A 60,948-nucleotide genomic window follows, 5' to 3' on the forward strand; every position below is an offset into this window, starting at 1 on the left:
CCATCACACTTCAGCCAGGACAGAAATGTACCAGGTCAAAGCATGAAAGAGAGCACACTACAGTAAGGTCATCAGCTGGGATCATAAATAAGATTTAAACCTGTACTAAACAGAACACTACACACAGGATTAGAGAAACACAGTTTCAGCTTCATGTTTCAGTTTTCTTATTACTGCATATGTGTCTCTGCTGAGTTGGCCACTGAGCTTAGAACTGAGGAGGAAGTTTATGCCTGCTGCAGTGTTACATAGCAGGCCTCAAAAGATAAGCGAGGTATGGATGCTAACAGTTATGCAAAGGCTTTGACTTAAAAGGAATTATTGTAGCAGTTGTTAGCAGGCAGGTAGTGATCAGGCAAATAAATCCTGTGGGGATTTAGAAGGCAAGCAGTAAATCTAAGGGAGTGGCTGAGGTCACTCTGTTTTTGTGTGCTGGTCTGTTCGCACTCAGGTCTGACACTGAACTGTTATAACAAAGTGCAGCTCATAGAGTGACTACCCGTGTAAATGATGGCTTCACACCCATATCTTCATCTCTTCCACTTTTCACACTAAAACAAATAAATTAATTCAAGAGGAAAAGCATCCTCTCTGTTTGTCTCTCCTGACTGAAAGGAGGACGACTAACTATTCATTTACATTCTCTCTCAACCTCCCTCTCTCTGTCCCGCTTCACTTCCTGCTTCCATCTCAGTCAGCCGGCCGAGGGTTGTCACTCTTTCAGTTAAACCCATCAGATTTTGCCACGGTCTCTGTGAGCCAATCATCTGTCAGCTCCCCCATCTACCTCCAGTTTTCATTAGAACCAGGGTCCACGGGGCCCTTCCATCCAGATCCTTGACCATCACCCCTTCACCGCTGCCACCAATGTCTGGACTCTGTCAAGAGATTCCTCACATATTTCTTTATCTTTTCTATTGTAGATAATTGCATCACTCTGTCTGTCTCTCCTCACTGAACTGATATCAATCGATCAATATCAATAATCAGTAAAGACCAAGCGTAGACATGTTTTAATCTTTGATATTAAAAAAAAAGGTGTTCTGCTAAATTAAAGGTTGTAGTGTCAGTGTTCCAGTGTACAGTGCCATATTGTTCCATTACCATATAATGGTCATTATCAAGTCTGAAATACAGCAACATTTATGGAAATCACAGCAGTCAATAAGAAATGTTCATAAAGGGTTTCTGTTTTGCTTTGTGGAAGCATTAAGCCACGTCGCCTTTTAAAGCCAAGGCTTTCAGTGTGGCTGTCAGCTCAGATGTCTTTTTGCAGTGAGGCTGATTGAGGTCCTGGTGTCGGAGCAAAGAGGTTAGTAAGACACCCTGCTCCCTCCTAGCTTAATTTGCGAAGTGGTACTGGAATGAGGAGATTAGAATGAGTGGGGTAAGGGGTGAGTGAAGGGGGGGGAGGGCAGGGTGTGAGTGCAGGGCTCGGAACAACAGACGGTCTCTACAGAGCTCAGCGAGTGTACATTCAGGGGAACCGCTGCAATAAGACATAAAAGACACCAGACTTAAGTAAAAAAACAAAAAAACCCTGACACTGAATGAAAGACAGGGACTGTGATAGAAGCAGCAGTGCAGCAGTCGTGGGTGGAGTGTGTGTGTGTGGAGGAGGGGGGGCAGGGGGGGTTAGAGTGGTAATAAAAAAAGATACTATATCTCATTTCCTTTTGTTGTTGGGCAAATTTTAAATCTGCGAGGCGAAATGAGGAACAGTGGGAACGTCAGCGGCCAACAACAGCAGTCGGGAAGGTGGGAGAGAGGGATCCAGCAATTTATTTCACATTTATTCTTCTGTCTGCTTCACACCGCTTAAGCATAGTACTTACAAGCCGATATTATTAGCCAATCATAACAATCTGTCTCCCATAAGCTGATTGTAGAAGGTGCAATCCCCTCACTGTGGTGATCAGACAGCTGGAGCCCAGGTACATAATGTATCCCGGAATAATTATGGGATTTAGAGAGATGTTAGGCTTTGTAAGTGCTTTCATTGTGACAGTGTTGAGTGTTTGACAAAGCGCTACTCCCAGTGCACTATACCCCCGGGGTCTGCTGAGTGGGTGGGGGTGTGGGGTTGAACTTCTACAGACATGTCCTTTAATCACTGCATTCTTTATGGCACGTTCCATCCTCAGTCAGAGGGATAACTATAAACTTGAATAACTGAATTTCTCATATTTTAACTGACAATATTATTTCCGTGGTTGAACGTCTTCAGGTTTCCTCTTTGAAGCTGATTTTACTCAGTTAAACAGAATATACTCTCGTTTTGTTCACTTCACATCCCACGGACATAGAATATTAAAAATAGTAAAAATATTCTATCTATAGAATCTTAAAAATATTCTATGTTGCCCCAAATTAAATTTTGTACTCCATGAAGGGGCCTTTTAGACCCCACAAAAACATAAAACATCTTCATCATGTTTTTAACTCTTTCACTGTCACTATTTTAAGTTTGGAGTGAAATATTGTGTTGTAAATAAAAGTTAATCTGTATAAAAGCTATAAAAGCTACACTCCGTCTAGCATATAGAAATTTATTTTTCCTCAGACTCATTTTCTCCCACTCAGACTCTACTCGAGTAATGAACACATTCTTCCTAAATATATTCCCTCATCAGGTGATGGAGAGAACAAGTTGCACCAAAATCTTGGACAAGGTCACAGCATATGATTCACATCATGTTCATACTCAAACTAGTCATTCTCTGTGTGGAGACAGGCTTGCATGTTTTGTTTTGCTTGTGTTTTTGTTTGGTTGTTTTGAATGTACATATTATGCCCTATTGCTTCCTGTAAACCTTTTCCCTTTGACTCTCTGTCTCTGTCTGCATTTATTTCTTGTCCATTTGCACCAAAGCGTGATAGCGTGATAGTTGGGAGCAAAAAATTGAACCAACCACAAGAAGCAAACAGCCTATTCTGTATTATATCAACTTTTTTTTTAGCATCACACTGCCTAATGATGGCCTGTCCAGTTGCACTGTGTCTATGAACATGGTACAAGTTTAATAACAACCCTGGATAAAGTTTGCTTTTTACATCAGATTTAAAAATATCCAACATGAATCAATGTGCTTCCATTTAACTCCATACAAATAAACAGCAACGTCAGTGTCAGTGAGGAGCAGGAATCCAGCACAGCCCTGTGGTCTTGGTCCAGGTGTAGAGCTTTAATGAACAGACGGTTACGCCAGTGTTACAGTTGACACACCAAGAGGCTGAGGGGAGTAAATGCCAATACAAATTTCTCACTAATCTAATACTTCATACAAGTAGAATAAATTATATTACACACATGCCAAACAGAAAGCAGAACAAAACGAGCAGACTAAGGACCAAGAGGTAAACAGGAGGGGCATGGGTGAATGAGCGTGTCTGTACATTTGATCCTTAAAGTTCTCCTTAGTGTGCTGTCAGTGAAAAAAAATAGATATATACACAAGGTAGAAAGTTAACACAGCCAGAGTCCAAAAAAGAGTTTCCATGATTCTTGTGGATAATGCAGGGGAATGATGTTTTGCAGTATGAGGCAGTGATGGGTGCCCTCGCCATAGCTTTTACATGAACACCAGCATGCTGAACAGAAATCACATGGCATCGTCTTCACATGAGGCCAGCATCAAACACTGTTCAGCATCTGTCTGGAATGGCATTAAATATCAAAGAAAGAAAGAAAGAAAGAATGAATGAAAGAAAGAAAACGAAAGAAATGGAATTTTAATGATGCAGAAGCGCATTTGATTGTTTGTGTATTTTCATGTATGGAATGATGTGATGGGAGGAATGATTTTCTGTTCATCTTTGAAGAACAGAGCACAAATATCACTATGGTGGCGTCTTTGCAGGTATTGCTGTTCCTCTCCTGAGCAGTGCAGTAGATCCTTGCTGAGAGAGCATGGAGGATTGGAACGATGAGGAGCTTTCCCTTTGGTCAGTACAGGTGATTACGGTGAGGAAAATGCAGTGTTTCTTTGAATGAATTTCACCGTGAATTCTACATACCAGGTAAAAAAAAAAAAAAACAAAACAAAACAAAAAAACACAGCCATTTCAACTGTTAAGACAGACACGGTTTTAACTCACTAATTATTTCCAGTCATCTCTACTATGCCATTTTTTTTAGTTTTTAATCTTTCATCGCTGTAAAGCTGCTGCAAATGAAACACAACACTTCCTGCCGATCTTTCACATTAAAAGGGTTGTGAGAGATTTGTGCTCTTTGGTTTTAATTTGAAACACCAATGCAGGAAGTGTTGAGTTTCACTGACATAGCTCGGGATGCACTGTGGAACGTACTGTGCAGCATTTGCAAAGAATCCTTGTCATATTGAATTTATCAAGACAAACATGGAGAAACTGTGGAGTTCGCATTAACAACAAATGAAAACAGAAGTAGATCAGAAACTAAACTATGATTAAAAAAAATATGATAAAAACATAGTTATAGTGAAATGAGAAACAGCGGCCTGTCTTTTATAGAAGGCCGTTTCAAATGAAGGTCCATTTATCTCTGTAGTTGAGGTAAATAAAGTCTGTTATTTGAGAATATCCAGTAACTTCATTTACTGACACACTGAACCCCTGATTTTATTTAAACCCCCCATTTTCCTCCTAACACACTTATGAAACAACACACCAACGGTGAGGTGAGAGGAAATTTTAGGATTTCAAGCATCAACAGCAAAATTTTGCATCTGTAACCATCCACAACCATACAAGAGTTGTCATGGCACAAGATCACTGTTAGTATATGGTTTGCAGGTATGCTCAGGTGTGTGAACATTCAGTTTGATATGTTTAAGAGAAACATGATCCACCCAGCATTATATTTACTCAAGGAAAGCATTTAGCATGTAGGAAAGAATTACTTATGAAGGTAACTGTAGGAGATACATGTCTTAACTAAACAAAAAATTTCCAATTGTAAATGCAGATATGACTTATCAAAATCCATTTCTTAGCCTAAGTGTAATTATGGAAAGTTGGCTCGTTACCTAGTGGTTGTTTTTCATAGATATACGCAAGAAACAGACATTAAATTAACAAGAACAAAAAAAAAATTAATTTAAGTAAAGAACTGTCATGATTGGCACCGAGCTGGCTGGAGAAAAGTCTGACTCCAACCGAGTGGATGATCACACTGAATGTCATCAGCTGCTCAACCAGGAGCATGTTTGACCTCCAATCGTCGCCAAAGCTCTTCGGGAGGTCCTCAGAGCAAACTCAAGAGGAATGGCTGAAGTAATCCACATCAGTCTGCTACGGAGGTGTTCATCTCCTCCACATGTTCGCACACACACACATACACGCACATACACGCACGGATTCCTGAGGGCTGACACTTTTTTTTTTAAGCTGCCAATATTTTGTGCTGATATTCATTAACTGAACAGTTGAGCAGTTTCACTCAAAAAAATATAGAATTTAGGTCCACCCTTCCTGCCCCCTGGCATTTTATTCTTCTGAAGGTAAAAAAAAAAAAAAAACAACAAAAAAAAAGTCTGTCTATTTAGGCTGCAAGACAGCAGCTGAAAATCGTGTTTTTGCTGACCTCCAGTGGTTTCAGTTCTCACCACCCATCCGTGATGCTGTGTGTGCTCAGGACTACAACACACTTGAATCTGAGGTAGCGTTCGTGAGCCGTAATCACATAACACGCACGGTTTTGTATGGCAACACAACCAGACAAATGTACTAATCAACGAATCCCACAGTCCTCACACTTTAAAAAATCAGTTTGAGATCTCTACTATTGCTATCACTTCATCATGTTGTTATTTCGATAACACATTTACTAAAAATTGGAATGATACCGAGAAGATGGGCCCTGCGCAAGGATGACAGGGGATAGGGGGGCTGTTTGCAGGGATTTGAGTGTGTGTTTTTCTCTTTAGTATTTATTTAGTATTTATTATCACGATTTTTTATTTCTTTTGTTTTTACCTTCACTCTCCTAACCCCAGGAAACGCTGTCTTGTTTTGTCTGCACTGCAGTTGGATGTACAGCAAAGTGACAATAAAGCGTGATTTGATTTGATCATAAGCATCTATCCTGAGTGTGAAATACATATTAGAGAGCAGGTCACAGGCTACACTCTGAACCGACTGGCTAAGGGTTCACATGGTAACAGTTTAATATCCCTAGTTTATATATATCTAGGAAATTTATGCTGTGTATAAAATTTGGGGCAATATGAGCAACAAATAAAAAAAACAGTGAAAATCCTTGTGGTGGATTTGATGACATCGGGGAATGTTTAAAGCTTGGACAGCTGCATCATTCAATCCTGCAGTAACATAAACTTACATAAATATTTATATATTTTAAACAAAACCCAAAGAAAAAAAGCTAAATATCAGCCCCTCCACACACACACACACACACACACACTACTGGGAGATATGTACGGATGGTAGCAGGAGGTGCAGGTGGTGCTGGTGACCAGGTTGTCATGCTGTTTAAAACGTGTTAGGTGAGCACTAGTAGGCCTGGCCAGTCTCAACCTGCAGCAGTCCCAGAACAGCTGAGTGGTCGGCCAGCTTCATCCTGCGCTGGCTGGACAGGCTGACGTTCTTCGCCAGGTAATCCACTGCAGCTGGAGAGGACAGGAGACTAAGTTAGAGACAGAGCGAATCCTCTTCAACTGCTGAGACATTCAATACCGTGACACCTCAAATGAAATTTGTAAGTCTGGTCAACTCTTAATTTTAAATATCACAGGACAGTTGTATTGCAACGTCTCAAAAGATTCATAATCAACACATGCAAAATTTTGACTAAACCCGTGTGTCAGTTGTCTTTCCTTTCCACCATCTTATAGCAACAGATGATTCCTGTTTTTAAGGTTTTGTTAAGGCAATTCAAGGCTCTTGCTCATTGTTCAGGACAGAGGGGGTGGTTAAACACTAAAAAGTGAGCAGGGGCTTGAAGCACAAGACGGGACATGTTTATGCTTTTTAAAACCAAATCCGCCATGTTTCCCTTCCCTTAATCAGACTAAAACTTAACTACACATACAATTTGAAGCACCAGGTTTCAAGGTGCTGCACTTTGCATTGCAACCATTCACCCCGGTAACCCTCCTACAAATGAACATGAATGTACATGAACTTCCTGGACAGTAAAGACAGTCTTCTAGAAAAAAATAATTTCAAGAAGACAGGTTTTGAGACTTTTGAGTATTTGGAGCAACAGTGTGTGTGTGTGTGTGTGTTCATGAAGGATTCCTGGCACACAGGAATAATATCTATCAGGCTTTGAAACGCTCACGATATGTGTTAGTAGGATACGTTCATTGTTGGTTTGGTTCAGCACATGGGATTTGATGACAAGAATAAATATTAATAGGCTTATCCCCTAACATGTATTGTTGTAGAATTGTTTGAGGTGCGTTCAGTCACACTGACTGTCAAGAGGATGCTGCGTTTGACAGACAGAAAAACAGCGGCCTACAGTTCTGCTTCCACAGACAGAAAGACAAAGAGACAGGTAGTCACTAGAGTAACTCTGATTCTTGGAAAGCTGGCATTAATGCTCAGCATATTTTCTTCTCTCGGAGTTGTGGATGTTGCCCCTCCCTGGTTTAGCTGGTGATAATTTCTCTTTTATAGGGCCGGAGAGAGGAGGGCTGACAGCAAATGTGATGTGACATGGTGTGTTTGGGTGTGTGTGTGTGTGTGTGTGTGTGTGTGTGTGTGTTTAGGCTATTGGGGGGGGCGATAAGTAAGACATGTCAGTTAGGATGCTAGTGTGCACAGAAAGGAAGCTGTCACTCTGTGCTGAGGAATGAGAGAAAGAAGAGCACCTATGGGTGGGCAGGTCTGTCTGCCAAGATGCCAGTCACCCAGACAGCTAGTGGGGGAGCAGTGTGTGTATGTATGTGTGTGTGTGTGTGTGTGTGTGTGTGTTTCACAAGGATTTAGCAGGGCCCTCTAAAGGAAGCTGTTTTTCCTGTCAGCCAGGTTTATACCTTAAATCCCTGTTGAGTAGTCACACTGAGAGTCCTCTGCCTCCAAGACAGAGCTCATCTGATAACACGCACTAAAACGTATGCACACATGTACAAACACAGGTGCACACACATACTTGTGCCTCAACTATTTTGACAGTATGTACTTTAATCTGTCAGGAGCTTCCTGAATTAGAACAACAGAAAAGTCAAATGTCTGTAAACTGTTAAATCTGTCTGCAGGAGGGGCGGTGGGGGTGGGGGAGGGTGGGGGTGGGGGTGCAGAGGGCCAAAGCCAAACCACCAACTTCACATCATAGAGAATCAGTTAAGGCATCAGAGGTGTTCTCTTCCAGAAGTCTTTTTGAATATATAACCTGAGTCCTATTGCTGTAACCAATCATATTGGTTTTCAGACCTTGATCAGACACAGTTTGAAGGTAAATCAGAGGTGTTTGCAAATTTCAAAAAACCTGAATTATCTATTAATATCAAGAAGAATGGGTAAAGGCATCATAGGACTTATGTCTGTATTCTCCACCTAATAATTTCCATCCAGTGCCAACGTTCAGTAGCAGTGCAGGAAGTGATGTAGTAGGGGTGTGAGGTGGTCAGGTTGATGGACTGAGTTCACATCCTGCCATAGACAGGATCAACCAACATTTGCCTGTAAGTGCAACCTTCATCCATCCATAGTTGCAGTGAACAGATATTGTACAAAGTGAGAATTAAACAAACAAAAAAAAAGAGTTTGTAATCCATAGTTTTACAGAATTGTCCAACATTAACATTCTTATCTGGTGATAGCATCGGGCAGCCAGTAGACTAATGCAAAATGGCCGCATACAGCACAGTGCTTGTAGGCAGCTTTCAGCTTACGCACAGCGTTTTACAAGTAAACCCACTATAGCACTGTGGATTGGGATGTGGCGGCCAATTGTGTTAGCACTGAGATTGTACTGTGCTGTCAGCACCATCAAGTGCATGTTTTTCAAATTATAAGAGTTTCCTGGTTGCTGTGACATATTCACCAGTTTACCAGGAAATAAAAAAGCACAGGCTGTTAAAATGTACCGACTACATGCACAAAGTAAACCTTTCCAGTGCAGTCTGTATTCTGGCAGCCACTATGCTGTCGTGTTTCTCCGATTGGTGCATGGTCACTCCAGACTGTGACCGACAACTTAGTGTTAAATGTTCTAAATATATTCCCCAGACAGGTGACAAATGAAAGGAAAACTCTGAATAAATGAGTGGAGAAACATAGCAAATGCCCCCACACAGGGCACATGCGGTCCCTGAATGGAACTGATGGGTATGAACACGATGTGAATCATATGCTGTGGCTGAACACCAGATCTCAGCCCAGTTGAAAACCTGTGGGAGATTTTGGAGCAACATGTTAGACAGTTCGCTCCACTACCCTCATCAAAACACTAAATGTGGGAATATCCTTTGGAAGATTGGTGTTCATCCCTCCAGTAGAGTCCAGAGATTTGGAGAATAAATGCCAAGGAGAATTGAAGCTGTTCTGACAGCACACGGCACACCTTACTAAGACACAGTTGGCTTGTCACCCATCTGTTTATTCAGCGCCCCCATAATCTGATCTTATTTAAAAGTTAGATACATATTTGACATTGTGTTTTCATGAGGATTTCAAAGTGCACATATTCACACCTGTACCCTGTCTGATCTGGGGGCATGGTTTGAGGGCTGACTCAACTTTATTTATCCTGAACTTCTGTAGTTTCACAGCAGAGTTTCACAGCTTTCCTCTGATATGAACCCATGATGCTCCATGAGGCACACTCCATAACGGCAACTGTTATTGCAACTAGAGATTGATGAGGAATGACATGAATGCTATGGCAAGGGGGAGCCAGGATGACAGGTCAGGGGGGAGATATCATCATCATCATCCCCACACTTCAAGATTGGGTACCAAGCCCCTACAATGCAGACAGGCTTTACCCAAAAGCAGCTGACCTAAAGATTGAAGATCAGAAGCAAGCTGGAACCTCCGTAGCCGATTACCAAGACTAAGAGAAGTACCTTCTGAAACACTACTGGAAGATGAGAATGTAGGATTATGAACAATCCCTACTGCAACCATCACTGAGACCAGCAAGTCAGGAGAATAAACCGGATGTTCGCCACCCAGCCATTCAAAGTGTACTCTCAGTGGCAGGGTAATAATGATGATAGCAATACTGACAGCAGACTCACAAAGGCTGAAGACTGAGCAATACTGGAAAAAGATGTGGGAAAAGGAGGCAACCAAATACTGCCTGATAACCTGCCTCTGCACAACATGGAAGCTCCTCTCAGGTATCATAGCAGCTAAGACGAGTAGACACATGGCTCAGTACATGAGCGGGGTCCACAAGAGAACTGGTAACAACACCAGAGGTGCAAAGCACTAGCTTCTGGTAGATAGAGCAGTGCACAGTTTGGTCTGTCTATAAGACCAGCAGACCAATCTTGTAATGGCTAACCAACCAGACATAGTAGAGGTGGACAAGAGCAGGAGAAGGCTGTACTGATAGATGTAGCACTCCCAAGCGATAGCAACATCAGGAAGCATGAGAAGCTAGAGAAATACCATGGGCTGAAGGAAGATCTGGAAAAGATGTGGAAGGTGAAGGCAACAGTGGTATTCGGAACATTAGGGGCTGTGACCCACAAACTGGGCAGATCCCAGGAACAATATCCGAGATCTCTGTCCAGAAGAATGCAGTCCTAAGAACAGCTAAGACACGGCACATGACCCTCAAACTCCCAAGGCCTGTGGTAGAGAACAATGATGAGAACAGTGATGCTCACACAGTACAGCTAGCATCCGCACTTAGCTCAGCAACACAACCCAACCTGGATTTTGTTATCGCACACAACCACTACTTCAGCTACCATTCTTCAAATGTGTCTTCTTATCACAAATGATACTAGCTCCAAAACACTGTTGAATTACCAACTGTAAATGATAACCCTTCCAAATGAATGGCTGTGGTGGGTGGCCAAACTATGAAACTATTTCAGCAGAAGGCCTCATATGTAACATCTTTGAAAGCCCCCTCGAGCAATGCTCAACTGGGACACAGTTCTGCTGTACAGTAGTGTCCTAAGTACACACACTGCAAACACTGGCCTTTGAAGATGTTCTCATACATAATAATAATAAAGGTAATTACTGTAAAATGGTGAATCCATTATCCTCACATACTCTCCAAGATGACTTTTTGTATTATCAATATTTGATCCAGTTGGTCCAATAAAGACAAAAGCATTAAGCGCCATAGCAATGTTTGTTTTTTTCTATTTATCTCATTAATGTGTGTAGGGAGCCAATGGGAAGCCAGAATACTCTGCCAGAAGAAGTCCCTATTGTGTTTTACTCTGGCTCAAAACATGCAAGCTGTTTTTTTGGCATTTGTGCTCGGTGAGCAACTTCCATAGGAATAAGTGGGGTGCCATCTTGGAACATGCTGCCCAGGATGTTAACCTGCAAGTATACTGGTCAAAGCTATGACAATAAGAATCAAGTTATTAAACCCAAAAAGTTTTAGTCTTCAGAATTTTCAGGTTACACAGTTTCACATGTAAAAGAAGCTTAAATATCAGCTTTATTATTATTATTACAGTGATTACAACCAATAACCTTTTTCTTTTTGGCTGCTGTTCAACTCCACCTGAGAAAAGCTCACTGTTGTTCCTCAAAATGTTCCTCATAAAATTACTATATGATAATCAGCTAAAATGATTAAAATGCAGTGTCGTATTTGGTATTTTTGTGCCTCGGTGCAAATGTGCAATTCTTTTTTAATTTAATTTGAATCCTTTACTGTGCCTCAAGTTGTTCCCAACCGGGGGAAATTACTCTCTGCATTTACCCACACGCTGTCATGACTAGCCCCTAAGGGGGTTGTTCTCTGAACTCTTTTGGACTTCTGAACTCTTGTTTAGTTTAAGTTTTGTTTATAGTTCCTGTTTTATTTTGAAATCACTGCCCTTGTGTATCTTGTCTTGTTCTACTTCCTGTCTCTGTCTTGTTTCCCTCCTTTTGTGATTGTCTGCCCCGCCCTAATTGTTTCCACCTGTTGTCCCTTACCTGTTGTGTATATATAGTCTGCGTTTCCCTTTGTCCAGTGTCAGTTCGTTTTTTGTCTCATGTTTTTGTCTCATGTTATTGTCTCATGCCTTCGTCCTTCACGCCATGGTCCATGCTTTTGTCCCTTGCCTTTGCCTTGTCTCGTTCCTCGCCTTGCCTCTCGTCATTGTTTCCCTAGTCAGGTTTTGTATTCATTTGTTACTTTGTTTCTTGTTTGGTTCATTTTCCTCGTAAGAGAGATTTTGTGTTCTAGTTTTGGTAACTTTTGTTTTAGTGCCTTTTTCCCCTTAATGGGTGATCTTTTGTTTGTTACTTTGTCCAGTTAGTCTTCCTCCTCCTCAGTGAGTGATTTTCTGTTTGTTACTTTGAATAAATAACTGTTATTTTTGATCTGAGGGGTCTTGCATTTGGGTCCAAGTCCTTGCCTTCCTAAAGCCGTGACACACGCATGCAAGTAAACACACACACAAAGCATGCACATGCGCTGGAGACGCTGGGGCAGAGGGTACCCAGGGAGCTGGGGTGGATGGGTGCCTTGCTCATGGGCACCACAGTCGTGGTTGTGGAGGGGGGCACATCGTTGGTCGAGGGATCGAACCGGCGACCCTCCAATCTCAGGCCGGTCCAAAGCCGCACTTTTCTTGCTGCACTAACTGATACAGGGTGGGATTAGCAACAACCCACTTCACATTTGTGAATCAGTGAGGCTTTTTAAAAATTTCTCTACCACCCAGAGCACTTTACACTACAAGCCACATTCACCCATTCACACGCACATTCATACAGTGCTTTTCTATCACACACAGTCACAGTCAGTGATGATACATCTGAGGCAATTTGGGGTTCAGTATTTAGCCTCAGGACACTTTAGCATGCGGACTGGAGGAGCCAGGGATTTAACCACTGAGTTTCCAATTAATGGACAGCCTCCTGAGCCACGGCCGCCATGCATGTGCTGTATCAGTTAGTGACAGAGAGTAGTAAAACAATCAGGCTTTATGTTAAAATGTTGTTGTTGGTTAGACTGAACTAACAGAACTCACTCTGGCCATACTGACTGTACTGGTAGCCGGCAGCTGCCACAGCTGAGTCCATGCTGTAGCTGGTGGTGCTGTATGTGGGGGGGCAGTAGGACTGGGATGATGGGAGGCTGTCCACCGTTTTAATAGAGGCCTCAGCTGAACGTTGGCTGCAGCTGGCTGAGATGGAGTTGGATGGAGCAGAGTCCAAGGCGCCGTGGAGCGGCGAAATGGAGAAGTCGTGCTGCGGCTGGGAGGAAACACCACCTGGGTTGCTCAGGATACTCATCACCTGCAAACACAGAAGGATGTTCTCAGTTGGATTTTGGCCAGGCTTCTTCTGTCCAAAAACTTTGGTACAAAGCAAGAAAGCAAGCTTTCCTGTAGTGCCACTAAAATGCTAACAATGGCCGCAAGATATCTCAAAATCTCATAATCCAACAGTCAGACTGCGCTAAACATTTGCTGAAAATCTGCATTGTCCCCAGAGGATGAACCCTTTTAATTGTAATGATCACATGGCCTTTTCTCTTGTGCAGCCCTCAGGGCGAACCTAGAATTTTAGCCACACATCAGATGAAGCTTGAAGAATAGTTAAATGGTCATTCTTTTGTTAATACTGTGATAATATCAGCTTATTTCCAAAGTCAAGGGGACAGGTTGGAAACTGCTGTGCAAAGCTATTTGGAAGAAAACTCTCAGATGCCCATAAAACTGTCAAAATAAAACCCAAGAATCGTCCGCAAACAGAGTAAAATTGGTTTAATGGAGGACCCTGGTTATGGGAAACTCAGTGTCTCAATGACTCAAAAAAAAAATCTGTATCTTTATCAGGGTATTCACTGATATCTAGTCATTCTGAGTGTGAAATGATTTTTTCAGAATTTTTTTGCTCATTTATAGAAATAAAGTTGTAAATAAATAATAATAGTTTGTGACATCTTTGACAAATGATATTTTGATGTATTATCAACCTTCTTGCGCGATGGTTTTTAAACAGTTAAATCTTTGAAAACCCGGTTGGTCTGGTGATTGTGTTGGTTTGCTTCAGAGTTGAAAGAGGGAAAGAAGGGAGGAGAGAAAAAGAGTGGCAGATAGAGACACAGGTAGAGAGGTAGAGAGGGGGGGCTAGAACCACCAGGATCCCAGGAGGTGTCAACGCATGACTTGGGTGAGGAGGTGAGGGGTTTCCAGCAGCACTGATGCTTCTATTCAGGGCAACAAGGAGGTGGCCTGTCACTGCAGAGCAGCCCATTGTGGTGCCTGAAAGCGGAAATTATTCAAATCTTCATATTTAGCATAAGCTCACACACACATCAGTTAAAGGAACCTCAATTAGAGGGTGAAATATCTGGGCAGCCATGACACAAGAAAGCACCAGGGTTCCTCACTAGTGGCAGAGTGTAGCTGGAATATGTCTGAGCTGAGTTGTGTGTTGTGAAACTATTTGCTCTTTCTACGTTCAACTAATATCAACGCCTCATACTAAGGCCAGTGTTGATGTTAGCTGATGTTGTGTAGCACTGGAGACAATGCTCCCATCATGACAAGGCAAAAAAAAATCATCGCTCCTCACCCGCCCTACTTGCCAGATTTGGCCGCCTACGGCTTCTTCCTCTTCTCCAAAATGAAATTCAAAATGATGGCTCTCAGTTTTGACGCAGTGGAGGAGATCCCATGTTATGATTGACATGCTTAGTAGTGAAGCATTTTAAGTTGATTTAAAGTCTGTTTTACCACATCATTCTTTAAAAGTGTGATATGAGCCTTGTGTGATGCTGTGTCTCTAAATGGGGTTTTGATGGGTCGGTCTGAGTCTAAAGTCTCAGATCTAACTATATCTATTTATCTATCTATCCAATTTTTATTTCCCACCCCACCACCCTGAGCACATGTCTGTCCAAAGCAGTGGAATCAGTCTGCAAAAAAAATGATACTGATGGCCTTCAGGCAGGTGGAGGGTGTATATGGCCTCACCCTAAAAGATAATGTGCTTTCTTTGTGTCACACACTACATGATTCATCTAGAAATGGTAGTAAAGTGATTAAGAAGCAGCTAGTTGCAGGAAATGAAGACGAATGCAGTGTAAATGAACACAATGTGCCTCCTTTCAGATAAGTGAACATTTCCCACAAATACTTTGCCTTTTACATGATTTGAATGTCCTCGGCTGTTTTAATGACGCTTTGTTTTGTTTGTGCTCCTGTCAGAGAAAAACCCTCCTCTTTTGTTGGTTACTGAGCTCAGTCTGCTTCTGCAGCTGCAGCACACTGATAGCAGTACTGCTCACAGATAATATAGCCTTGAGCTAATGCAGGGCATCTTAAACATTCTCACCAAGCACTTCGCCAGGACAGTATCCACAAGTGGTCCAAATATTATTTATTTATTTATTTATTTTTAAATGAAGAAGTTAGTGCTGGGATGTTTGAGTGTTTTTTTTTTCCCTCTTCATAAACCAAAGCATGGACCTGGAAATGTAGAGTATTTCAAGTTCTGGACAGTCTCAGTCACTACCTGCACTGATTAAAGCTAAACTTTGTCACACATTTCTCTATGAGTTTAGAACAGTATTTAAGCGTAGGCAGGAGAAGGTGAAAGCTTTTGTTAGTGACTTAGAGCGCAGGCAAACAGCTATTTCCTGGAAGCAGTATGTATCAATGCAAACTCAATTTTTATCAAAAAAAAGAAAAGATCTGCTCGATCACACTGTGATCTGAGCACACTGGTTTTTTTTCTGGTGGCAAAAATCCACAACACAAGATCGTATTTTATAACGTGGGTAATATTATATTTATTTCTGTGGTTGTAGTCATCATTCCATCCATCCATCATCTCTTCCAATTATCCTCTTAAGGGTCACCGGGAAGAGGGAGGGTACACCCTTAAAAGGTCGCCAGTCTATCACAGGGCTGACACACAGATACAAACAACCATTCACACTCACATTCACACCTGTAGACAATTTAGCGTCACTGGTGAACGTAATCTGCATGTCTTTGGACTGCATCGGGGGAACATTCAAACTACACACAGAAAAACTCCTTCCAGCGGCTTCTAACCCAGAACCTTCTTCCTGATCATCATCATACCTTTAGATACTATGCAGTAATCAGGCTGGAGCCCAAGTTATATTAACATTACACCCTACAAGTCAGTAGTGTCAAGCCCTCATGCTTTGTCTAACCACATCTGAAAGAGTGTTCAGCCTCAGGTGGAGTGAAACCCTCATAAAGGGAGAGGGGCAAGACACTGTGAATCATAATGGATGATTAGAACTGAGAACTAAATATGTGGATTTGTTAAAAACCACATTGTTAAATCTCAGTGACTATAACCAGCAATTATCACATCTTAGAAAACAGACCCAACTTCACTGATGTGTGGTTCAGCTGTGGTGCAGAGAATCCTGCCAGCTGTTGTATGCTGCATACCCAAGCCGTCCCTGACCACGCACCAGCAGTTAATCAGACATATGCAAAAAACTGAGTTTTTATGATATTGTAATAAAAAAAAATAGATGTGCTTTATGTGAGTCAAGGTCATCTCTCTACTCAAGGATGAAAGGTAGTGAAATGTCACACACACAGATAGACAGAAGGTGGATCAGGTGATAAGGTCCCGTCTCAAACAGTGTGAGGAGTCCTTAACAGATGAAGAGATGAGAGGAGAGACAGAGGTGTGCAGATGTGCTGCAGTTATCTCTGTGCCACACAGAACCATCTCCTACATTCACATCTGCTCCTCAGCCTGTCGCTACTCTACTTTGAAGTACTATCCACTGCATCATCTCAGTTATTTTTTTTTGCTCCGAATTCAGCCCTGCAGCTTAGCTTTTTAGTTCAGTTTCAAAATAGTGAGGGCACTATAATAAAATCAGGTACTCTGTGTTAAAGGCTCAAGGGTACAGTATGCTTCAAGCACTTCAATTGCTTCTTGGATTATCAAATACCACCTGAAACCCCCTCCCTTCACACCTGCCCAGTATCAACATTTACGTGGCTTTCCAAAACAGACAAATCTGGGGTGTGAAAGTAAGCACAGACTTAAACCTCTCTCACAAGAACTCCCATTTTCATTCTCCACACATCTACTTCCATCACTTTTCAGGTGTACAAATGAGTGCAACACCATGAATTCCCTCAAGGAAAGACTGAAATCATGCTCAGTTACAGCCTGTGCGATCCATGCCATCTCATCTATACCAGAAAACCTTTGAGTGTGGCCAGAACAGATATCAACACTAAACACTTCATACAAGTAGTTCATTGGTGTTCATGGGGATATTATCAATCAGCTCCAGCTCAATGTAGATATTTGTATGAATATAGAAATAATAAACAAGAAATGTCAGGGCAGTGTAATGTGTTTAAGGTAATTTATGCCTCATTCAGAGGTAGCCTCAGTGAGGCAGGCTGTTAAAAAGTTGACTTTGAGGTAGCTGGGTTATTCAAAGAGCCTCTGCATTGTCACACTAGTTCCGTGAGGAGAGATGTTCAACAGTTTATTGTCTTTTCAAGGGATTTCTACTTAGGTAGTTGACTGTTACAGATTATTTAATGGCTTAAAGGCACATAAAAACAATTATCAGTTAACAGGGGTGGCCTGAAAGGTTGAGGCTAAGACCCATCCCCTGGGCAAGTTAAACTCGCATCAGGAGTCTATCTGTATGTGTCAACGCACATCAGTCATCAGCAGCTCCTTCACAACCTTCCTCTCAACCAGCATTGGACACGGATCAGATGCTGCCCAGGCACTGATACCAAGAATGGACAAGCAGAACACAGTGAGTGTGCAGATGGACAAACAGAGGGTGAAGCTAGTAAATTACTCAGTGTAGTGATCACTTTCTGTGATGAGCTGACTTGTGTCATGCTGTACACAGGTCTGCTGTCAGAAAGTGGTACTAGAGACATTACTAGAGATTTTGTTATATAGTTTGTCCACCTGAGAGACTGACAAGTTGATTTTTACACTGTAAACTGTCGCATTGGCATCATCTCATGGTCACTATTCTTCAATAACCACATTCAAAGTCTGGATTCCAGCTGCAGTTAAGCTTACATGATCGCTGAGGCTGACTGTAGCATGGCGATATGGTTGAGCGAGAAAGAACAGCATGCAACAGTCATTCATAGCGTGATGTGTTGATGTTATCTTTCACTACACTACATAACTGTATTATATTTGCATTTAAAGCATAGTGTGAGATTGGGTTTCTGTTGTGGGTGGATACAGCCACTGGGATTAAGGCTGATGTTGCTGGTGTCACACAGGATCTATCACTGTCTCCCATGGAATCTTAAGTCAGATAGTAATTGGAAAGAACATTGAGCACATCAGTGTTGAATGCAGAATATCTGATGCAATCCGAGGTAATTATGCGCTCAGCTTATGCTATTTTACTATAAGCAGATATGTTTTTTGTCAGAGGCTGTAATCCTCAAAATGACAACTCCCCCATCACTGATGAAAGAAAAAATCAAATTCAAAGGAATGAAGAAGAAATATTTAAATATTCAGAGCTGCAGCAACAAACAAATGCAGTCAGAACTTGATTGAACTGAAAGACAAATATCATATTACCTTATCTGAGGAAATGAGCTTTTGAGCTAAACCCAGAGACAAACAGCAGTGACCATGGTATGCACCTCTGTGGCAACTAGCACAAGAAAATATGGACATTTTTGCTTTTTGCTGTCTTTGAAAGTTCTTGTAGTGAGTACTCACTAGTGCTTATATTTCAGCCTTGGGTCCCCATCAAATTGTCCATGACAATTGACCAACCTCAACTGGCAGAAGTTAGCACTTCTTTACTAGATATGATCAATTCATCTTTATTAACTTTATGAACTGCAGCCCTTTAAAGTAGCTGTAATTAAACCTCTCCTTAAAAAATTCTTCATTATATTTCTCCTGTATTAGCGTCTGTGCATTGGCTCTCTGTAAAATCCAGAATAGAATTTTAAATCTTGCTGGACAGCACGGCGGCACAGCGGTGCAGTGGTTAGCACTCACAGCAAGAAGGCTCCAGGTTCGAACCCCTGTCTAGGCTCTTCTGCGCAGAGTTTGCAAGTTAGAGAACTTGCAGACTCCTGCCTGTGTGGGTTTTCTCCGGGTACTTCAGCTTCCTCCCACAATATTAGCTACTCTACATTGTCCCTAGTGAGTGTATGCGTGAGTGGTTGTCTGTCTGTGTCTGCCTGCGATTGACAGGCGACCAGTCCAGGGTGTACCCTGCCTCTCGCCCATAGTCAGCTGGGATAGGCTCCAGCTTCCCGCGACCCTGACGGATCAAGCGGCATAGAAGATGAATGAATGAATCTTGCTGGATTAAATGGCCAGGTACCATCATATCTCAAGGAACTCATAGTACCCTATTGCCCTTCTAGAACACTGTATTCCCAGAATGCAAGCTTAGTTGTGGTTCCTAGAGTGTTTCCTAGAGTCTGGGCAGCAGAGCCTTTAGCTATCATTGTTCCTCTACTGTGGAACCATCTACCAGAACCTGAGAAACAGAACAGCACAATGGTGACTAGAGTAAATGGACTCCACTTATACGGTGCTTTTCTAGTCTAATCAACCCCTCAAAGTGCTTTCCACCACAAGCCCAAATTCACCCATTCACACATACATTCATATAGAACTTAAATACAGTGCTATGACCTTGATGTATGGAGTCTAGGTTGAGTTAAAAATTATTATAATGTGATTAATTACATTTGTTTTAAAGTGATGTATTTACATTAGTACAGGAGATTTAACCCCCCACCCCCCAAAGCTGTCTTTTCCTGGGCTTTTATTAGGCCTCTATTTCAGACAATTATTTAAATATTACAGTAAAATTTACAGTAACTCCATCCTCTGTTGTAAGTCTTTGGCATTTTTTGGTTTGTTTTTAAATGTTGGTTTGTGTTTCTTTGTGATTGTTTTTGCTTTGGAGGACATTGACCTGCAGAAATTCAGTGAACAGACCCATCCACTGCATGCCTAAAATTTAGTATCTACACACACACAATTTCCAGGTAATCAATTTGTATACCAGTACATCCATGCTGGGCTTTTTCCTTATGTGAAAACAGCAGCTTAACATTCCCCACTTTTGCAAGGCCTTACACTAAGCCTACTTTTACCCTCTCTTAACACCGCCCACTGGATTTCCCTCCTGCAATACCTCTACTACAACTACAAAGTAACTGTCTTAATGAATTTAGGTCAAGAGCCTGTTTTGGAGCTGGCTGGGGTCAAACAGCAGCTGACATTATCTGCTACTCCTCTCCGTGATGACATGTAAATGAACAGAGAGATGCTCACAGAGCTCACAGTAACATACATATAGACACACAACCAAGTAGAAATGTATGTTTTTTGTTTAGGGAATACCTTCTTTGCAATAGGCAAAGACAAAGTTACTGACAAGGTATAATACAACAGTGTCATTGTAGCTGTGAAATTGGCTATGTCGTCCTGCATCTGCACTGGGAACAGAGCTTGTGGTACTGACTTTGTTGGGTTTGGTACACGTTATTTTGAAGGCTCAGGAAAAAACGGCATTGGTTGGTTTGTTGTAATTAGTTGCAGTTAATGCACATCACAATTTATTTGAGTGAATTTTGGTTTGTCTGTTTGTCTGGATGTATCCAAAGAATGATTAATTATGACTTTGGTGACCCCTTTCCTAGCATTGCAATTAGGTCGACGTTTCTCCAACACTGACCCTTTGGTCCATTACAATGAACTCCCACTTGCACAGGGCTATCATGCAATGGGAAGACAGTGATCAAAATTACGCATGCATGACTTTTTGTCCACCATATTGATTAACATAAATGAAAGTACATTTCCACTTTGTTAGCATGCAAATTCTGCAGTAGCTTAGAGTAAAGTGTGGTCCATAGAACTATTTTGACATAACTGTTCCAATTGTAAGTATTTTTTGTCACACATGTAAAAAAAATTATAGTCTTATATTTTCAAAGGTTTTCTGTTAGTAAAAATATTTCAAGTTCGTTTTTGGTTTGACTCAGAAACAGTGTGCTTGGCCAGTCTCTTAGATAACTTTGCTTCACTTTGCTTCTCTTATCTTTAGACTTCAACTCTCTGTGAAAACCTTCAGCTGAATTCTGTCTGCATCGGTGGATTTGAATGCAATACAGCTCTTGTGATTGCACCAGTGGTCAATGCTGACAGTTTCCTGTTTGCCACCCAGAGGTGAGTGACAGTGACCACGACTACAGGTCAACCGAACCACTGAACTGAACCTCAGACCAAATCAAAGGCCCTGTTCAGACCTGGCATTAACATGGGTGATCTGACCACAAGTCACAGCTCTAAGTACAGGTGTGAATGCACCCACTATGCATTGAGGCTGCGTTCCAGATTCAATCACTCAGACCACATTCGGAGGTGGTCTGAGATATAGGCAGTAATTCAGAGGTGTTGAACCAGGCTAGCTGGAATCCTAGCTGAAACCAGAAGAATCCTGGTTTGAGAATTCAAGATATTGAGTATGGTATCCAGTATTCTCAGCAGTCACGGTACGAGCATTTGTAAAAAGCCGATCCCATAAAATAACACAGCAGATGGAAGTTTCAGGTTGTAGTTGTTAGCACGCTGCAGCCAGTCAACGCCTACAATCAATTCAAACCACAGGAACTAGAAGGGCTTAAGACTTTTCTACCCACTCACTCAGTCAGACAGCACCCTGGGCTCTGTTTAGAGGAGAACACACTAAGTGATAAATAAAGAAAAAAATATATATCCTACAAACATTCCATCAGTGGGTATGATTTAAATTCCTCTGCTTTTCTGGCAGATTTCTTGAGTAGGTCTTGTCTTTTATTTATTTATTTGCTTTAAAGCTCCTTGCGTTGCTTCTTGCCAAAACGAAGGCAGTGTCTGTTTTTCAGGCGATTTCTAATTAACATCTACCCCCCCCCCACCACAACCACCACCACCCCCTGCCCCCACTCTATTCCTCATTATGGGAATGATGTAAATATATGTGCTCATCCTTTTTGATTTGTTGACATGGGAGCGTGCCAGTTGACAGCATGCCCAGTCAAAGGGCTTAGTGCTGCAAATTCTAATAGCAGCTGAGACTAATATTAGGCACCGCGCTCATTGACATTCAGGTGCACACAGCCGTGTCAACACGCTGCGAACCGGGGGCTGCAGGAGGACATGCACAGGAATGGGGGTGCTTTTATTTGTATATTTTTTTGAGGGGTGTAGCCCCCCCCCCGTGCTCAGGCTTCTTGAATATAATTCAGCACATTGCCTCTTTTTTTGTTTTTGTTTTTTTTAAAGAGGTTATTGTTAATGTTAATAGAGGTGTATAAAGTATAGTGGTGCAGGGTGCGGGGGTGGGTGGAGGTGGGGGGGGGTAGGGCGGTAGGGGAGCCCCCCCAACCCCACCTCCTTATCTCAGGCCGACAGTTGTCAGGAATCACGAGGAGAGGCCTGAGTTAGCGAGGCAGGCAGGCAGGCCTGGGGATATGGATCAAAGAGACAGAGCTGGAGAACCAAAGCAGCTCTGATCCCCCAACACTGAAACCCACTCTATTCTATCCTTACTCACCCGCTCTCTCTCTCTCTCCTTCTCTATCTCTCACCCCGACATCAAATAGCGAGCCAGAGAGCTCCACCATTCCAAAGCAGGCTAAATCTTCCTCTCACAACAAACCAGAGAGGAAATGAGAGGAGAAATGTGTTGCTGCTTTACTCGTGTGATGTGTTGATGTGTTGGGGTCACTGTGGGGAGTAATAGTTTCATCTTCAGTGGCAGGTCACTAAGTTGTCTGACCTGACAAAAAGGGATTAAGGGCCCAGCATCACTGCCTGTCTGACGGAAAAGAAAAAAAAAAACTCCTTACCACTTAGAGAGCTCTAAAGCAGAATAGATTTATGGGAATTTGTCAAAAAGTGTGGTTGAAAATAAAAAGCTTTATTTTTGCAGTCTCTCTTCGGGGGGGGTGGGGGGGGGGCTTGTAACAACTCTGATGGTGAAGCTGTGAAAAGGGTTTCTATTTACACATGCAGTTCCATCACAGGGAAAGCATTTCATACTGTCATTTTGTCTTTCTGTCAATAAGACTTGGAATTGGCTGCACACCATCTCCACATGAAAGTCAGCCTCTAATTCTTTCCCATTCAATTTGAGAGGAGGAGGCGCAGAAATGGCTTGTGTGAATTACATTCCAAATGCAATATAGCTGTTTCAAATTGAATTATTGCCTGTCAGACGTACAGCATGTGGTCTTCCTGCAAATTTTGAAGTGGAATCTTAGGAAATTCGCCCTACATTGTTATCTCATGTAAATGCCTGGGAACATGATGAAAGGGTCAACGGCGGTGAACACATAATGGAAAAAGCTTCAGCTGGGGACTTGGAGCCATTCAGAATAGACTGAGAGGACAATAAACACAGAGCGCAGCAGCATTCACTGCATGTCAGGAATGAATACAGTTTCAATCAAATCAACTTACTGGAGCTGTTTTGATTTAAATTTGATTGGATTTTTTTGAGTGCCAACTCACATGTTGGCACTCTGTTCTGATATATAGCAGTTGGTATAACAGTCCTTATGTACACATCCATTTATATATGCATGTCTATATATGCATACACACGCACACACACACATATACATATACATATATAAAGTATATATAAAATATATATTTATGTGTTTGTGTGTGAGTATACGTATGTACATATATATAATCAGCAGGATAAGAGAATAATTGCAGACAAATACAGTGCAAAAGGCAAAGCAGGGACAAGCGACAGAATTTCTGCTGTCAACTCTTTGTGAATGGGACGAGCTATGTTAAAATAACATCCATGCAGCTGCTGTTTGACCACAGAAAGCCCCAACTAGTGTTAATACCAACACATTATCACTGCATGAAAAACCAACACTATTACCAGAGAAGAACATCAGTATTGATTCCGTACAGCCCCGGATGTTAACCCACCAACATTAAATTTTTTATGTCCAAAAAAATGACCATTGTCTTTACATGGCAATTATGGTTTGACTGTACTTGTTGTTATGAATTCTAGTCCCCTGTATGGAAATCAAATGTGCTGCATGTCCATGTCCATGTCCATCCGTTTGTTGATGTTCATGGGTGAAGGCAAGGAGAGCTTCAAAAACCATTTCAGCTTCAGCAATGAACTCAGGGGTCAGATGTTTGTAACCTTTAGCAACCAGCTGTACACTGACTATCATTCCAAAACCAGCTAAGCCACTGGAATAGAAATGGAATACCAAAGAGCTCACTGACTGAGGTAATTTTGCTCTATGCAGAGTCACTTGCACTAAACCATATCACGGACAAACATTAGGACTACAGGATACGGTACTTGGATATTCTTGGATATACTTGGATATCATATCATTAGAGCAGCCTGCATTGACAGCAACATCTTTTAATTATAAAATGAGAGACTGTCTGAAATTAATGATCACAGTCATTAGTCAATGAGATTATTTCTTTTCTGTTTTTTTTTTTACCCTGAAGAGTGGAAAGGATTTGTTCTTCAAATGAACATCTTTTCTGGCTGAAAGTTCAAGCCAGAATCCATTAGGGAGCCATGGGGTCGAACAATGCAGTTAATTGCACAGACTCTGGGATGGGGGGGATTAATTGTAAAATTTGATTGTTCTAATTCACCCGTTAGCAGTGGGCTGTGTGCAGTTAATGAAGCACTCGCTGACTAAAAGTAAAATCTTCCTAATGACTCAGAAATATTCAATCTCATCTGCTCATTTCAACAAAGTATGTTCAAATATATAGTATTATTATATATATATAGTATTATATAGTATATATATATAGTATTATTTATATATAGTATTATATATATAATAATACTATTATACCTGCACCTGAAACTAGATTTACCGCCTCGCATTTGTTTTCCTCCACCAACCAGTCAATTTGCATGTGAATTCTTTAGTTGTGGCAAAAAGTGTATTTTGTGAGGTCACAGTGACCTGTGACCTTTAACCTATAACCACCAAATTCTAATCAGTTCATCCTTGAGTCCCTCTAGACGTTTCTGTCAAATCTGATGCAACTCCAACAAGATCTTCACAAGAATGGGATAGAGGAATAATGGGACAAACAGATGGACAGGCAGACAACACAAAAACATATGTGTCTGTTACATGCATGCAAATCGTTTTAGGATTATTCTAGTTTATTTTAATCTGTTTGAAATAAATCTGATTTCTCTGTTGAGAATTTTAGTCAGTTACTTTTTGTGTATTACTTATTGAAAAAGTATTCACCTAACATTACTAAGTACTTAATAGCAGAAGTATTCAGCCCACCTCTGTCAAAGGTGACTCCCAATTTTAACGAACTGTGTAGGAAAGTCATGATTTAATGAGCAGCCGGCAAAACACAATGGAGCTGTTGACCACAAACAGCTGGAGCTCCCTCTTAACTAAGCTGACACGTTCACATACCATTTAACACGTCTAAAAGCCCAGGAGATTTCTGGATGTACCTGTGACAAGAGACAACTTGTAAACAAGTCCAGAGTTGCCAGAAGGAGGGATTCCTCCTCTTTTGACAGAAGCTAGCCACTTCTCCTCACATCCAGCCCACTTGAAAGCTAACATGTCCTAAACCAATCTCTACACTGAACACACAAAGGTGAAACTGATAAGGATCATCCTATCCAAACTCCCAGCAAGACAGCAAACAAGCCAGCCCACCAAAATGTCAGAGTAACAGGGCATTACTGGGATTAATGCAATACATTACAGCCCATAAGTGAAGAGGTTGATGTTTTGTTCTATTTGCCGTACTTGATTCGTGACTGAGTTAATTTTACCCAGCATGAATGTCTCTGTAGTCCAGCAGGTCTTACCTGTGGGGCAAGTCCATTGCTGACAGGATTGACGTGGTTGCTAGGTGCGGCAGAGTTCATGAAAGTGTCAGAGTAGCTGGAGAAACCGTGGCGGTTGGAGGCCAGACCATACGCAGAGCTGCTGTCAGTGCTGGACAGGCCGCTCTGGTGCATGGTGGACGGAGGTAATGGCTGGGGACGATGTACTGTGCCACCACCATCTAAAAAGCCAAACACAAGAGCACATAAGCTGAGCACCTAAAGGAAGACCATCCAAACACTCCCTGTGCCCTAGTCAGCAGTTGTGTGCAGTAACACGGATCAATTTATTAAAGTTTTCAATGTATGATTTTTAGTGTTATTTCAACCAAGATGTCTGCAGTAAGATGTCTCTTATTCATCCAGGATTAGAGTGCTGCAGAACAAAAATGTATCCTTTTTTTTAGGTAGAGATGTCCGGAGTCAGTCCTCACCATCGGTATGTGGGCCCATCCTGATCTTTTCTTACTGTACTTGTTGCACTTCTGCCCACAGCCTACAGATTATGCTTTGAAACTCTCTGTTTCAAAGCATGAATGGACTTCTTACACACATCTATTCGTAGTTCCACTATACTGTGTAGTTGCACTATCTGAGAAACCTAATCCAAGTTTTTCAGTTGGAGAGTGTGGAAACTCTAACGTCATTTACAAAGTTTACAAAGTACGCTCCGGTGAGAAATGAAAGAAAAAGACCTGAACAAATGAGTGTAGCATCATGCTGAATGCAGATGCAGATGATGTGAATCTTTGAGGGAAGAGGCTTTGGAGCAACCCTTTATCATTAAGAGAATATCTATTGGAGAAATACTGGTTGTAGCTACAGTAGAGTTCCACACAATTTGAATCTCTATAACAAGGAACCTGTTGGTTTTTACTTTCATTTGTTACCCATCTATATGTTAAATGAATATAAAAGTGTAATCTGCTCTGACCTTGGGACAGAGTGTTCGTTGGGTAGCTGGACTCCGGCAGCTGGTATGTAGGAAGCGTTGGCATCCCTGTGGGAGGAAACCCACCCGGCAACAGATGGTTGAATGCTGCTAGCTGACTGGCTCCTGCTTGTTTTCGCCACCTGGCTCTTCGATTGCTGAACCACACCTGGAAAAAATAAATAAACTCATAAAAAAATGAGTGAAAACCAAAAGCATCGGTTTCATTAGTCAGAGTGGGCTTTCCCATGTCATTGCCATCTAATGTCAATTAGACATTAGATGGCAGCTTAAGGCATATGTCTTCAGCACACAGGTGAGGGGCAATTATTCTCTCATGGGAGTGTCAATCACCTCATATACATTAAAAAGTATACACCTGTGCGCACAAGATGGGCGGAGCATTATCTATTAAGATTGTGGTTGTAAGAATTGTTTGATGAAGATCCAAGAGGGACCCTAAATGTTAGCATGATACAGCCAGCGTCACTGATGGCTGTGGTTGTGTGCTCTGTTGCACTGTAACGACACCCAACACAGTTTGGTGATGTCAAAGTGTACTGATGCCCCGAAAATCATTAACTTGCTGATTAATCATTGTGATTATTATTATTTATCTCAGTTTTACTACATCAGAAGAGCTCAACTCAGGAAACTCTGAAATGTCAACAAATTGTAAAAACAAACAAAAACCGATCTCTGGAATGGAAAGTCAGTGGAGTGTGTGCATGTTTGGTTATGTGTAAATGGAGTGAGTGTGCGTGGTTAATCATGCGTTGTTCCTCATTGACTTCAGATGGATGAATGAGGCCTCAATAGGATGAATGGAGGCCGGGAAAGGGGAGGGAGAGGAGGCATCGACATCCCACAGCTAAATCCTTCACACATGCCTGATCAAAAGCCATGACCACAGCTACCACACCACCTTATAGTTTCACACTTGGTATAGAAGTTGTGGAAGTTTTTTTTTTTTTTTTTTTTTAATATAATAATTATATATATATATATTTCATCCACTAGATCTCCTTTTACAAAAGCACACAATAATAATAAAAGTATCTCTTGATAAAATTTAAACCAGCACCTTGTCTGCTGAAATTTTGTGGCTCTGCTAAGGATTCCATTCATATTCTGCAGTGTGCCTTCAAGCCAGAAACCAGCATCTGAGTACCATTTCAGATGAAGAATTAACAGATGGGCGAAAAATTAAAGGAAAGCCAACATAAAGTGTCTCAGTAAGGTGTTGAGCCACCATGTGCTGCCAAAACAGTTTCGCTGCTCCTTACCATTGATTCTCCAAGTCTCTGGACTCTACTGGAGGGATGAACACCAATCTTCAAAACATATTCCCTCATCTGGTGTTTGGAAGATAATGATGGAGAGAACTGTCTTACACGTTTCTCCAAAATCTCCCACAGGTGTTCAACTGGGCTGAGATCTGGTGATTCTGATGGCCATAGGCCCTGTGGGAGAGACCCTTCCCATCAGGATAGACCTGTTTCCTCATGGGATAAAGGTGGCCATGTAGAACAGCTGTGAACTGATCTGCAGTGACCCCACCTCCTAAGGGGTCAAGTGGACCCAAACAATGCAAGCAAAATGCCCCCCACAGTGCATAACAGAGCCTATACTGTTCTCTTGGTGACACCACATGCACTCGTCCACTCATAAAGAACATCCTGCAAGATGACTCACTGATCATATCACTGTTTTCCACATCTCTGTAGACCAGGACATCTGGTTTCTGCGCCACTGAAGTCTCAGATTCAATTAAATGATTTTCAATTCAGTTTTATTTATATAGTGCCTTCCCACAGAGACCCACAGCCTGACCCCAGAGCAAGCACTTAAGGAGACAGTGGCAAGGAAAAACTCCCTCAGATGTTTGTTCATCTTTGTGATGAGGGCTTGATGCTCTGCAGTCCTACTATAACATCCCTCTGTGCGTAACTGTGGACAGACTGTTGTTGCTGACACAGTCTGATCATGTAATGCACTGACATTGTCAGTCACCTGACTGCATCACGCTCATCAAATGAACTCTATGGACCACAGTCTCAGACCCTGTTTCCTGACGTCTTCCCATAGATCTAAATGCAGATGTCACTTCCTGTTGAAATTCAATCCAGTTGAACAGTCTCTATGACTGAAGCTTCTTCCATCCAACAGTAAACCACCTTTGCACCCATGTGGAAGCATCTGCATTAGTTATGTTTCTTTTAATCAGGCTTTTATGCCTCCGAGCCGGCGATAGCGAAGGCCAGAGGCCGGAGGCATTATGTTTTCGGATTGTCCGTCCATCCGTCCATCGTGGATTCTTCTACGCATGATATCTCAAGAACGCTTTGAAGTCTCTCTGTCAAACTTTGCACAAATGTTGACTGTGACTTAAGGCAGATCTGAAAGGAGTTTGGAGGTCAAAGGGCAAGGTCACTATAAGCATTTTTTATAAGCATTTTTTTATAAGCGTTATTTATGTTTTGCATGGTAATGCGATATCGTAAGAACCGTTTGAGGGATGACTTTCAAATTTTGCACAAATGTTAACTGTGCCTCAAGGATGAACTGAGTAGATTTTGGAGGTCAGAGGTCAAAGGTCACAGTCGCTGTGATCGCGCATTTAATTTTGTGCAGGCGAATGTGATATCTGAAGAACACTTTGAGGTCTTCAAACTTTGCACAAATGTTGACTGTGACTCAAGGATGAACTGATTAGACTGTGGAGGTCAGAGGTCAAAGGTGCGGGTTGCTGTGACCTTAACGCAAATGTTGTGCTTCAGAATGTGTTATCTCTACAATGCTTTGAGTGATGCTTTTCAAACTTTGCACATATTATCACTGCTTGGATGGAGTTAATATGTAAAACTAACCTTCCCAAACATTGCCATTATCACTACAAAACACAAATAACCTCTACCTTTACATCTGATACAAACAGGCACCCAACCACACAGAGGCATATTACTGCCATGTGGTACCAATTTGTCACAAACTGATCATAACAGCAAACTATTTACCTGGTAAATAACTTGTGGTTTTACTTAGGTAACCTCATTACCTGGTCACATGACTTTCTCTCTAACATTACAGATGACCACCTGCATGATTAACAAAAATCACATAAAAAAAAACTAAATGTCAACTAAAGTGCATTACAGCCTCAGTACCATGCAGGACCATCAGTAGTCTGGAGGTCTTTCATAAGGGTTTTAAAAAGAAAAGCACACACACGCCTTTTCCCTCGTTCAGTAATGTGAGCCAAATAAGGCAGATTGTGAAATGACAAAGGTGTGTGTATTGCCAAGAGCTAAACTGTCCTCATTTTCAACTCAGCAGGGGCACTCATTTTCCAAGTTCTTAATTAAAGCCCTAGAAAAGTCAGAGGCTCAGAGCAAGTATCAGCCTGTCGCTGTGCAGAACACACACTCACAGAGCCTGGATGTGTCTCTGTTCCACCGTGTGCTCCTCACACACCCTGTCCCACTCAAGGACACACAGGTAACTGCATTTTTATCATTTGCACCATTTGAATCAATCCATACAATACCACTCACGAGTTAATACGTGCACAATTCCACCACACAGCCATAGTTGAAGCAGGAATCTATGTATCGCCTCCAGGTTTCCACCCGCTCACTTTCTCCAGGAATCTGCCTTTTTCATTTGGAGCAAATGAAAATATGCCTTTCAAGTGGAGAACATCATTTGGACTCCTATTTCTGTACAGGAGACTCCAATAATTAGAACAGGCGTAGTTGCCTCAAGGTAATTCTGCAAGAGAAGCAGAAGAGGTACAGTCTGACTGATCGGCTCTAACAGACCAACTCCCTCTGCAGAGCAAACACATGACTGTGGATGGAAGAGACTGTGAAGAGGAACAGAGTATCACCTGTTTGTGTCTGTTGATAGGGAGCTGATGTCCAGGATGAGCAGTAAAACCTGATAACCTGATTGAATTTCACAGCAGTTAAATCCTACATAACAGAGACTGAGCAACTGATGTGAAATCTCACTCCCTGTAAAACCTTACACACACACACACAACTAGAAAATCAGTAGTATAAGGGAATTGTTAATTAAAGGAAAAACATATAATGTTGCTATGATGTTTGCAGTCACCAGAGCTCAACCCAGTTGAACACCTGTGGGAGATTTCAGATTGTTAGACAGTTCTCTCCACCTCCATCATCCAAACACCAGATGAGGGAACATCTTTAGGAAGAACTGTGTTCATCCCTCCAGTACAGTAGAGTCCAGAGACTTGGAGAATCAATGCAAGGTGGCCCAGTACCTTACTAGGACTCTTTATGTTGCTTTTTCCTTTTATTTGTCACCTGGCTATACATGTGGCATCACTGGAAATATAACACTTATAATATTATTATAATATTATAATATAACACACAAATTAATTATGAGTAATTATGAGTAAAATAAGAGTAAGTATGTAAATACTGTTAAACACTTTGGGATTTTGAGCTGTCCCAAGTAAAAGTTAAGAATTGGGAAAAAACAAAAATGTAATTTAAAAATTTTTGTCTGTCAATCTAAAATAGTGCTCTTGACACAAGACCACCAACAGGTGGCATTCCTTTCAGATTCTGCTCCATGTTGATATGATTGTATCACATCATTTCTGCAGATTTGTCAGCTGCACATTCATGCTGCTAATCCCATGTTCTACCACATCCCAAAGGTGTTCTCAGTAACAATACTCCAGACAGGCTGTGGCATTCACGCCGTGTTTCACTGGTATTTAAGACCCAAAGTGAGCCAAAAAAACCTTCCCCTAACCATCACACCAACACCAGCAGCCTGGACAGTTGACACAAGGCAGGTTGGGTTCATGGGGTTTTTTGATGGTTCACTGGCCTACCAATACGGTGGCCCACCAGGATTTCTCCCAGAATGCCCACTAGCCAGTACACCACTCAGCTATAGTCTCTTCGCCTCTGCCATGATGTCCAAACTGAGAATATGTAGCTAACTTCTTCTTATAGGTAGCAGAAGATCCATAGGTAGTGGTGTGTGACATAGTACCGTAAAGAACGTCTCACAGTTCGTACGGACTCAATCCTAATTATACTACGTAAGAACATCCAGATGCACCATTCTCCCTATTACAAGCCAGTGTACCATCAAAACGGTTGTGAAGCTTTTATTTTAATGTCCTTTAAATTAGTTAGATAGGTAAAATCATTAGAAAAGGAAAAATCCTCGCATTTGCAACCATGAAATGTTGGGGAGTTTAATTTCTAACAAAGAATCCTATTTTATAAGCTTTTCATTCATTTGTAAAATGACTAGTTATTAGTACAACAAAACTGAAATAATAATAATAAAAAGAAGAAGTACAAGTACCTCTAATTTGAACTTAAGTACAATACTTACATTCCACCACTGACATTTTCAAAAGATTGATCTCTCTGGCTGCACCAGTTTTTTTGTTTGTTTCTTATTTACGTCAAAGCACAACATTCATTGCCCTGTGTGACATGCTTGAAAATTAAAATCGTACAAACTGGTGTAGACTGCAACCAAGGCTTTCTGAGAACCCATCTTGCACAGAGAGAGTTTTTTTTTTTTGTCGTCACACAGTTTAAAGGTGCCCTTAGAGAATCTAGGCCAAGCCCTTGGTTGTTCCTGTCATTTGTCACCGTTTTGTCACTGTTTATTAATTATACGAAGATGCAATACTTCAATACTGTGCAAATACATGCACTTGACTGTTCAGTTGTTGACAAAACCACAGTTGGCAAACCTAGTTACAGCTCAAGGTACGCTTACTCACTTGTTCCGGAGCTTTCCACCTAATCAGTCCTCATCAGCAGGTCGAGTCTGCTCACTTACCGTAGAATTATAGCTGTTCAAACTTGAGGATTCTAAGCAACGACAGTTCATTGTTGACAGCTGACACTTGACAGCACTTGACAGCTGAGTTAAAAGCCAGAGCAAGTGAGAAAGTGGTCCTTGAGCTGTGACCAGATTTACCAAGTGCACATTAATCGTTCCTTTTTAAAAAAATATCTGACTGAAACCTGTGTCAGTCATTCTCAGGCCTGCAGGTATCAGACTGAAGTGGAAGAGTGCGCACTGGTTTCTGTGCCAAGCTGGTTTTTCACTCACTTGGTTTTCCCGGGTTTTGATTGATCCATGTTGCTGCTGTGGATTAAAGCTCCCACGAGACAGCCCGGACTCTTGTGTGATCTGGTGTGAATTTTTCAATGAGTGGTGGGCTTGAAAGTGGTGGGAAAAACAGATTCCAGCCAAGATGTTGGGCAGTGAGACATTCACGAGGAATGCAGCCCCCACCCCACTGCTGAACACCTAACAGCTGTTGTTAGAGCTCTAATGTACTTTCTCCAGCCCTACGGGGACACTATGGAACTGTCAAAATGGAGACCAAAGACAGTTTCCTTAGCTGAGATGGCAGAGTCTTCAGCATTATGTTGTACTTATGGGTGAATATTTGTTGCATTTAGTGGGTAGTAATGGAATTTGGTCTGTAAAGTATCACAATAACGCAACATCTTGCACAACAACACAAATAAATCCAATCATACAGGTTATGGAAAGAAGCTTATCGGAGCAGAAAAGAGAGCAGAAGCAAAAGGAAAAAAGCAAAAACAGTGGATCTCCTCCTTGATGAATAACTGAAAGCAAAGATAAAGAGGTGACCAAGTCACCTCTGAAGAGATGAAGAAGTGACCATGTCCTAGTCCTAGACCAAGTTCACTTTTGACCAGCACCTTGCTCAGCATGTAGCATATTGGCTATAAATGCTGTCCGAATGGCCTGGGCTTGTGGGAACGACTACAAAATTATCCATGTCCTGAGCTACATTAGTATTGGCATGTTATGCCAAAGGACATGCTTCAGGGTCTGTTTTATGCATCTGGGCCCAGATGATTTTTATTATCAGGGTTGTGTTTAAGATAAGATAAGATAAGATAAGATAAGATAAGATGAGATAACATAAGATAAGATAAGATATACCTTTAGTCCCACAATGGGGAAATTATGAGAAGAAACAGAGCAAGAGAGACAGAGAGCAAGGATGGATGGTAGGTGGATGGATAGGTGGACAGATGAATGTAAAGATGGATGTATGGATACAAAGATAGATGGGTGATGGATGGAAAAATAGATAAATAGATGGATGGACAGACAGGCAGTCTGTCCATCCATCTATTTATGGATGAATAGCTGGAAGTCAGTGTGTTACCTGGACCCTGGCCTCAGTAAGTTTGGTCCTCTGGGCTAGCTCCTCCCGGGTGTAGATGTCGGGGTAGTGGGTCCTTTCGAAAGCCTTCTCCAGCTCCTCCAACTGCTCGGCTGTGAATGTGGTTCGACTCCTGCGCTGCTTCCTCTTGAGAGGGAGGTCAGGCTCCGACTCCACATCTGACACTTCGTCCATCCGACTGCCTGGACAAACACATGGAGGAATCACTTCACATCAGCATGTTTTATACTGTGAACATGTAATAATATAATGAATACAAAATTAAGATGTATGTTCTAAGTGTCCATGATCAGATCCATGGTATGAGATGGGATGCTAACAACATCACACGTCTTCCCACAATGACGCTCTTCTAAATCAAAAGACCCGTGACTCATTAAATGCAAAATGCTCTGGCACAATAAAAACCTGCAAGAAAGGGACATATTTCCTCAACTTCAACACAACTTCCAGTTTAACACATGACACCACAGACTGGAGCCTTCAGAATTACCATAGAGTTAAATCAACACCACTTTAACACAATTACTTTTTCTCTAATTTCATTTTCCTACATTCGTGAATCCAAATTTTGTAGTTTATCAGAACATTAACAAATTCAGTTGTTCAAAGCCAAGCAGCAGAAGGCTTGTTCACAACTTTCTATAAATACAGAGAGAGGGAAGCAGACAAAGGAGGGCCAAATGATGCCTCAGATACCACAGCCTCCAATGATTTCTTTGTGTTGTTATTTATACGACAAAAGTGTCCTCTTTTGCCTGGTAAGTGCAATTCTGTATCAAAACCTGCATATCCCAGCATCCCCCAGGGCACAGTGCTGAGAGTTGCAGTGTAATGAGGGGTGCTAATCTCTCCAGACCACCTTGGTGATGTATGTAGCGCCATTCTTTCACTGTGGGCCCGAGGGCAGCCCAGACAAACCACACTGGCAGGCTGAAAATAGTCCCCCAAACATTTATTGTGCAGCTAATTTCACTCACACAAAATGCGTCCACACTGCTGCTCAGAAGGAGCCATGGAAGATTATCTGATACATGCAGATATATCCATTTCAAATTAGGATGCCAACTGCTCACTGGGATTGGAGAGTATTTTATCATTAGATATACAATGCTCTACTGTATGTTCGCCTAGAATTTGGTATGACATAATAGTGCCACATGAAAACAGATCATGTGTCATACGGGATTTCCCAGACTTCCTAATGGCAAAACGATAAAATATATGTCTTCTTAAACTTAATAAAGCTAAAAATTTAATTTTTAAAAAGTTTTTTTAATTTTAAAAAACAGAGATGAACAAGCCACAGCAGATGCATTCACAGGATGGCAACAGTTCCATGCTGTGACAAATCTGCCAATATTCCACCATTTGACATAAAATGTTCAAAAGCCATTTGTAATAAATTATAAGAAAATGTGCCTTAACATCCAAGCTGTCAGTGTCATAGCTTCCCAAGACTCTGCCTGTAATGATGAAGAGTGCTTCGTAGAGACGCAGTTACTGAACGCAAACACACTCAATGATGCTGGCCAGCATCCATCCATTCATCCATCCATCAGTTCATCCATCCATCATTCATCCATCCTTATATCCAAAATGCTGGCCACACAGAGAATTCAAGTGGAAATCTTTAAGGTTCCCACACTGCGACGTTGAGCTGTTTGGATGAACTATGACAATCACTTGGTGAGATTTTAGCTTGTCAACTTGAAACAGTGACCTTAGATCATATATGACAGCTGAGTTAAAGCTTTGGAGATCAAAACTTCACAATGAAACCCACGTCTAAAATGTCTTTTTCATCAAAATATGGCACAAAAAATACATTTCAGATAATGTGACACTCTGCAATTGCAGTACACAGGCTTTAGCTTTTAATGAATCCGGTGTGTAAAATCTTTTTGGACAGAGAAGAGGTTTTCAGTAGAACAGAGGTTTGCAAATGTGAAATGTGTTAATATTTGTATTAAATGTATTGTTGTGCAGAGCATTCTGGGGGTTTGAGTATGAAGGGTTTTTCGGTAGTTTATTGATTGATTGTGTGTGTGTGTGTGTGTGTGTGTGTGTGTGTGTGTGTGTGTGTGTGTGTGTGTATGTGTGTATGTGTGTATGAGTATATGAGTGCAGTCATTCTCAGCAGAAGTTTGCTCATGTGCTGATGAAGTGAGGAAAGAAAAGGCCCCGTCAAACTGAGACAACTACAGGGTTGGCTCTGTAGTTTAATTAAACAAGGAATTATGGGATTAGCGTGAGGCTCCCATTACAGGCCACTGGAAGAGTCTCAGGGAGAATATCTTTTTGTATCCCCCCCCCCACCCCACTCCTCCCCCCGAGCTGCACCCCTTGAAAGCTCCCGCTAGAGAATTCTCAACGGATTACATGTGGCCGCAGGACATGCTGCTGCATTAATTAAATCAATTCTTTTACCATGCAAAGATTTGTTTTCCTATAAACCAAGGTAAAAAAAAAAAAGAAGAAGACTAAGAAAACAACATATATATTTTTACACATGCACGTCTTTAAAGAAATCCTCCATATACAGTATATGTCTTGTTTGTTGCTGTTAGGCTGGTGGAGGAATTGTGGGGTGGGGGTGGGGGGGTTTGCTTGCAGAGCAATTTGGCTCTAACTCAGCGTGACAACACTTGAGGCCGCTGCAGTGGGCTGGGATCACTTTCCAAAAGGCACCGCTGAGTCCTCAGGGTGCAGCTGCGACGGGATGGACTCTATTTGTTTTCCCTCCACATGCTGCTGGATTTAGGGGAGGAGAGGGGGGCAGAGGTGGAGGAGAGGGAGGGATCGGAGTGAAAATGAGGCTTCCTTGCCTCACAGTATTTTCTGTCTCTGACTCTTCCTCACTGTCTCTGTCAGCCCACACTGCCTGGATATGGCCTGGGCCTGTGAAAAATGGCTGGAAGGCTTATTGTTTTTTGTTTGTTTGTTTACCTGTTTCTTTCTTACTCTTGAATCATGTATGCCAGCACATTCCTTTAAGTTTGGTTTGTACATATCCTCTGAAAATGACCTCTTAAAAGCGATGCCTACAGTATTTTATCACATGCACCCTACTGAATAAAGATTTTGAGAGCATTAACTCAGTTTGTGGGGAAATGTCTTCAACAGTTACCATGGCTTTCTTATGTCAACATACAATCTCATATCTGGATGTGCACACGTAAGAGTTATTTGCAGTCTAAGAGTCATAAAACTATGGTTCAATAAATTTTTTCTCTCTTTCCTTTAGTGATATCTCTCCATACAGATTACAGTTTTATACACACACACACACACACTATACAGTGTCAGTGTCCATAAAGTCACTGAGGTTCAAGAATAACAAGCAGCACTAAAATTACGCACAACCCTTTGGTTTGGGAACAAAATTTCATTTGCACTTGAATAATATGGGTTTTGCCCTTAAGTTTGTCTCGTCAGAGCAGAGACTCTAAAAACTGGGTCACCTGAGAGCGGATTTGGAAAAAGCAGAGCTGCGAACGAAGCTCCAAACGATCAGACGGTAAATGAAAAGTGCACGTCGGTCGTGGAGCGGTGTCGCTGGCAGTGTCCAGGCAGCTGCGCCGACAAACTGAACCCGTGCTGGTGGTTTGGTATCACATGCTAGCAGCAGCTCCACACTTTGCTTTGGATGGCAGCACAATAAGGATCCCCAGGATGGAGGAGAATAAAGTTTGACAGGAGGGTCAGCCACTCTCTCCAGCTGATAATGGAAAGCAGAGATTATGGTAATGAGACAGACGCCTAGAGCCGATAGAGGGGCTAAACCTGGACTTCATCTTTGTCTCCGCCAGATCCCTCGATTGGCATGCTACATCTTATCAGGAGAATGGGAGCATGGTGCAGCTCCTCACACACACACAGACACACACACACACACTCACAGGGTTTGCAAATGTGCTGCAGTATAAATAACAAACAGTACACTTCGGTTTCACACATCAGCCTGGTTTTGTTAAAGAGCGAATACGATTATACAGGAACACATCCATGGTCAGATCACTGGCATCATTTGCAGCAACTACACAAACTCACGCACATACGCATTCACACACACACACACACACACACACACACACACACACACACACACACACACACACACATTCACATTCACACACACACACACACACACAAACACTATCTTCCTCTAAAAAACAAATCTAATTAAACAATTATGGATATTCTGATTACTTAATAATGACAGCTGTAATTCCATTTCCCTGTTCCAGGGAGAGTCATTTATCACCAAATTAATACCCAATTATGTTTTTTCAGAACACTGAGATGCAGAGTGTGCGCTGTGTCCCTCAGAGTCGCTGCAGCTTTCAACTTTAGCCTTTTATTTGACTTCTCCTGTGCTGGAAAAAAAAACGGGACCAACTTTAAACATTTTTTTTTTGTGTGAGTCTGTCAGTCCTGAATACAGTGGTCCCCAGTGGGATCATTCTGACAGCAGGAAGCAAATGTAGGGACATTGTTCAGCACTGGTGGCAATGGAGGAAGTATACTATATAAATCAATAATGCAGAGACCTGGGTTTGCATTATAAAATATACCTTTTAGAGGCCAGGGTTTCTGGCCAGAGCTCTGTACTGTGGGTAGCTTGTGTATCTTAGAATAGTTAGATCCACAGTTTTCCATAGAGAACAGCAGGACTTATCAGCAAACCACTGCTTTTAATGGCCTACATAGCCTTGCAAACTAATTCTGTGTATTGTAAATCAGTGAGTTAAATATTCAAGGATCAATTATCCTTTTGTCCAACCAAGTAGCTAGGTTCAAAAATGAATATAGCCTGTTAATAGGGACAAGTGCCTTTTCTCATTGTCCCTGTTCTACCATCATACAGCTGAGAAGGATCAGTGTCACATAACCACGAGCCCTCACAACAAAAATTGTAACGTGTCACACACTGGCATCTTGTTTCCCATCTTCAGTAGACCAGAATACACATCCAGTAATTTAAATCCAGCAACATATGTCTATTTTACATCAATCATTTTACACTGATTGGATTTGATGCTGTGGCTGATCTGTGTGTGTGTGCATGTTTTTTTTTTTTTTTAATATGAACGAGGTGTCATCGTCATGGGCTGTGTTCTTAGCTCAGTCGTGTCTTTCTGTTGATGACTGTGCTGCAGGGGGCATCAACACCGTTAGAGGAGTGTGAATTTTCATTGTTGAATATAACAAACATATGAGTAATATTCTATTTCACTGATATGTTCATGCAAAAAAAAGGAAAGTGAGTCTACGTAATCAGTCACCTACAACACAGCAGCCCAACTCTTCATTTACACCACATTTTTTATTATCCTAGTTCAGATGGTTTACATCAGTATGGACTCTCCAATCTCCACTCTGCTCTGCCCACCACTGCTGGAAAAAAAATAATTAATAAATAAATGAATACAAAAATAATACAAAAAAAAGACCTTATCGAGCTAATGGAGACGTTGTTGTTCTCTTTCTTAATTCATGGTGTTTATGGCAGGATTAGAAATACCAAGGTTATAAATGCAATCAGGTATAAAAGCTCTAATTAAATTTTTTTTATACATCTAATTTATTCAGTTAATAATTCATCAATTTATTTTTTTTATACATTCAATTTATTCAGTTAATAATTCGTTTAGATATTTCCTGTGTGATCATGAAGGTGCAACTGCTGTTTCAGAGCTGTCTTCACGCCTGAAAATCAGTTCAAGTGGAGAAACGCATGAATGTTTCGTTTCTTTTGGCTTTGTTTTGTTTTAATTTCTTTTTGTGTAATTAGCATTAGCTTTATTTCCTGTGAGTGGAAACTTTCAGTACACTATATACAAAATCTTGGCATTTGTTGTGGTGAAAATCAACACTATGCAACATTTGTTTTATTGTTTTGCAAATTCTTTTATTACATTATTGTATTAATATTTTGTTATTTTTGTTATATATATTCAAGAGGTAAAACTATTTTAAATATTGTTATTATGATAAATAAAACATGAACATATAAAGATAAATGTGAATATACCCAAAAATAGATAGATATTCCATCTTCAAGAACCCTTTAACGTTTCCTGGACAGTTTCACATTTTTACTAAATGTGAAACTGGCTGAGGTTTTTCATGTGTTTAGAGGAGCATCCAATGTTTGGCTGGAGTGGACCGGACAGGGATCCTTAAACCCTCATTTATCAAACTGCTCAACAGAGACAGCTAGAAGACCCAGGTCCTGGGCTGACTCACTGTCATAGAGTTGCACTGTAGAAACAGTGGGTTCTGGTGGAGAACACTGACAATACTGTCCCCACTTTGACCAAGACATGGGGACAAAGACTGACAGAGCTCTGAGGGTGTTGCATGAAAGTAATTATGGGTCATTTTGAAAATCATATTAGTTCCAGTATAATTACATTCAGGATCTGCTTTCAGTTTTGCTCCATAGGCTCTGACCAGTGGAAAAGACGACATCGGCTCAACAATTGAAGAATTCATTAGAGCCAAACCACGTCTTCCTCTGCCCCGCTGATGCTTCAGTTTTGTCTGCAGCTGTTGTGTTTGTGTGTATGAGAGTTCAAAGAAGGAAAAAAAAAAGTTGTAGTAAAAGTCTTTTCTAATGTGCAGTCCCTGATAAGGATCACCTTATCTGCTCAGCTTTAGGGCAGGATTTAACCCACCTGCCTGTTCTCATCAGCGCTGACACTGTGTTTTCACACCAGAACTAGCTGCTACAAACCTGCCTTAAACATGACAGACTGTCAGGTCAAGTCGCTTTCATTTATACTGCCCAGAATCCCAGAGAAGAAGCTCATCAGTGTGATGCACCAGATTTAAAAAAAAAAAAAAAAAAGTCAGGTTCTGCTCAAGGTTTCTTTCTGTTAAAAGGGAGTTTTTTCTTGCACCTGTCGCCTTAACTGCTTGCTCTGGGGTCAGGCTCTGGGTCTCTGTAAAGCGCTATATAAAATATAGAAGAACATGAAATTGAATTGAATTGAATAGTAAAACATGTTTCATATTGCATATCAGTTTTATCTCAGTATGTCCAATACACAGATGGACCAGCACATGTTTAGCCTTTCTTTGAGGAATGGAATTGGCGACCTTCTCTGTACATTGAGAGAGAAGCCTTGGGAAACAAGGCCAAACGCTTGGGGTGACCTAAGAAATAGTAGCATTTCACAGTGGATGACTGGAAAAGCACACAGCACCACGGTGTATCAGACCCTTCCCTTCTGTGGAGTTGGACACCTGGACCAAATTGACTACGCCCTGACCAAAGAGATATGCTACACCCTCTGGTTTGCATCTTCATGGAGAAGGATTCATACTGCAGAAGGATGTTGGGCCCAAACCCACCTCAAGGCCAAAGAAGACCAACAGAGTCCTAACTGTCATGGACTTTGCTTCACAGTCACCTGACCTCAACCCCAGCGAACGTTTACGGAGGCACTTGAAGAGCAAGAAAGCCAAACACTCTTTGACAACACAAGAAGCTCTTTGGGACACTGTGAAATCATGCTGGGATAAAGGGGGACAAACCAAATACTTTTCATTCAGTCACAACATTAAAACCAGTTACTGGTTGTCAAATGAAATTCCATTTATCCCCACTGCACAGAGGTTGAAGCAGAGATTTTAGAGCCAAAGAACCCAGAAGCTGGAGGAAACCAAAAAGTCCCTGATTGGACAGATACCACTAGGGGTTTAATGTTTTTTGTAATTTGGGTGAATGGACATTTTATCCACAATGCAAGCTAATTCCTTCCAATATATTTACCAGCCATTCCAAAAACCACATGTAACAGTCCAAATAAACAGGGTACAAACGCCCACCAGTAGAACTACAGTAACAATGTCAGAGACCTCTGAGGTCTTTCCTGTCCTCAGCAGCTGAAGATCTTTGACTGGAGGCACATGAATAGATGGGAATAGAGTGAAGTGGAGGACATGGCTCTTTTAGCCGTCTTGTCTCATCTCTGAAGGTCCTTTGTACGCTTCGTATTGGTCAGCTGCCTCAATGACAAAGTGGGCTCACCTTAAAGGTCTGGGAGCCTCCCTGGGGGCCTTTCAAGGCCAATAGACACAGCACCTCAGGGGGCCCGCTGGCCATGAAAGACCGCAAACAAGCCCCACTGCACTCTGCAAGACTTCAGTAAACACTTCCAGGGTGAGTTACTAAAGCTGAGCAATTGAAGAATTAAAGAGGTTAAATGGTGCCGAGGCAATGACACGGAACAGACAGACGGGGGTGGTGGGTATTGTTGGAACAAGATCCTGATTTTCTTTTTTTTTTTTTTTTTAGTATCTCTGCATGTTAACATACAAAGTTTCACATTCCTTACCAACAGTATTTTTCAGTTTAAAATACCCATTTTACACTTGCTATGGTCATACATTTCTCCAAGCCTATAGGTGTGCGTGTATGTGTAAAAGACTGTGTGTTTGCCAGTGCCAATCACCTGTTTAAGAACACTTATGTCACCTATTTAAATGTGAATATGACTGAATTTTTACAGACAAATTGTTTTCTGTAGTTAAACAGCTCCGAGTTGATCCTGACAGTTTTTATATAATGAATATGTATTTTCGAACACAGCTTTCTGTAATATCAGCTACAGGTTCACTTCATTTTTGCTGCACTAGCATATTTTCATTTGAATTGCAGATTTTTATGCCTGCAGCAATACAGGGCCTTGAATTGAAGGTCTGAACACTCGACCAATGAGACTAAAGCCAAAGTTTTGAAAATGATTCCAAGAACACAAAAGAAAGTAAAATCAAATCTGCCAGTTGGCACGAGGAGCTGCTCCATCAACAAAGACCTCAAATTCAAGCCCAAATGGGTAAAAACTGAGCCGAAGCTGAGACCTAGCACTGCGACGACGCTCGCTGCCTTTGCACACGCTCCCATTCACACAGTTCAGCATTGTTCCCCGCCTTTGTTCCAATACAGGCTCCACACAATGGTATTTAGTCACAACTAATGCAGCAAAAGTGTATGGTAAGCAGCGGGAGTGCAAGTGTGCATGCAACGTAGGCAGTTTCACAACGATGAGTAAAATGTTTTCCAAAAGATACAGGAACAACTCTCGATGCTGAAAAATCCCTAACTTTTGTTGTTTCACTATGAAAAAAAAACTTGACTGTGGCCACAAACGTACAGTCTCTCAGCAGAAAGCTTTAGGAGCTGTTACAGGCGAGTTGTGCACTCTCAGGAGCACTACATAGAACTGGCACTGAACTCAATCCAGCCCACACAAAGATGCTGGCTTTATCAGGGCATTATGTCTTAGCAAACTGCTATTAATGCAAAGTCTTTATCTTCTTTCCTCCGCAGGCGCTGGCATGCATGTGTCTTTATTTAGTAGATAAAAAAAAAAATAGCCATAAACAAAAATTGCCAACTGTCAATATAAATACTGATAAAGATTAGAGCTGGGAGCAAATATAATAATAAAGAGGCACTCTTAAGATATACTCAACACAGCAAAGCCCTCAGTGGACAGCTGTGGGCTTAAAGAAAGCAATTGCAGAAAGTTTTAAGGAGCAATAGAATAATCTTATTTTGGAAGAAAGTGGATTAACAATCAGAGCAGCGCAAAGAAAATGAAGTGATTTGTGCTTGTTGACTCTCTTTACAGATTCGGGTAAAAAAAAAAGCTTGGAAATGCACTTATACGTTTATGGAAGATGGAGGGTTAGGTTAGCTTTTCATCTGCTTCTTGTCACAGTAAAAAAAATAAATAAATAAAAAATAATAATAATAATTTTTATTTATAGATATAGATATAGATATATAGATATAGATAGATACACACTCATGGTCTCCCCCTGTGCATTATATGGTCACACGTTATCTATGTAAAAATACAACTGGAGGGAACTGTAAAATAAATAAATAAATAAACAGTGTCGGACACGGTTATACATTTTTGGCTTTAAGTAGCAATGCAAGGTTAAATGTTACCAACATTTATTATGGATCAAGATATTCAAAACATGCAGACATACAGTTTATATTTTGGATTTTGTTCCAGTTAAACCCACAGAATAAGAAACTGATGATTTTACCTCTACCCTGGTTGTTTTTTTTTCTTTAGGGACAATTAAAATATATTAAAAGTAAAGCCATAATTACTGTGCAACAAGCCCTCCAACCTCTGATATACCTACTGATATAACCTGTAGGAAAGTACCAGCATTGGTACAGGTGTACCATACCATCATCGTCATGGTAACAGTAATAAATGCACAGGTTGGGCTTAGGTTTTGACATAAAAGCTGCTTGGAAAGGTTTAGAAAAAGATTGTGGTTTGGGTTCAAATAAATACTTCCTTAAGGTTAGAGAACCATCATCATCATCATGGTTCCAATAAAAACACAGTGAAGGTTGTGGAACGGTCATGGACTTAAAAAGACTTATTATATGATTATCAGGTTCACTCAGGAAACTAACAGCAGCCTCATGTGTGAAAGTGTTGACCCATCCATTCTCACTCTTTATCCTACGTCATCTGACTTCCTCCTTTACCCCTGTCATAATTAGTTCAGCTGTTTGAGGTCACCTGACAATAAAACATAGGTATGGGTCATAATAAGCTGCTGCACAGACGAGCTATGGGCTCATAGTTTAGAGAAGGCATCATATATTGTGTTTCTAACCACAGTGTATTTGACTTTTAACAAATATGAGGTGTATTACGGTGGAATGGTGGATTGAAGGGTGGAGTTTTAGGGTTGGGGGTGGAGGTGGTAGTTTCCAATATAAGACAAACCCTACTGTTTGAAGCTCCCTCTTGCAGCTGGCTGCCCCCAAAATGGCTGATACTCTGCGCTGGCCATCATTCCCACAGTTGGTGGAGGGGGTAGCAAATCTCTGATGTGCACTACTCTGCGGACATGTTTATTTCTTTTGTGTGTGAGACAGACAAAAAAATTATTCCAGGATAAAGAGGCTAAAGAGCACAAAATGGAAGATTTTATGGTCATTAAGAGGCACGTGCTGACGGTGGGTTTTAGGTTTTTCAGCAGTCGCAACTATTGATTAGACGTGAAACGCAGGCATCACCATTTCATTCCACCCTGACATTATGACATCAAATCTGTCCACAGTGAGGGACAGATTCTTTTTTTTTTTTTTTTTTTTTTTTGTCCTTCAGGTCTGGTCAAATAAACTAGAACGTTTAATATGTGAATTTCTGCTTCTATGTAGCCAAATACAAGAAAATCATTCACCAATGAGCCGACAGCTCTGCTTCCTGATGCTATTTGACTCTTGGAGTTATTTAATAATAATAATAATAATTGTAGTAACACTGGGGGAAAACAGATTGCTTTAACCCCAAAGTCAATAACTGCCTGTGCCTAAACTCTATCAAGGAATATGGAGATGAGTCAGGTGCTCTGTCCAACATTTCCTTAGAATGTCCAAAATACAACTGGGAGGCCACAAAATGTCAAAAAAAACTTTTGATTTGACCACAATTCACTTTTTTTCTTTTTGACATTTAATATTGAATTATGTTGGAGGAGTTTCCGAGGAAGACTTTTCCTGCTCTAAGCCAATCACATCTCAACCTCACAGATCCACATTCACAGAATATCAAGAAAGCCGAGGCCTCAAAGCATCAAAAAAAAAATAACCACAGTAACTGCCCACTGTCACCTGCTCCACATCACCTGCAGAAATACTCATCAATTAGCTGCTGATTCAGGTTCTTCTCATTTCTCATTTCATAGCCTGGTCTTCAGATACAGCTTCATCTTCTTTAGTATCTTTCTATACAAAATAAAAGTCCCCAAGATTCACAATGTTAGAACACTGGAGGAGTTTGAAATCTTTTAACTGCAGATCCACTGAACATGTAAACGCAGCATTTCTGATTCTGATTGTTCATTTGTTCCTGTCTCATTGACAGCTTTTATCCCTACTTAACATTCTGTTTTTTTTTCCCATCATTCAAACTGTTTCAGCAACAGGAAACATTACATTACATTACGTTCAGTTTTCAGGGAAAAGAGCAACAACTGCAGAAGCCGTGGCCAGCTCAAGGAAGCAAAAGGGTTTTTTTTTTAGTTTTTTTTTTACTTGCACCCAAACAGCAGTAGAAGGTGTAGAAGAGTGGACCGCGGCACACCAACCCTCCCCCTGCAGATGTACATTTCATTCAAAGCAGAGCATTAGAAATGCCGATCAGCTCAGCGACGCAGAGGAGAAGCGTTCCTTTCAGCGTTTTGCTGTTGTCTAGCTCAATCGTGTCACTTTGAGGGAGTCTATTCAGAGGTATTCATGCATCTGCCTTCAGGCCACAATGGCCGCCACTTTATAAACTGTCAGCCTTCTCGCCTCAAGCCTTTGGTTCATATTGTTTCCTTTTCTTTAATAAAACTTGGAGGAGTTCATCAACTCCTTCAATAGCAAATCCAGGCACAAAATAACAGAAAGGCCTCAGAGTTTAGATTTTAGATTTCTCGACGGTAGCGGTTTGTGAGTCAGAATCAACATGCTCAGTGCCTGCCTTTATCTTTCACAGGATACTTTTAACTCTCACTGAAAATATTAGACAAAATGTGCTCAGCTTTACATGTTGGAGCTAGCCACCTTTATCAGTTGTGTTACTGTTGCCCATAAAGTTGGAATAAAATATATTTGACCTCTTCTCATGAAATGATTGTAACAATGTGATTTATTCTTGATAGATAAAGTGTCTATCTTCTCAAAACATGATCAATGTTTACCAGTGTGATTACTGATGTGTAAAAATAGGAATAAAAAGAGGGTTATAAATAGGTATAAAATAGGAATATCATCTGTATGTCAGCATTATTCGTTCCAAATATTCGTTCACATTCACTTCATTACTGCTAAGGTATAAATAAACATGCATTTATCTCCGAAATGACCTTATAATTCCAAATTCACTGCTTTTTTTTTTATCCTCGGGTGAAAATTCAGTAACATTATATAAAGACAGCATGCGATTTACAACTTTATAGTATGAATCAGTTACAGATAAAATACTTAATGATTCCTATCGATACTTAATTTGTGAATGACTATGAGAAGCAAGGGATTAACGACTGGGCATTTTAGAGGAAATGAGGAATTGTTTTGGTCAATTCTGAGGACCTACTGGTGCAGTACTGGGAAATAAATCTGAAGTGATAATATGAAAATGAAAACATGAAAATGATGTTAACAACCTTTTTCTTGTGTGATTGTGGGGAAAGGGGAAACAGCCAATCAAAAGAACGAGAATAATGTAATGATGATGACAGATGTACGTCTGTATGTTATATTATAACATTACTTTGTGAGGTTGTCCCCTTTTTCCTCTCATGACAATAGAAACCTTCCATAGCTGTGCACTTGACAAAGGTACGTTTGTTTTCTATTCCAGGATACCTGTCATGAGCTGCTCCAAAAGTATAAGTCCCACGAACCTGTCCTTATTCCAAAGGAAGTTGAAGATGTGAAAATAAACCTTTAGAGTGGCTACGAAAGAGTTCACCTTTTCTATTTTATTGTCTCCTACATTACAGTAATGTTTGTCAATGAGGGAAACTGCAGTATGAATTTCACATTATTCTATTTATGTCTCCTCTGAACTTCCCTGTACTTTCTCCCTTATTCCTCACAGTCTGTTTTTTTTTTCCACTGCATGTTGTTATTAGTAGGAACTAGTAATTGTATTGGTGGCTTATTCATACAACTAAAGTAAATTGTGGATTGTAGTGTAAAGTGTTACCAAATATTCTGTAAGATCAGTCTACTAAATCAGTGTAGCTACTGTTTAGAGCAGAGGTGTCCAAACTGTTCCACAAAGGGCTGCGTGGCTGCAGGTTTTTGTTCCAACCAAGCAGCAGCACACCAGACACCGGAACCGTTTGGACACCTCTGGTTTATAGGGTGCTCCCTGCTTTATTTCCATCAGGATGCACTGAGAACAATGCTGAGTTCCTGGCCTGAGAGTGCGTATTAAATATGTGGCTCAAATTATTTTAATGTAGTGACGGAGAAATGGCCATTAATCCACTTTCATACCTTTCAGTAGCGTGAACATTTAGTCCCCCCCCCCCCCCACACACACACACACTCCTCCCAAAAAATTACCAAGTCTTTATGCCCCAGTAATCTCTGTATATTTAAGGTCATTTTCGAGCCAATTACACTGGATGGTTGCGTTCGGTGAATGTGATTTCCTCCACGGATTGATGGAAAAAACCATGAATAAGCCATCTAATAGATCCAAGCGCCACAGACCCCTGCATGGAAATTTCAATCAAGGATTTTGGAGATGCATTCAGTTCCTCTGTAAAATCATTTCCTCAGCCACCCCCCACCACCCCCCCCCAAAAAAAACACAGAATCTGTACATTCACACTCACATATGAATAATCAGTTATACACACCTCAGCCTCATTTTCACTCTGTCGCTACACTTGATTTTTGGTCAATTCTTTTTTTTTTCATTAAAAAGAAAAAAGCAGCTAATAATAGAATTTAAAAAAAAAAACACTATAAGTACTATACTAATATAAATAATATACTAATTTTCATTTTCATACTGTTAATTATATATACGTGTGTGTGTGTGTGTGTGTGATAACAAAGGGCTTTAGTGTGCGCCAACAGCTTTGGTATATTTTTCTATTTTTGTCCAAATCATGAACTTTTTTTTTTTGTTCTATTTGTCATCTTCTCCATTTTCCATTCATCACAACATAACATGTCATCTGCTGCAGATGTTAACAGTATGCAGACGATGGCATCACTCATGTCAAAATAAATTCATTTGTAAAAAAGGAAAGAATGAACCTAAACTGCATCGCAGAGCAGCATTTAAGGGCAGAATCGTTTTGTCAGGGAGCTGTGTCTTTAACGGCCGGCAGCATTTGATCCCACAGCTCGCTGCGAGGGGTGCTGAGGAGGAAGAAACCTCTCATGCTTTATCTGGTAACGGCCTCTTGGGCTAAAAGAGTTGGATTAAAACAGATGTCTGACGGGGTGGCAGCTAACAAAACCATCCAATCAAGCACAAGATCTCAGGTTCACCTCTTAAACCATCTTATTTTTTTCCCCAGAATATTCTCCAATCACTGAGTGAAACATTCACCGCTTCATTCCATCAAATTCATCTTGATGTATTTCTCCCTGATTTAAAATAAAATTCTCTGTGAATGGTTTAGTTAAAGCCCTGTAATTACTTTGTCTGTAGGATAACAACACGTGTTTTAGACACACTCAACATCAAACTGCAGTGCATGAGCTCTTTAACCCTCAGAGAAGGGGTCCACCCCCTGATGCAGTGAGGGACCCCGCTCAACCAAAGACCAACCAAAGTGTTGACATTTCATTAATTTGTTGTTGCCATATTGTTTGAGTTATGTGTTGTGATTTCTCTGTTTGCCATTGTCCTGCGCGTATCCTTTGCAAATGGGCCGTTAATAGGATGCCCGAGGCTTCTGACTGCCCTCAACCCCATTTTGCCTGTTTGCTCTTTGTGCAAGGCTCCTCTTTTGTTGGCTGATCAGCTTCCCAATGAGTCGCCAGACAAGATTCTTGGCATTTGTCGGCAAAATGAAAGGAGGATTAAGGGATGGCTACTGAATGCTCCGTGGCAAAGAAGTGGGCTGCTATTCTCCCATTCAAAGCCCCCTCCCAGTTCGGCCAGCTCGCCTTTATATATGTTTGTTTTCTCAAAGACATCACTGAGAAGCCCAAAGTGTTACAAGACATAAAGGAAAATCAACACGTAGGTCAGGCCTGACAAAAATGCTAATGGGGGTAGAGAGAGAGAGAGAGAGAGAGAGAGAGAGAGAGAGAGAGAGAGAGAGAGAGAGAGAGAGAGAGAGAGAGAGAGAGAGAGAGAGAAGAAACTGTACAATTAGCTGGATGTAATTACAGCTGATTACAGCCGTGAGGTTTTCATGATGTGGCGCTTTAAAACGATGTTCACGTGGGGCTGCAATTAAGAATTATTTCCATTACTTTACTGATTGATCTTTAAAATGTCAAATAAGTAATGACAAATATCCATCAGTGTGCTGTTTGTCTGTCTGTCTGAGCAAGAGGGAATGAAGGAAAGCACTACTGTTCCACGTTCCTCTACGTTTGATCTGCCTACAAGACATAATAAATAAGTAATTCTAATAATTCTAATAATAATGAGAATTATAATTATATTATAATTATAATTATAATTATAATAATAATAATTATTATTGTTGTTGTTGTTGCTTACATTATGCTCAACATCAGCTTTGATTTCTTTAATTATTTTCTGTAGGACTTATCAATACATCTGTATCTACCTATATATATAGATATAGATATATCTATATATATACACACACACATTTTATGTATGTATAATTAAAATATATATTCTTATATTATCCATAAAATAGAAAATGAAACTATTTTATTTTTCTTTTCAAATGGATTATATTATTATTTGATAAGTATAAAAAATGCACTTCACATGCTGTAGGGTTGCTGCTCATGTGTCATTGCCTCCATTTTCCTGTGGTCTTGTGTTACTTTTCGTTCTCCTGCTCATCTGTGCTGCCTCGGTGACCTAGTTTCCTCACAGGGATCAGACTGTGATCTTCTAATGCTGTCCCTGCCGCGTGTGTGGTGTGTTGGCTGAGAGGGAGTATGGTGAGTCCACAATGAGGGTAACACGGTATCACCTTTTTTTTTTCTTTTCTTTTTTTTTGTCAGGAAGAGAAACTCTTCCTCTGAAAAGAGTCACAGTCGTGGTGGTGGGTGGGTGGGGTGGGGGGGGGGGGGGGGGGGGGGGGGGGGGGGGGGGCGTGTTAGACAGGTCCTGTCTCATGTGGGAAATGGGCTTTAATTAATAGACAGGCAGGCCTGAAAGCAGCGCTGGCACCAGCTAATATGATGAACTCTCATTGTGGCAGTGTCACCACAAATGTTTCTGATAAGCAAAAGCAGCAGAGAATCAAAGCCTCTAAGCTCCTCACTTTTTCTTTTTCTTTTTTTTACTCCAGTAGCTTCCTTCCTCTCCTCACCCACTCCCCCACCTCGCTGTCCATCCTGCTCACCGCTTTCCTCCGTGCTCACGCAATTAAACTCATTTCCATCTCCGTACGCGAACCACCACGGGAGTGGGGGGGGTGTTTCCATGCCATAAGTCACTGCTTTTGTGTTTACATGTAGCCACGCCGGACGGATGTTCATAGGGGAGTAAAATTTCACAGTCATTCCTCTGAAGCCATTTTTTCCCCTAAAGGAAAAAAAAAAAAAATCCCATTCACTAAACCATAGATGTCTGCATCTACAGTCATGCTCCACCACAGCAAGCTGACACATCCACCACACGCCTGATGATTTATTTTATAACAAAAGCCTCAATTTAATGGATATTATATAATGATATTTGGACACAGTGGAAATGAGTAGAGGTTAGAAAGGCATTAGTTTATGGTTGGCGCTGAAGAATTCTTAGTTTTAAGCACCTGGTCAGTGATAACTCAATCTATTGATAGTTATAGGTTTCATACTTTGTTTCTGCCTTTAATAATTCTGGTTGCATCTGGTCACTGTGAGCAAATGTTGCACATCAGTAATCAGGACTGATTTATGTAAATGTTGAACTTCTATAGGGCTTTTGCTTCAATAAAATGGATTACCCTTTAAAAGTTTTACACGTGCCAATGACTTCCTGTTCGAAACACACAAGACCAAGATCGCTGCTGCAGTTGAAAAATTATCATTATATTCACTCTAATTTTTTTTTTTTGCTTAGTCAACAAGGTTAACATCAGACAAAGATCCATCTGTGAGCCACAATCCAACCACCGAAAAACTCTTTACTTTTGATCATCACAGGGGATGAGTGCATGTCAACACGATTATCATGACGGCGATGATGATATCATTATTACTGTTGAAACCACTCCTTTGTGTCGCACACTGGCTTCAAGCCCCCCCTCTTTTTTTTTAATATGTCCCTTAAAAAATGTGATTTTTTTTTTTTTTTTTTGGTGCGAGGCAGAGTGGTGGTGGGGGGAGGAGGTGGGGGGGTTAATCCCAGTTTAATACACAGATGCACAAGCCCAGGACCGAGGCTGTGATGATTGTGTTATCTCCAGCCAACATTTGGGTCTCCCTCAATTTCAACCCGGGCAAAATAGCTGGGAGAAAGTGCAGACGGGAGCGGAGCGAGTGCGGATGCCCGGGGAAGAAAGTGTTATTAATAGCTCGCAATAGAACTTCCCACAGCCTGCGCGCTCTCTCTGCAAAGCCGCTTCTCGTCGTCACTTCCACTGGATTTGTTTGAAGTCCTCTCTCCATCCTAGCTGTCGACCTTCTTTTCTTTCAACCAGGCTTACTCTACACTCCAAAACTGACACTGTTCTTTTTTTTTTTTTTTTTTTTTTTTTTCTACAGTAGGTTGAGCATATCTTTGGGAAACAGCCTATTGACTAAATACTGCCTTAAAGTGCAGATGAAAAAGACGCAGTGCATCTGTGGAAAACCTCATCACAGATCCAGCATGTGCTTTGACCAAAAAAATAAAAAAAAGCAGAAATCTATGGAACTGTAGCTGCACAGGTTGCCAGCTCTATTCATCGCTATGTAATAAAATGCATCTTCCACGTGCCTTCCATGTGGAAAATAACATTAACATTCTTCAAACCTGAACCTAATGAGAAATAGAAGCGATAAACGAAAAGATGGGCCTACACACAGGCCTACACTGTACACAGTGAAGGCCTGAAAGCAAAAAAAAATGTATGTGGAGTCATTTCTCAAATGCTTACATTAAATGATCTTTGATTAAATAGAGCCAATGCTAGCTAATTATTACAGAATTTAATGATTTAATTATAAATATCTCAGACTGATTTCTTGTATTGATTTGATGTGATGTGTATAAGCATTTTGTGATTGGTTGGTTGACTGGTTAGCTTGTACCCCCCTGCTGTGCGTCAGTGCTAACATATCATCACTCATCCACTCACACACACTGCTGCTCCGGCTCTCCCTATAGACTCTGCCAACATGCCACCAAAAGCAATCCCATAAAAAAAGAAAAAAAAACAAAACAAATGAAATGAATATTTAAAAACACAATCTAAACAACATGAGAGAGGAAACCTGAAAAAAAAAATCTCCTGAATTTGCTTTTACACCACGAAGTCAGCCGCTGAAAGATGAAAGTGAAAAGAAATTTAAAAAAAAAAAAAAAAAAGGGGGCTCAATTTAATCTGCTTTAAAGCCCTTCAACAGAACGCATGTGCCTGGAACTGTGAGAGTGAGGGGCTGATAGGGGATAAATATATTTCTTACCATGCCTTGGAGCTATTACACCCCTCTCCAACACAGACGCCTATTCAACAGACACCGGTTTCATTACCAGCTGTAATAGGCTAAGTCTTCAAATTATGAGATGCCAGGGCCCAGATGACAGAGACTGACTGTGGGCTGATCTTTTGAAGAACGCGAGAAAGGAGGACACTTACTGGAAAAATAATTTTTTTTAAATTTAATTTGAAACAAAAACAAAAAAAAAAAAAACAAAAAAAAAACAGTAGTCCATTCAATGGTCAAGGAAACCGTGTAATTAGAGCTGATCCTGCTAAGGTGTTCAAATCAGACAGGCCAACAACACAAACCACAGCTTCTGCTCTTTGACTTCAGTATATATTTGACATATATATAAAAGAAAAAAACATTATATATATATATATATATATATATATATATATATATATATATATATATATATATATATATTTGTTTTCCTTTTATATATATGTGCCAAATGCTGAATATAAGTCTCTCTTATAATTGCAATTTAAAAGAAAAATAAAAATAGAAAAAGAGAAGAAAAAAAATAATTAATGCTTAATAAATATTTCTAGAATTCTTTTTTTTTTTTTTTAGCTCATATTTTCCGGGGTGTGCATTTCTTTAGCAGCTTGGTTCGGCACCTGCACCACTAATCAAAAGACCGCTCTGAGGTCTTTGGAGCCCCCACCACCACCACCACCACCACCACCAAACCCGGCTCCTGAGTGCCCTGTCAGGCCGCCCCCCTGTAATTGATATCGACTGGCACATCGGTCATCCGTCAGCGCCGCTTTCAAGGGAAGCGTTTAAAGCAGCGCCACGGGAGCCGCGGATCCACTCCAGCGCTCCCCCATCGTAAATAATTAAGCATGCGTCCGCATGGGTCTGCTGGGAGAGCGGCTTAAAGGAAGGAGGAACCCGGGCGACAAAACGCCCCATTTAAGCCCAATTTGTACGCGATTAATAGCACAGACAGTAGTTAACCAGCAGCTGTCCGCTCCGCACACGGTCTCTGGCCTACCTTTGTCACCCAGGATGCCGTCGATGCTGTGTTTGGTCTTCTTCTCTCCGTCCTCATCCTTTTTGTCACACTCATCCTCGTCGTCCTTTTTCCCAAAGCGAGCTCGGAGGACACGACTGATGGAACTCACTGCGAACACAAACTCAGCTTCAGGAATAATAATGATAATAATAATAAAAGTGACAATCCTGGCCTTTTCGACACTGTTTATTCTGTTCGTTTAAATCAGTATCAAAATAATTTCAACAGAAAATAATAATAATAATAATAATAATAATAACAATAATAATAATAAAATATAAGATGAAATGCGGGCTTACCAGGGGAGGCCTCACCTGAAGGGACTGTGCTTCTGTCACACACACCGTCCTTCAGTAGCTTATCCCGGATCTCCCAGCTGAACATGCCGGGGTTGTCCCGTTTGTACTCTTCTATCCGCTTCTCCACGTCCGGCGTGGCTACCTGCTGCAGGTGGATGGGGGGTGGGGGGGTGGAATCAGTGTGGCCGATAGAAAGAGAAAACAAGCAGACAGAGTGATGAGTACGGGCTGCTGAAATGTTTTTCAAGGCCGTAAAGGCGTGAAAGAAAGAAAGAAAGAAAGAAAGAAAAAGACAGAAAGAAAGGAAGAAATAGTCAAGTTGCATTAAATATAAACTGCTGAAAATAAATAGGCCCACTAATTCACAATTCTCGTGTATTTGATTCATTATTATTATTATTATTATTATTATCATTATCATTATCTTTTGTTTTTTCTTCTCACCCTGGGCTTGCTGCCTCCAATCGCTCCGGGCCGGATTGACCCGGTCTCCTGGTAGCGGCAGAGGATCTTGGAGACGCAGCCGTGGGAGACCCGCAGCTGCCGGGAGATGACGCAGGGCCGAATCCCGTGGTGGGCCATCTCCACTATCTTGTGTCGGATGTGGTTGGGCAGCGGCCGCCCGTTAATGAAGACCCCTCCGAGCTGGTTGACCCGTCCCTGGCCCAAAGGAGTGGACACTGTGAGGGGGGGACACAAGGTGACACTCAGCGTCTTCCTCCAACATTTCATTAGAGACAATTAATGCCATAAGATTAGAAGCAAACAGAGGCTGAAAGACATCATTTGACTTGAATGTGGCCTACTATATATCCACAAGTTAAAATGACACCGTCTAAATTGTGGGAACAAATGACTTTTTTTTTGTGAGTGCCATTGACCCTGAAAAGGAGAGGAGCCCCTGTCCGTCTTCATTAATCATCTCACGCTGTCCAAACACAGATATAATCCTCTGCTTCTCCTTCTTGTTTTGTATTTGATAATATGAATATCCGGGTGCAGGACACTTGAAGAACCCCCCCCCCCCCCCCCCCCCCTCCCCTCTTTTTTTTTTTTTTTTTTTTTTTTTTTTTTTGTTACAGACTGTCTAAGATTTAGACTCATTGGAAAATTCGTTGGCAAAAGTTTTTTAAAAAAAGAAAGAAAACAGTCACTGGATGATGAACAAATCACGTGCATCCAATACTTAATATTCAGCCTGGTAAAGCAATATTAAATGTTATTGGAATTTTAGTGAGGTAACAAAAGCATTTGTTGTTGATGTGGGCCTAAATCCTTCATGGTTATCAAAAAAACAAAAAAAAAAAAGTCGAGGTCTTGGCCAGCTTTCAAGTTTTGAGTCTCTCCTGGAGCCTCCTCTGTGCCTCCAGTGTGAGAGGCCTCGGGAGGCTGCTCCGGGCTCCGCTGTGAAGCCGCAGTCCTCGGAAGAAGCCTACCTTCCAGAGGGAATCCAGTGCGGGGATAGTTCTGTCCGGGAGCCGGGCGCATCATCCGCGGTACCGTTCCTAAAGACGACATCGCACCATTAAAAAAAAAAAAAAAGGAAAAAAAAGGGGGAAAAAAGAAACAAAAAAAAATGATACAACAAGAAAAAAAAAAAAAGCAACCACGGACAAGTTTCTAGGTGTCCAGTTAAAGTGTAGCCTTGTTGGTGGTCACAAGTGTTTTGAAGGTCTGACAGATCCAGAGTGTGGTAGAGGAGAAGAGGGAGGTTTAATGTATGAAAGGCCGCCCCCCTCCCCGGCCGCCCCCCACCCCCCCCTCAACGGAGCAGTCGGGCTGAGAGGCAAAGTGCAGCGAGGTGTGTGGAGCGGTGGCGGGTGAGTCCTTACACTGCTGGTGTGCTCGCGGTGTGGAACTGCTCCGGCTCTGACACTCGAGCTTATTTACCCGGTGTGAAGGGCTGGACAATTCTGACAAGTCTCCCGGACAAGTCTGGGCCAGGCGGGCTCCAAGAGAGACGAGCGGGAGGGGGGTGTCCCGGGCACCGATAGGTTCTTGGAGCCTTCTCTTATTCGAGAGGGAAAAGCTCCAAGTTTCAGCAGCCAATGGGAAGGATGGGATAAAGATATCACACACACACACACACACACACACACACACACACACACACACACACACACACACACACACACACACACATACACAAAACACATACACAATGCACTCACGCCGAAAGTCCACATCATTCGCCTATAAAACATACAACGCAGCCTCCACTGCAGCGCATCCGCCTGCACGTTACACGGGATGGACACAAACACAGAAACACCTGTCAAAGGCAATCCTTTGCAACAACTCTGTATTAAACAGCTACAGGCTGTCAGGGTTTGTTGAGACTGTGGCAGTGATGCTGCTACTGACTGATGATGGGGTTTCTTCACCTTATAATAACGCATAGTATTTTGACAGACTTCCTTTGATTGACTTCTCTGTTGTAACTTCTTATTTTACAGCTGACACTTTTGTTTCCCCGGGTTTTGCCTCTCAGGCACAATTCCTCCAGTCACTGGAGTTACAGGAGAGAAAAGTTTGTGTAAAATGTGCCATAATGTAGAAAAATACACAGATAATAAAAACGAAAGTGCGAAGAGCAAATTAACAATAAAAAATAGATAAATAAATAAAAGGGGGGGTTCCAGGATGCACTAAGCTGGAAAATGTAAAGTGGCCGTGGAATCATGGGATGAAATGTGGAGCTACGTGAGGCATGAACATGCGGAACAAATTAGAGGTTTTATTGTGAAGGATAAAAATATAGAGGGAATGTGAAAATGTATTGTAAAATTATGTACTTATGTATATACAGTATATACCGCGTGTATGGCGGTAATACAATTTTACGGCGGCAAAATGATAAAGCAGGGACAGACACCAGGACCGCACACAGGCACGAGAGACACGAATCATCTGGAATGAATTTAAATTCACAGCTGACAAAGTGCAATTAGTATCATATCTAATTACTGTATGTACTACAGTATATCATCATTTGCTATATTCTACCCAGTGTTATGTGTGTGCATTATAATGAAATACAGGAGAAGATGCTAATAAAATAGAGTTACATAAATCAGTGTCAAATTATTGAAATATCTTTCTACCAAAACTAGACCTCTGGCCAGTTTTGGGACCTAAAATCCCAAATCTTGTTAATTTACCACTTACAATTATTATCAAAGCTTTAAAACTGCTATGGTTAATTGTTACTCAAGAAACCACACCTTGATTCAGGGTCCGTTGTCGCCCAGTCTCTAACGTTCTGTTCTTTTTAAAAGTACTAGAAAGAGTTGTGTCTCAGCAGCTTTCAGATCACACTCTGGATCTCAGTAATCTTTCTGAACCTTTTCAGTCTGTGTCCAGGGCCTGTCACTGCACTGAAACTGCATTTACTTCAGTTTCAGTGCAGTGACTGGTGCAGTTTGAAATGAACCTCTGCTTGCCATGGATCCAGATTCCACCTCTGTGCTTCTCTCACTCAATCTGCAGCTTTTGACATAGATCACTGAATACTCCTCGACAGGTTTAATCCTAAAACCAGCCTGGTGTCTCTGGTCTGGCTCTCACATGATTATGGGGTCAGTTTTCTGAAAGAACTTTGTGAGTTTCCTTCATTTTCGTTTGTGAAATAGTACCCCATGGCTCTATTCTTGGTCCGCTGCTTTTCTTTCATATATTTCATCTATTGGCCAAAAGTTACACAGTCAGGGAATAAATTTTCTCTGCCTCACTGATGATGTTGTTTCATTGTTATTATATTTTACCTAGTGTGTAGCAGAGAACAAATAAATTATAATTATAAAGATTTAAAAAGCAAACGGAAATCAAATGTTGTCCAGCCCAACACTGCTGCAGAAGTTCCCATGAATGTGTTGCATTTGCAGGCTTCACTTTTCTTTTACCACCCTCTCTATCCAAAACCATGTCCATGGGATTTAAGTCTGGAGACTGTGCTGGTCTTCATCGTGTGAAGCCCTGACCAGCCAGTCTGTCTTCCTTTGTTAACTGTCTTTTTCTCGCCATTCTGATGCAGTATACAGACTTTTTTTGTTTTTTTTACCTTGGATGCTGACCTTTGAGCCATTTAAGATCATTCCCTGGACTTCAAACTGCTGATATTTCATTAAAAACTGGAAGAAATAGGGGAGTTCTAAAACATTGTAGTGTTTGTGCCTGTAAAAGCTGAAGATCCTTCTCAAATCATTTAATTAGTAGAGTCCTGTTTGTCTGCTGTGAAAAGCTAAATTGGTGGCACAGGGGTGCAGTGGTTAGCATTGTTGCCTCACAGCAAGAGGGTGTGGTGTGTGGTTATCTGTCTTTGCGTGTTGGCCCTGCGATTGACTGGTGACCAGTTGAGGGTGTACCACTCACCATCATCACGGACACCACCCACACCACCTTTTCTCACCTATGTAAGAGCTGAAATTCACTCTTTTCTGACCATGGCAGATGCTGAGACCCTGCTTCAAGCATTCGTATCATCCAGACTGGATTATCGCAAGGGTTTGTTTTCAGGCCCTGCAATGATCTTGTCTTGGAATAGTTCAGAAGAGCTCCTGTCTGTCCTCAGACAGAAAAAAAGTGTGCATTTTGTTAGGTCAAAAGTGTCAGGGGATCATTCTGACTTAAAAAGCTTGATTTGTGTAGGAGAAGAGAAAGTCACAATTTTTTATTTAGCGTAATTTTCACTTAATGTGTCATTTCTTTTTATCATTCATTCATTAGCTAGTACTGTCCCCCAACTCAGCTCACTGTGCTGTAAACTCCAAACATCCACACTCACCTCAAGAGGAAAGTTTGGGACACCAGAGCAAAATCACACAGTTTATCTTTAACAGCTCCCTGTGCACAAAAAGACAATGAAGACAATGACAATGAAAAGACACAAAAAGACAATTCAAAAGACAATTTTATACATGGTCCAGTCATGTTAAAACTTTTCAACCTGTGTGGAGTGTTTATCAGGCACAGAGGCTCACAAAAAAGCTGCTGTTGTTGTAGGGGACATGGAGGACCTCGCATCTATGTCATCACAGTTAATGTTATCCTTTAATCCTGTTAAACTTTAATCCTGCTTTTTCTTGTAAATAATAAATAATAAAAAATAAATTGATTTAGTCCAATAATTATTTAACTACTACTAGTAAAAGTACTATGATTAAGTAAAGCAGTGTGATTTAGCCACAGTACTTTCATTAGATTTGTAGTAGCATGTAATAACTTCATCCATGGAACTTTAGAAATTCTTCTTAAGACAGACTGCAAGTCAACAGACAAAGTTTATCCACTGATGAAAATTATTATATGGTTGAAAGCCCAGAAAAGGCTGGTAAAGGGCACAAACGCCATCATTCTGCTTCCATGGGTCATTTTAGGTGGAAAATGTGTTTTTGTTTTGTTTTTGTTTAGTTTTAATTTCAACCATTTCCTGTGTATACGTATCAAATGCTGAAACTCAGTGAGTCAGGATGGATGTGTCAGCATGTGGAGTCTCTCCACACCCGCCAGAGACTGCAGACCAGAGGCTCCAGACACCTGCCAGAGACTACAGACCAGAAACTACAGACACCTACCAGAGGCTCCAGACACCTGCCAGAGACTACAGACCAGAAACTACAGACACCTACCAGAGGCTCCAGACACCTGCCAGAGACTACAGACCAGAAACTACAGACACCTACCAGAGACTACAGACCACAGACTGAAGACCAGAGTCTATATACACCTTCCAAAAACTAGAGACCAGAGACTACACAGAATAGTTTGCCCATATTTTGAAACACACTTTGAATTCTTCATTTAATGCTCTGTGGCTTTGAGAGAAAGTCTGTCCTGTTCATGAATATTGTTCAGACTGAAGCAGAACTTCACCATTCGGTGAGCTGTGATTGCAGCAGTGGAACTGTGTGTAGGATTGTACCGGTGCACAAGGTCAATGTCAGTGTAAAGACTGACACTAGAGGGTGACAGATTTCACCTTTCCACACAGGGAAAAGTGACTTTTGGGGAATATAGTCTTAACAACCTTCTACTTATTGTCCAGTTTTAGAGGAAAAGGGGGAAAAGTCAGGCTCAGAAGGAACAACTCTACATTCTCAACCATC

At 41.2% G+C, this 60,948-nt stretch overlaps 1 protein-coding gene and 1 pseudogene across 1 annotated transcript; one reads left to right on the forward strand and one right to left on the reverse strand.

Moving 5' to 3' along the window:
* The first annotated feature begins 5,787 nt into the window (after positions 1 to 5,787).
* Positions 5,788 to 5,887, forward strand: LOC121177317 (annotated as a pseudogene).
* A 566-nt stretch (positions 5,888 to 6,453) lies between these two features.
* LOC121198412 (paired box protein Pax-7-like) lies at positions 6,454 to 56,549 on the reverse strand. The gene is made up of 9 exons (XM_041062548.1): positions 56,281 to 56,549; positions 55,289 to 55,524; positions 54,860 to 54,989; positions 54,525 to 54,653; positions 34,156 to 34,355; positions 26,934 to 27,099; positions 25,982 to 26,181; positions 13,116 to 13,383; positions 6,454 to 6,611 (listed from the first exon to the last, which is right to left on the reverse strand). The coding sequence occupies exons 1-9, from the start codon at positions 56,360 to 56,362 to the stop codon at positions 6,496 to 6,498; spliced, it is 1,527 nt and encodes a 508-aa protein (XP_040918482.1). The 5' UTR covers positions 56,363 to 56,549; the 3' UTR covers positions 6,454 to 6,495.
* Positions 56,550 to 60,948: the final 4,399 nt, after the last annotated feature.

The sequence above is a fragment of the Toxotes jaculatrix genome, chromosome 2 (genome assembly GCF_017976425.1).
Source record: "Toxotes jaculatrix isolate fToxJac2 chromosome 2, fToxJac2.pri, whole genome shotgun sequence".
NCBI lineage: Eukaryota > Metazoa > Chordata > Actinopteri > Toxotidae > Toxotes > Toxotes jaculatrix.

Excerpts from the sequence above, each read along its gene's own strand:
- LOC121198412 (XM_041062548.1), bottom strand. The coding sequence starts at position 56,362 with ATGTCGTCTTTAGGAACGGTACCGCGGATGATGCGCCCGGCTCCCGGA. Across the intron at positions 34,356-54,524 it reads CGGCATCCTGGGTGACAAAG|GCAGTCGGATGGACGAAGTG; the intron begins GTAGGCCAGAGA and ends GTGTTTGTCCAG. Across the intron at positions 27,100-34,155 it reads TTACTGAGGCCAGGGTCCAG|GTGTGGTTCAGCAATCGAAG; the intron begins GTAACACACTGA and ends TATTTTTTCCAG.